General features: G+C 36.8%; 1 protein-coding gene across 2 annotated transcripts; it reads right to left on the bottom strand.

Annotated features, from left to right (window-relative positions):
• Positions 1 to 6856: 6856 nt before the first annotated feature.
• Positions 6857 to 55673, bottom strand: LOC149539224 (uncharacterized). Of its 2 annotated transcripts, none has more exons than XM_089800558.1 (6): positions 55410 to 55673; positions 42663 to 42921; positions 42499 to 42535; positions 41976 to 42081; positions 16636 to 16746; positions 6857 to 7257 (listed from the first exon to the last, which is right to left on the bottom strand). In XM_089800558.1, the coding sequence occupies exons 1-6, from the start codon at positions 55503 to 55505 to the stop codon at positions 7087 to 7089; spliced, it is 780 nt and encodes a 259-aa protein (XP_089656684.1). In that variant the 5' UTR covers positions 55506 to 55673; the 3' UTR covers positions 6857 to 7086. The 2 variants fall into 2 exon arrangements, with proteins under 2 accessions (XP_089656684.1, XP_089656685.1); XM_089800559.1 differs by having other exon boundaries at positions 42747 to 42921; positions 55410 to 55654.
• Positions 55674 to 72089: the final 16416 nt, after the last annotated feature.

A 72089-nucleotide genomic window follows, 5' to 3' on the forward strand; every position in this document is an offset into this window, starting at 1 on the left:
TCCCTTTTTCCATGTTAAGTAGCACATTTTGTACTTGTTCTCCTAGCACTTTCTTCTCTTTTGTTAGTTTCCAATTATTTTTAGTGATCTCTAATATATCCTAGATATGACTCATTTCTTCTAAAGCCAAAAGTCTCTCCTTCATGAGTACTAGGTCATCTACATATAAATCTAGACACCACGTCAAAGGTGTTTCTGTAAGGTTGTATGTGTTCAAAAGTTCATTTTCCCCAAATTCCACTTTGTTTGTTTCTTGAGTTTTAACTACCATGCCTTTGGGGACTAGTGTTACCTGGGATGTTTCATTCCATCTTACGGTTTCCATACTTTGTATCTTCTCCCTTTTTTTTGTTCTGTAACATCAATATCCAAAGCTTTAGGTACTATTTTTGGTAGTATAACTACAACTTTTCCTCTCAAATCTGCTTACTCCTGAGTATCCCTTTGTACTGCTTCACATTCACATACACAATTCCCTCCAGACATTCGCAGATTATGTTGAGGGCACCCCCACATGTCTGGTACTTGAGTGCCACTTTCCTCCACCTTGTTGTTGGAGTTGGAGTTTCCAAACCCAGTCGGAGAACATCTCTAGAAAAATTAGAAAACCACTGGGAGTTATCATTCCAAGGATGGGTTTCTAATGTAAATTGTTTGTCTAAAACACTTCCATAACATTTGAAATACAACTTGTGTTAGTGCCAGATACTAAGTTGTTAATAGTTGTAGCTTCAATTATATCTTTTTGTGGCTTTGTTTTGCCTTTCTGACCTATAAGTATGTTCTGCTCAACTATTGTTTTCACTAATTGACACTCACCAAGCTCTGGTATGTCCTTACCATCATTCTCCTCTACGGTGATTATGTAAGTTAAGGTTTATTGATAGTTTATAGATGTTTTGAGTTTCAAAACTTGACAGTTTCATAGGCTTGCAATTTTGTTTTGATTATTTTTTAGTTTTTGTCATTTCCAAAGTGTGAGGCAAAAAGAAAAAAATAAAAAAAAATAGAAGGACTAGAAGAATATGAAGGAAAAAATATGTGGGGCACACATGTTCTCGATGCTCAAAACTCTTGTTCCTTGGAACCTTTGCTTGAGATCTACAATCTTCCAGGTCAACAAACCTTTGTTCCCTTCTCAAAACCGGTCGCTAAGATACAAAACCCTAGTAGTTTGAAAATATTTTAATTTCTTGTCTCCTTGCTCAAGAATCCCATGTTCCCTTCTCGGGCCCCTAACAACCTCGAAGCCCTTGTTGTTTAGTGTGGAGCCTGATCAGTCCCCAAGTGGGAGATTGTTAGATTATGGTGACTAATCGAGAAAGTACTGCACATACTCCATAATTTCTCAACGGGATTCAAGGCTACTATATCTGCATTTATGGCTAACATGTTGTAACTAATTTTAACCCTATAGTAGCAAAAAATACTTGTATAAAAGGGCTTATGGTTAGGGATTGTTTTAGTGTGGGTGATGCGAAAATTGCTTCTTGCAACGATATTGAGCTGTAAGGGATTATAGATTGTAATCATTGGATCGTAATAATATTGGAATTGTTGTTTGGTGGATGTAGCCCAGGGATTGGGTGAACCACATTAAATCTTGGTGTCTTGTGTTCTCTTTTGTGTGATCTATTATTTTTTGATATTGTTTATATTTGCATGTAATTGTTATTTATGTTTATGGTTTTATCCTAACAAGTGGTATCAGAGCCTAGTTGTTTTTCAATTATCCTTTGCAGAAAAGTCTCATAGTTGAGTGGGAGCAATGACATACAAGGGTAAGCTGAGGGTTGACAAGTTTAATAGGTAGAACTTTCAGTTATGAAAGATGCAAATGGAGGACTATCTCCATTAGAAGGATCTATGGAAGTCGTTGGAAGAAAAAACTAAGAACCAAGGAACTATGCCAAATGAGGACTGAGAGATTTTAGACAGAAAGACACTTGGAAGCATTCGATTATGCCTGGCATCATTGGTCACATTCAACATTACAAAAGCGAAGACAACAGAAGAGTTGATGGAAACCCTAGCGAAATTGTATGAAAAGCCCTCGGCTTCAAATAAGGTATTTCTCATGAAACATTTATTTAACATGAAGATGGTAGAAGGTAGATTTGTTGCAGATCATTTAAATAAGTTTAATACTGTTACTAATCAGTTATCTTCTATGGGTATTAATTTTGATGAAGAAATTAAGGCTCTTTTGATTTTGTGTTCTTTGCCTGAAACTTGGAATGGCTTGGTAATGACTGAGTAATTTTGTTTCTGGATCTAATACCCTAAAATATGATGATGTGATCGATGTTATTTTGAGTGAAGAAACTCATAGGAAATCCTCAAGTGGATCTACATCAGGAAGTACTTTGAACACACAAAGTAGAGGCAAAACGAAGGAGAGAGGAAATAATTTCAGAAATTGTGAGAAATCAAGAGGAAAGTCAAAGGGGAAAAGGTCTCAATCAAGAGGACCAAACGACTGCTGGTACTGTGGGAAACCAAGGCATAAGAAGAAAGATTGTTGAACTTGAAAGAAAAATGAAAGAGATAAACCCGAAGAGAACAAAGAGGCAAATGTGGTAAGTAACAAATTCAAAGAGAATGTTTTGCTTCTGTCTTTAGAAAGTGTTGATGATTCATGGGTTTTAGATTCTTATGCTTCGTTTCATGCTACACCTCATAGAGGTTATTTCATTGATTATGTCCAAGGGGATTTTGCGCTTGTTTATTTGGGGGATAGTGAAACCTGTCAGATTGTTGGAAAAGGAAAAGTTAAGATTAAGTTGCAGAATGAGAATCATTGGCTACTATATGAGGTAAGACATGTTCCAAGGCTGAGTAGGAATTTATTTCCAACAGGGCAACTCGGTGATGAGGGTTGCGAAGTTAATTTTAATGATAAAAATTGGAAAGTTTCAAAAGGTTCACTTGTAGTAGCAAAAGACGTGAAAATAGGCACCTTATATCTTTGCATAGGTCATATTGTTCCTTCTACTTTGATTATTTCACAGAAAAATGAATGTTTAAGAACAATTATTGCAGTTGAGGAGGGAGAACAAATAGCTACTATAGATTTTGTTACAACACTATGGCACAATAGAATTGGGCACATGAGTGAGAAAGTTATGAAAGTACCTCATTCAAAGCAAGTTTTACTAGGTCTGAAATGTATTAATATGGATTTCTGTGAAAATTGTGTATGGAAAACAAAAGAGAGTGAGTTTCGTGAAGACTGAGAAGGAAAATAAAAGTGAGAAATTAGAGCTTGTGCATACAGATGTATGGGGACCAGCTCAGGTACCCTTGGTGGCTCTCATTATTATGTTACATTTATTGATGATGCAACTAGAAAACTATGTGTTTATTTCTTTAGACATAAATTTGATGTATTTCAAACTTTTAAGAAATATAAATGCTTGGTTGAAAATGAGACTGGTAGGAAATTAAGAATGTCTCAGATCTGATAATAGTGGTGAGTATTAAAGTCCTGAATTTGAAGATTATTGCTCCACTAATGGTATTCGTAGACATAAAACTATTCCAAGGACTCCATAGAAAAATGGAGTGGTTGAACGCATGAACAAGACTATAATGGAGCATGAGGTTACATGCAGGGTTGCCCTTACACATGTGGGTGGAGGTTGTCAATACTGTTGTATATTTGATTAATAAAAGCCCCTCTACTCTTTTGAGTTGTGGTATTCCAGAGGAAACATGGACTGGTAAAAAAGTGAATTATTCTTTTCTCAAAACCTCCGGTTGTGAAACATTTGCTCATACAGATTCTGAAAATAGAACCAAACTGGAAGCTAAGTCAAATAAATGTGTATTTGTTAGATATGGCATTGATGAATTTGGTTATAGGCTTTGGGATTTTGAAAATCATAAAATTGTAAGAAGCAGGGATGTCATTTTCAATGAGAAAGTGTTGTACACAACTTTGTTACAACAACATGAGAAGAAAGAAGATGATTATGTAGTGTTGGATGATACTCCAAAAGATGATGTTCCAGCAATTCATCATGATGTGCAACAACTGCAACAACAAATACCACACACACTAGTGAATGTTAGATGGTCAACAAGGTTAAGTAGACCTCTAGAAAGATTTTCTCCTTTGTATTCTATTTTATTAACAAATGTTGGTGAATCTGAATGTTATGATGAAGCTATGCAGGTGGATAATAAGTTTCAATGAGAGTCTGCAATGAAAGACGAAATGGCTTCTTTACTGAAAAATAAGACATGGGATTTATGCAGGTTTCCAACAAGTAAAAGGGCTTTACAGAATAAATGGGTTTATAGATTGAAAGAAGAGGATGAAGGTAAGAAAAGATTTAAAACTAGGTTAGTTGTAAAAGGATTTGTACAAAAAAAATATTGATTTTGATGAGATATTCTCTCATGTTGTTAAGATGATTTCTATTCGCATTGTTTTAAGTATTGTCGCTACTAAAGATTTGCATTTGGAGCAGTTTGATGTTAAAACAACCTTCCTTCATGGTGATTTGGATGAAAAGATATATATGGCTTAGCCGCAGGGGTTTGAGATCAAAGATAAGGAGAACTTATTGTGCAGATTGAAGAAAAGTTTATATGGCTTGAAGCAAGCACCTCAGCAGTGGTATCTGAAATTTGATAGTTTTATGCATGAGCATAGATATAGTAGGTGTCATTCTAATCATTGTGTTTACTTTAAGAGGTTGGATGATGATAGCTACATTATTTTATGTTTATATGTTGATGATATGCTTGTAGCTAAGTCTAACATGAATCATATTAAGGGGTTGAAACACCAATTAGCACATGCATTTGCTATGAAAGATTTGAGGGCAGCAAAACAAATCCTTAGTATGAAGATTTGCAGAGATAGGAAGAATAGGAAATTGACATTATCTCAGGCTGATTATATTGCGAAGGTGTTGCAACGTTTCTCTATGGAGAATGCTAAAGTTGTCAGCACACCTTTATCTGGTTATTTAAAGTTGACTAAGGAGATGTCCCAAGACACAAGAAAGGGAAGATAAGATGTCTAAGGTACCTTATGCTTTAGTTGTAGGAAGCTTGATGTATGTTATGGTATGCACAAGGTCAGATATTGCCCATGCAGTGGGAGTCATTAGCAGTTATATGAGTCATCTAGGAATTGAGCATTGTAATGCAGTCAAATGGATTCTTAAATATTTGAGAGGCGCATCTAGTAAGTGTCTACACTTTGGGGACTCTACTACTGATTATAGGGATATGTTGACTCAAATTTGGCAAAGGATATTGATACCAGGCGGAGTACTACAAATTATGTATTTACTGTTGGTAGGGTAGCAATGAGCTGAGTTTTTAGATTATAGAAAGTGAACGTTTTATCCACTACAAAGGCAGAGTATGTTGCTGCTACAAAGACAACCAAGGAGATGATATGACTTTAGTTCTTCTTGGAAGAATTGGGACACCCTTAGAGGGATAATTATTTGTTTACAAATAGTCAGAGTGTCATTCATCTTGCGAAGAATTTTGCTCTGCATTCAAAGACAATACACATATAGTTGCAGTAACATTTCATTCGGTCAGCTTTGGATGATGGATAGTTAAAGCTGGACAAGATACATATAGATGAAAAATCCAGCAAATATGTTTACAAAGGTAGTAACAAGGGAGAAGTTGAACTCCTCTTCAACTTCGATTGGTCTTCTAGACTGAACATGAATAAAAGAACAACAGAGTCTAAGGTGGTTTGATCCAGTGGGAGCCTCATGAAGTAGCGGCATAGCTACATGATTAGTCTCCATGTGGGAGATTGTTGTTTAGTGTGGAGCCTGATCAGTCCCCAAGTGGGAGATTGTTAGATTGTGGTGACTGATCAGGGAAGTACTGTACATACTCCATAATTCCTCGGCAGGGTTCTGGGCTACTATATCGACATTTTATGGCCGACATGTTGTAACTAATTTCAACCCTAGAGCAACAAAAATACTTGTATAAAAGGGCTTAGAGTTGAGGATTGTTTCAGTGTGAGTGATGCGAAAATTGCTTCTTGCGAGAGTATTGAGCTGTAAAGGATTACAGATTGTAATCAGGTTATAATCACTGAATCGTAATAATATTGGACTTGTTGTTTGGTGGATGTAGCCCAGGGATTTGGTGAACCACGTTATATCTTGGTGTCTTGTGTTCTCTTTTATGTGATCTATTATTTTCTAATATTGTTTATATTTGCATGTAATTGTTATTTCTGTTTGTGGTTTTATCCTGACCCCTACCTCCAGTTTCTCGGGTCACCAAATCTCAACGTCTACATTCCTACTTTGCGTGAATGCCTGCATTCCTGCTCCACCTAGCTAGATTTTTGCATAAAATTGATGATACAAACTTTAACTAAAAAAATCTTTGGATCACAATTTTCTAGAAAAACATTGTGTCAAAAAATAACTTTCTGATTTTTAGTTATTTTCTGATTTTCCCTAGCCTTAATTCTAACCCAACTTTTTCCATAGTTTTACCCATTTATTTCCTAGATAGACTTTTTGCTGCTACGAAGTATACAACCATTGAGCTTTAACTTCACATGGATGCTAACCCAAAAGAGATTTCACACAAATCTGTATTGAAGTTTGGTTTAATGCAATACCATTATTTCCTGTAGCAAAATTTCTGTAAATCATGTAAATGTCTTATATTTATCATTTCCTAATGGAATGGAGATCCATGGTTCAATATGACCAGTAGTTTTTTTCAACTAGGGTGCAAGTACCACATCCTTGATCTAAGAAACTAAACATCTCTTTTTTAAAAAGACAACCTAAAATGTTATTAACAAACACTAATTTATTCTAGGTTCCGATCATTTTGGCAAAAAGAGTAAGTTAGAACACATGCTGATCACTGGTCAGATTATGTTGATATTGTGAGCTAAATGTTACTGGAAAATCCCTAGAAAGGTGATTTCAATGTTTGATTAGCTCTGGTGCATATCTTGCACTATTTAAAACTTTAAGGATTGAAGACAATGTAGTACAATATTGTAATAAAAGATTAAAACATACAGTACAATAATGAAAGAAAAGCTAATTTATTTTGGTGTGGCTATTGCTATTTAAATCCATCATCACCGTTACTCAACATAGCAGGGGAACTGCTATTTATAATACAATCTTGTGCTGGTACTAAAGGCAATTTCCCTCCATAGATTTCGGGAAGTTGACTTTCCTCAATATCACTCAATAAAGTTTCCTTAAGATGCTTCTTTTCAACAAAAATAATCTGCAGCCCGATTCGAACATTAGAGGCAATTTATCTACACAATTCTCAAAATAATCTAAATTGTGTTCACATTGCGTTTTAGAAAAAGAATTCTTGCAAATAAAATGATAAATTCAAAATCACATTAGATATGCATACTTGTCCTGTTTTTATTAATAAACACTGTATCTTAGAACTGCAATATCTATATGCTTCCCAAACTAATTTTTGTAGAACTTGAATAGGCCATCCTCATGATTCATAGGAATGGTTACTTGCAAAATCAAGAGTCTCTGCTTATATAATTTTTACTGTATGTCATATATGCATCACTATGAACATGAGCATTTATATTTTAGATCGGAAAAGATCGCTGAAAATCTAACATAAAGGGTATAAATTAGATATCTTGATATTGTTAAGGAAGAAAATCAGCATTTCTACCAATGGACAATGCAAGTGTTCAAGATTTGCAAATTAACAAGCATAAAAAGTTAAAAAGAATAAAGCAAGGACATAAAACAGTGGTGTGTAAAATACCCTTTTTGGCTAACTTAGGAAATAGGGACGATTACCATGCAAACTCAATTGCAAAAGACTAATTTGATAATATTCTTACTTAACATTGTAAATGATGATCAATGCTAATTCTTAGGAGTGTTAATATATAAGATTAATTGATAAATCACTGCTTTCTCTAATATGACACTTAGAATATGCAAGATGATTAAGTATTTCACTGCTTTCTCTAATATGACACTTAGAATATGCAAGATGATTAAGTATGTGTATGTGTGTTTTGATAATACTTAATTTTATCTTATAATATGTATAGTCTGCCAATCTTACAATAAGAATCACTGCTGTGTCCAAGGATTATATTCTAATCTGCAGATGTATAGTTTGGTTCTCTCTAATATAGCAGTATAAAGTATGCAATGAACTTCCTTCCAGTAATGTTGTGTCTGATATATCTGCTAACTATGCAATGGTCAATGTGGTGATGAGCCTGATAGGTCGATATGCTTAGACAATCACAAAGATGTTGCTATATTTGATATATTGGTCTGTATAAGCGACAATGAGATGATGATATTGGTTATAGCAACAAGGTTGCTGTTTTTAACATGAATATGTATACCTGCAGATCGTGCCATCTCTGATAGATAGTTCATTGCTTGCAACCGGATCAAGTTTTCAACCAAACGAATAAAAATTGATTAGTAAAGAATAAGCTTTAATCCGATATATGATAATTCCATGATTGATGGGAATTTCGTCTTGCACTGTCTTTATTTAATGAAGAGATGCAATGAACCAAATGTTTCCAGTCTCTTCCTCTATGTTCCTTTGTTAAATCACACCTTTCATAATCAGACTAATTTGCATAACACACACAGATTGACATCTGCTTGTAATCGATTGACTTGCACTTTTAATTGGACCTATCTTATAACTGGTGTTTGCTGACAACTAATGGATCTTCTTTATTGAATCAATACTTAATGATTTACTGAGTTGACACAAAAAATCACCCCTGATCTTTTCAATTACAGTCAATGGATATCACTTAAGATTAGTAAATGATAAAAATATCATTTATCGACTAACATAATTAATGTTTGTGGTTACTCATAACTCATGCGGTAGTGATATCAATGATTTTTTTAACGTTGCTGCTTTTTGTGTCAATGATGTTGCCTCTTCATGGTTTCCAAAGTTGGACCCCGCTGAATTGCTAAATTGCTACCATACCTCGCTTGCTAATCTTCTGATTGCTAGTTATGGTATTGTCACTTCCATTGTAACTTTCTTCAATTTGATACTGCCTAAGGTTAATAATAAATAAGTCATTCATAAGATACTCATTAACTCATGACGGATATGTGTAGTTGTGTCGGTATCTTCTTGTGGATGATAGAGACACATATTCCCTTCCGCTGTCAAGATGGTCCACTTTAACTTGCTATCCATTTTAGGGTGACAATGTAATTTTTGTACCCATTGATAATGTTTGGCATTGATATCCAATATTAGTCTTGCCACTTCATGGCATTGGGTACTTCATCGTAATTGATTATTGATCGATATAAGTTTTGTCCATGACTTTTGGCAGTTTGGTTTCTTCCTTGAATATTCCATCGACTACCTTCCCTCTTTGGCATACTTCACAATGTTATCATGATGGTCAAAATGCCAAACTGGATCCATCTATTTGTGATTTTGTCTCTCAAAGACTTCACAAAATTAGAGCACTTGGTTGACTTGAAAAAGGATGGGGGCATTACTTGGTTCTTGTAAGATCAGACTCAAAGTCTTCAGATTCAAGGAGATGATAAAGAAGGGATTAAGCATTGAGAAAGACAGATGTCCAGAAAATGTTTTGCTTCCTTATTGGTGTAGAATATACAATTTGTTGCATTCAGAATTCACTTATCCATCATGCCAAGATGTCATCAAGCAACTCAAGTGCCAGTTTGGATTATCAAAGTCATCAAAGGAATGCATTACAACATCTGATGGTGAATGAAATGAGTTACAAGAGGTTGAGCCTAATGATCAAATTGCCTTTTCATGCATTGCATCAAAAGAAGAATGTGTTGAGCTAGAAATCAAGAGAGAACAATAGAAGACCCTCCATCAAATGAAATCATAGCAAGTGAAGATCAGAGTTTGGAAGTGTTAGAGCATGAAGAACACGTTATTGCAACCTAAGTAAAGACTGTCGAACAATTTGAATTGGTGCTGCAACTGGAGATTGTGTTCGAGGAAAAGCTTTGGGAAGTATTTGAAGATCAACCTACCAAAGAAGCCTTAGTTTTTAAGGATATACTTTCAGAGCTTCCCAAGGATGCATGGCCTAAACTTACTCAACATGAAGGTAGAGAACTAGGATAAATATTCCATATACCTGAGTTCAAGTTTGAACCTGCATTGCTCACTATAGAATAGTTGAATGATATATCAACTTCGACCTACTGAAGTTGTGGATGGTGAACAAGAATTTCTATCCAAGGACAGCATACAAGAATTTCCCATTCAAAGACGAAACATGCCAGGTTGTTTCTTTCCTTACTACTAGTTTTGAGGGTTATCAATTTGATTATGAAAAATTAGGAAAGACAACTTGTGTGTGGATAAATCATGGACCTAATAAATTGCCTGAATAGTTGATTTTGCATGACATCTTTCCTGAATATGAATGTGAATTGGTAAAAAAGTTCTGTAAGTACAAATTTGTGGGACTTCGAACCTTGAATAATGCCATGCAACTGTTGAACGTTTTGAGAAATCACGTAAAGTCTTGTATATATTTGGGATTTTTCAGTTTTGTTAGCACAAGTATTTTGTACGTAGTTAGAGTAGGTCTGACTCAAGAAGTTTTAGTAGTTAATTTTAGTTTGCTTCAGGTTTGCCTAGTCAGATGATTCCAGTTTAGTTTATTATTTTTCTGTTGCTTACTTTTAATTTTCTTAGTGGGCTCCTTATTAGTGAGAAAGGTGTAGTTGTCTCAGCATACATGGGAACAACTATTCCATGTTCAGTTTATTTCGTGTATAATTATTTGTAAAGTGCTTTAGAATCTGAGGTTATTCTTCTCCAACTTTATCAGTTGGTAAGGCTTTGTCCTTGACCTAGAAGGAAATCATCCATTGTGTCTTGACACCAAGTCTTTCGATTACTATAATTTTTGCACCCAATTAATTCACTAAGTCATTGAGGTTTCTTAGAAGACATGGCTACTGCTTCAGCACCATTGTAATTCAAAAACCTACTGTGAGGTTCACTGCATATGAGCCAAAATGCTGAGTGTGAGAATATTAGAAAAGTAGTATCAAACGAACAGAGTTGAGAAAAAATGAAATGAAAAGAAATATCAAAGTATTTGGCTTTCTGAATTTGTGAATATCACTATCAGGGCTATAAACATTTGGCTGGGAGTAGAGCGATGTTTGTGGGAATCATAGCGATAACCTCGTCAAAGCTATGGATGTCTGACTAGCAATGGGGCAATATCCAAGATGCTTTTGAAGTAAGAATATTAGCATATCTTGTCACAATGGATTTTAGTAGTCTCAATGGTCTTTTGAGATGAAATGAATACATTTGCACACACTTGGGTGGTCAAAGTCAATGTGTTTTGATGCGATTTATGCTATCTTCCCTTTTAAGTATGTTTCTTAATTGATTTATAGGTTGGAAAGAATTATTTTAAGGTTTTGAGTGCGAGCAAAATGATCTTTTCTTCTTTAAATGTTCTGGAAGATTTAAAGAATTGGCACTGGTGTTGTAAATACTAGATAGATACACCCCATTGCAAATGGGACCTCTTCATTTTGCTTTCTAGCTTACTTTTTTATTTAGTTGTCCTTATCTTGGCAACATTTTTGGGAATAGGTGAGGTGTGGAATGAAGAAACTTTCCAAGGTTTGAATCGGAGTGACAACATCCAAGCTTGAGTAGGTTTGTCTTTAGGAAATTTGCCTCTAGGTCAAGATCCCCTTCAATACTTACATAAGTTGAGATGATGGTTATTTTGGAAATCCATGTTTGAAGTATGAGATTCGGAACTAAAATGTGGAAAACCTTGATCAATCATGAAGATTTCAAGAAGTGTGAAAGTTGCATAATGTTGTGAAAATGTTGCAACATGTTGTCGAAATGTTATGAAGGTTGTGATGTAAAAAAGAAATGAAAACTCAGTACTTCAAAAAAATGCCTACTGAAGAGGAAAAAAATTCCAAACTTGAAAGGGTAAAAAAAGGAAAATTCTGAACACCCTTAGTTGAAAAATGAAAAAATTCAAGAGAACTCCAATAAAAATGAAATAATCCTTAGAATTCTAGCTCAAAATCAATTTTTTTCCTTTCATTTACTGCTAAAAAGCTACATATCATTAGCATTTCCAGCTAAAAGGCACCATGCCTTTGAAATTTCCAGCTAAAAAGCACCATGACGTGAGTATCTCCAGCTAAAAAGCACTGTGACATTGAAATTTTCAGTTAAAAGGTACCATGATGCTGAAATTTCCAGCTAAAAAGTAGCATGATGTTAACAATTCCAGCCCAAAGCATACATGAAGAGGAATGACTTGACATTAAGGGAATTCAAGTTTCAAATGCATACTTAATAGGTCTGCAATTTCAAGGGGAAAATTGAGTTTTGAGAAGCACATTCAAAATCATTCAGATCTGATTGAAGGCGAACAAGACCAGCAGAGCCAATGCAACCTTAATCAGAATTGCCTTTTAAAGGATGAATTTGAGAGCACATTCAAGGAAAATTATCAGATCAAGGGTAAATTTCCTAATTCAGGAGCAATTCAAAATCAAGACATGTGAAGTTATATGGATGGAAATCAGAATTAAAGCAGATCCTAATGAATTATCCAGCCGATTCCAAGCAAACTCCAGCAGAAATCCAAAAATAAAGATGCACATTCAAGTAAATGAGGGCAAAAGCAAGAGATGCAAAGTCAGATCAGAAATTACCAGCAGACATGGCAAAATTTCCAGAAATAAGGTGAATCAAATTCAGATTGAGATGCAAAAATCAGATGCAAAGGACAAATTCCTCATTAATTGCAAATTTAAATAAAATATTGGGACAAATTCCCAGCTATATCCAGCAGCCTCCATCAGGAAAGTCAGATTCAAGCAAAATTAAATCAGAATTCAAAAGCAATTCCAGAGAATCAGATCATAAAGGGTCCAAACCAAGATCACGAAGAAGACAAATTCCATTAGACTATGCATTTCCAGACCTGGATCAAGCATTTATACGGGTTTCTAAATCGATTTCCAGATTGAGAAGGGAGTAGAATCAGATTTCTTTATAATCCATTTCCAAATCTAAAAAGCAAATCCAATTTAAGATCAGAGTTTTAAGACCTACTTCAAGAATTGTTTTGTTATGAAAATATTTTTAGGTTCTTCAAAATTGCATTTCATTGATCCAAGGTATTCTTCCTTTTTTGCAGAAATTAATGCATGGGATGATCTTGATCAAGAAAGATAAAAAGGATTAGCTCAAGGAATTCGCAAATCAAGTAATCAAGGAAGTGCACAGAGGAGGAATGAAGACAAGCTTAAGGAAAGGAATTAAAGATCTAGAGATACAAGGAAGTGGATTTCTCTACAAATCGGGAAGACCACAACAAACTTGGATTTCCCTAGGAAATTCTAGATCAGGTTGAAGGACTCAAAAACACGAAGGTCAACAATTTCAAGTCATCAAAGAAGAAGATGAGCAAGAATTCCAAGGATGAGGGTCATTCACAAAGATGAAGCAATTTGGGAATATGAACCATTACAATTGTTCACAAGAAGTAGATAGTATCAGAAGAGTTAATCAAAGTTAGAAAGATAAAATGTATAAAGAGATATCTCTTCTTTGTGATGAAGTATGCAAGATTACAAGTTATACATGTTGAGCTAGCACCTACTCATTTTCAGCCAATCAAGCAATTTCAAGATCAACATGTCTAAGTTCATCAAACAACTAGACATGTGGAAGGCAAATAATGTAATATTGTGACCAATTTTATCATCGCTTCATTGTTAAAAGGATATGTATTTAAAGACTTGTACTTTTCTGATTGGAAAACATTAAATGTATGTAGGTGGTAGTCATAACTACCCCAATTTGCTTCATTTCTAATTTGGAGGTCTATAGAAGGCTTGGCCTTCTCATTTGTAAAGTCATTAGAAGCAGATTGCAGAAGAGAGCTTAAAGCAAGTAGAGGTAGAGACAGGAGGAGGAGATCAGATACTGTTGCCTAGACCATGTTGAAATTAATATACGATTTTCATTGAAGATATGATGGATCTTTGTGTGTTGTTTCAACATTTTGCTTGGTTTGTACTTCTCAAGTTTTCGTAAAACTACATTGATTTTAATGGAGAAATGCAGAATATATTAACTCTTTGGTTCGTACAATTTGTAGATTGCTGATTGCACTGCAGTGCATGGTTATTCTTGAACGCACTTAAGCACTAGTTTGATCGTGGATGTTCATTTGGATTGCACCAGTATTGGGTATTTGGATGAACGCTACAACATGAAAAACCATTGTTACCATCAAGTTGTGTGTAGTTGTTACCTCATGGTGAAGCAAACCTTAGTTTAAGGATCTATTTGCCAGTGTTATCCATTAATCATAGTCCTTAGGTGTTATAAGTAAATTAGGCTTCTCTAGACCCTATCATTTTTATCTTTTATTTAAAGTTCAAGTCAGTTTGATTCAAGTTCCATCCACTTTGAAGGAAAGAGTTGATCAAGCCCACAGATAATAGCATAAGTCCCCTCCCTTTTACGTGTTACCAACAATATTGCATCAATTCGCTGATACTATATCTAACACAAAGTTGTATGTTTGCAATGTTAACCATGGGGTTGCCTTATTTGATCACACACTGTCATACTGTTCAACATTTTAAGGTTTTCTTAATCAAGAAAGGATAGAATGCTTGGTACTTTATTCTATTTTGGCAAGTGTCACAAATTACAATACACACATCAACACATTGCAAGGTAGAATCTTCACCAAGGATAGGTTAAAAAAGATTGGTATCGCTGATCTCGATAGATGTTCCCTCTATAAAAAAGTTGAGGATATGGAAAACCATTTTCTTTTGAATTGTATCACAATGGAATACTGCTGAAGAAGGTTTTGTTTAATCTTGGGTATCAAATTTCACAATGCAAGGAGGTTTGGGCCATGTTTAATGCTTAGCCTATTTTACATAAAGAAGTGGTCTTTTGATTTGGGAGTGTACTCCATCCATCATTATTTGGGAGTTGTGGGAGGAATGGAATCAAAGGATTTTCCATGACAAGGAGATGACGAAGACTGACTATTGAAGAAGATTGAGACAAGAACAGTTGAAAGTTTGAAACTATTAAATAGTGCTGCAAGAAACCAAATCCTAAAGAAGAGAAAATTTTCTACTTGAGACAATCAAACAATGATGACTCAGTGTTCCCCCTATTTGTGGGGCCAAGCAAGCTGATTTGCCTTTCAATCTACGAAAGGGTGTGAAATGGCAATCCCTGGATGATGAGTGGCTGAAGAGGAACTTCGATGGGGCTTCCTATAGCAATCCCGGTATAGTCAACACGGGATGTGTAGTAAGAAATAGTGAGGGACGTTTCATTCAGATTGTTGGGGCCAGACTTCGGATCCCATTCAACAATGAGCCGAAATTCCATGCTTCCCTTTTGGGGGTGAGAGTGGGTAAAGCATTATGGAGCAATCAGTTCCATCTGGAAAGCGACTCCCAAATTGTTGTCAATGCTATCATGGCACACCAAATGCCAAGTTGGAAGTTGGCAAAAGTTTTGGGCCAGATTTTGGAAGAAAACAAATTTTTAAAGAATTCATAGTCTCACATGTTTATCAAGAGGAGAACGAGATAGCGAAGGTGGCTAGGGTGGTAGTTGACGTTGGCATCAAAGTGCAAACAATCACATAACTGATAAAGTGGCAGGTTGGAGGTGCTCAATCATTTTAATTCATAATGCCTCACCTACTTGGGCACTCACATGGGACATCTTTGATAATGAAAGATTGAGGGTGAGCTGTGAGGGATGACAACCTGCTGCAGAACTTTGTAGTTTGGGGGGTCGAAATGGATGTTCAAGCACAGCAGAAAGAGGACGAAATTGGCATTAATTTCTTAACAGGTTGCATGGAAGGAGTGGAGGCCAAGGATCATTAGTGGGAAAACAATTTGGTGGAAGATGTGGATGAGGAGGATGCTGTGACGGGAAATGAGGCCAAGTGAAGGTGGTCAAATGCTTTGGTTTGACATGCAATTTTGACAGTGAAGGTCACAGTAATTTGGTTTTGATTTCCACTGTCTGGGATTTTCTGTGAGACACTTTTGTACTACTGGCGTGTATAGATACAAGTGGGAGGGTGGCTGGTTAAGTATGTGAATATATAATATATATAATGTACAGTGACCCATTTTGTTATGGGCTCATCTTGAGCTGAAGGCGCAGAAGTAGGTGGTCTGGTTCTACCCAAGATGGGCTCTCTACAAATGTAGCTTTCTAGAACATCATTATGCAGTTGTGGCCCCGAAAGCACCATATTAATCTATCCATAAAGAAAAATAATAATTTGTGCACTTAAAATTTGGAAAGAAAAATTGGGGGCAAATATTAAAAAGGAGGGGAAAATATGCAGTTACTACTTATTTCCAGCCCCTCTTTTCTTTCTCAGCTTATTTTCAAGTCTTAAATAATAAACAGTAGTTGCTCCACTAAAAAAGGAAAGCTTCCAAATTCTCCTTTCCCCATAATAAAATTTTTGCGTGGAAACACTCAAATTCAAGAAGATAACAAACTCAAGCAGCTGAATGTGAACATGGGAATAGCGAGAGACAATAGTACCTTTTGCTTGGTCACTTTGTCAATAAACGGATACACCATCTTCCATGCTGCCCAAAATATGTATGGGACATGAATCATAAGAAGTTTCCCAAGCCGCTCAGGATAAAAATTCTGTTAGAATGCAGTAATCTTAACACTGTTAAAACACAAAAACTTTTAACTTAATGGCACTTGAAATTTTTTGCATGGTGACTAAGAAGATAATTAAGCATGTCTTGTAAAGCATACATATACGTAATATAAAAGCTATGCATAACATTGTAAGAGTTTCAGACTGATGTTATACTGGAACTTTTACTTTTGCAGTGTTTCTTTCTATTAATAAATTTTTAGACACTTGACATCAAATATATTACACCAGCATCAGGTCAAAGTCAAACACTAGCTAACACAACCTCAATTGACGAATTATAACTGATCTTCAGGAAAACTTGATTACAGCAATAAAAGTTGGTAAGATCAATATGATCCTGAACATTATCTTGGCATCAACTATTTGCTTGATACAAAAACATGAAATTGAAAAATTGTATCATTATTTAACACATGCCTTCCATGTACAGAGGAAAACAAAAGGTAAACCAGAAAACAGTTGAAAAAAATATTATACATTAAGAAATTTTGAAAAGACTAATAAAACATAAGGGTACCCGCCATGACTTGGTTCACCTAAACGTCAACAGCCACTTCTGAATTGCAGAGGCTTGTTTACCAACAGATAGCACCACAAGCATTCACCCAATTCTATCAAGTCGCATGTGGAATAAACATGAAACAAGTTACATGATCAATTACAGGTCCAGAGGGTTGTTGACATGATATTATTAATTATTTCAATGTCCATGAATGACAAACAGTACCAGTTGACATGATATTATTCATTATTTCAATGTCCATGAATGACAAACAGCACCATACTGTAACAATGCGCATGTGAATATGCAAAAATGGCTAGACGAAGTAAGTAGCAGTTAAACCATGACGCAATCATGAATCCAAATAGCCATGCAAGAACTTATAATTAAGCATTACAAATAAGATGAATACAAAAAACAGAGACCAATTATACAAACCAACACTATCATACATCTATAACAATGCTCAAACCAGTTTAAACTTAAACCAACAACAAAATCATCCACCACCATGAGTGCAGCAATGCAAAACCTTATGATGTCCAAGACTGAGAGGGCTGGGTTGGGAAATCCTAGGATGAAGTAGGATAATCCCCTATAAATAAGCACCAAAGGTCAATAACTGAGAAATCTATTTGTTTATGCATATCCCTGTAACTTGAAGTTGTTGGGAAGGAAAACTAGAAGGCCGTCATTGCCAAAGCAAAGAAAAACCATGAACCATAGAATGAGACTAAAAGGACAAGAGTACCCCAGTAGCAGTACACAAAGGAGAGCTTATGTCATTAATCCATCCCCATTTATGTATGAATTGACAATGTCAAGGCACTTTATTCTCCGTATAACTGAAAGAGGTAATACATTTGACACTGAAAGAAATCTACTGTTAAATATTCACAGTTGAAAATTATACCACAATCTCATTTTAGAATGTTGTTATTGAAGTATTTATTAAAGTGAAAATAATTCTGCCACAGCTGTTCCAGCCAAGCACTCTATAATTTCATAGCATGGGAGCACATCTCTGTCTCAAAGATTGCCATTGAAAAAGAATGTTAGAATACACAAATCTGTAGAATGAACACAGATCATGGAGGAGATATTGATTACAGCCCAAAATTCCTATGATTGTATGAATGAATGAAGGATTTAAATAACATCCATGAGGCCAAAGCAGCCTATGGGACCCGCCTGCTAACAACTAGCCTAATCCATCTGTAGTCCTTTGACTAGTTCTTCTCTTCTTCGGTGTATTTTGATGATCAGGTTTGCGGTCTTATTTAGCTGCTTTTCCTCGAAGAGGTGGCCCGTACTGTTATTTTCTAGCATCTTTGAGTATTCGGATCTGATGTTGCTGTACGCCGGGCAGTCCGTGACAAAGTGATGTTCTGTCTCAATTGCCCCCGTGTCACAAAATAGGCATGTCCTATCTTCCCATTCTTCTTTTGGCACTTTCCATCTACCCATTTTGCATCTTAGTTGATGGGAGCTAGTTCTAAGCTGGGCTATAAGCATTTTGGCTTTCCACTTAATGGTCGCACCTAGATACCCCTTTTCCTCATGACATGCAATGGGGTTAAATACCTTAATATAGTGAAAAAATTTCCTCCCCATGCACCTTGTCCACGTGATGTTTCGGAATCTTTCGAGAACAAACTTCTTGATTTCTTCCGTACCATCCGAGCAACTATGAATGTTGACGTCCCATTTTTGCATCCATTTATTGTTTTGCTTCATCCATGTGTTTTTTCTTCTTTCTAACTTTTCTTCAGTGACTAGCTTAGGCCAGCGATGATTTCCCATGCTCTATGTTTTCTTTAAGTAGCATAACGGTCGGACCATTGCAACAACTTCCAAAGGGAAGGCACCCGCTTCAGCTAATAATATCTCGTAAGGCACCGAGGTTTTGATTTTAAGGCTGTTGATGATAAGGTGCTTTTGTATTCTTTCTACTTGTCTCCATTTCTGATCTGACAAGCTGCTGCCCCAAATTTCGCATCCATACAAGATCACCAGTGTGACAAGCAACCCAAATAATATTTTCTTTGTCTTCTAATCCCAGAGTACCGCATTCCTACACTTATTCTGTAAAGAATACAACGCCTTCCAGCCTCCTTGAATCCTCTTGGATCTGCATGTTTCCCAACTGAGTTTGTTCTGGAAGTCTATTCCCAAGTACTTGTATTCACTCACAATCTCTAAAGGGTTACCCTTAAAGAGAAAAGTGTTTGGGGGTCTTTTGTTTCTTTTCAATGAGAAGATCATAAGTTTGGTTTTGCTGGTGTTAACTTCCATAACCACCTCTTGGCAAAAGCTTTCTAACGCCTTCAAGTGCTCTCTCAAACCATCAGTTGTCTTGGTGATAATGATGAGGTCACTCGCATATAATAATAGTTTTATTACATAACTAGCTAGCTGAACCCCCTCATCATTGGTTCTATCTAACCATGCTTCCAACTTGTCAATGTAGAGCCCAAACAAAGTTGGGGATAGCGAGCATCCTTGTTTGACCCCTATGTCACTGCCAAAGCATTCCAATAGTTCATCCGTAGTTCTGATTTTGGCCTTAACCAGCTCATATAATCTGTGTACTATTGTCCTTAGCACCATAGGTATTCCCAGCTCTTCCATTTTTTTCCAAAGTTTGTGACGAGGTATTGTGTTGAAGGCTTTTTTGAAGTCCACAAAATAGCAAAAAGCTTCATCCCCTGGGGTGTCCCATATTTTCTCAACTAAGTATCTAAGAGTCCCCCTGTGATCAATAGTGGAGTGTTTCGGTCTAAAGCCCGATTGTCCCTTTGCTCTTTCTTCCTCAGTTTCAGCTTGTTTCTACCATGCTTCCAAATAGCTTACCAAGAAGACAGTTAATCATGATGGTTTGATAGTTAGAGGGGTTGTTTGTGTCTCCGCTTTTGTAGATCGAGACTGCATTGATTGTCCAGTTTTGGGGGAAGCTCTCCTCATTAGCGTTGTTAAAGATGCGGTTGATATGAGGTGCAAGCAAATCAGCCCCCCATTTTAAATATTCAGCTTGAAGCCCGTCAATGTCCATCACTTTACCTGTTGCTAACCTCCTTATGCCTTCGATGATATCATCAATGCTGAATAGATCTTCCGTGTGCATAGTTACTGGGGTATCATGTTCCTCTTGCTTGCGTCCATAGAGCGCTTTGGCATACTCCAGCCATTGTGTTCTGGTTATGTTATTCTCTGACTGCTTCTTTTTCTGTCTGAGCTCATTCCAAAACTTTTTGGCGTCGTTTTTCCCAAGCTTAATCAGCTCAAGTCTTCTTAAGATCACATATTGTTCTTTTGTCCGTCTTAGCAACTTGATATACTCCTTTTTTTTTTCGTTATCCTTTTGTCCTCTCATTTTGCCTTCTGCTCTCTTGCATTCATCATCAAACCACGGGTTAGCCGAAAATGTATTCTTAGTGCCTCTTTTGGGCTTAGATCTTTTACATTACTCAAGAGCCTTGTTGATAATCAGAACGAGGTTATCTTTGTCCACATGATGTTGTGTGGTAGTATTTGAGTTCTTTTGTTGATAAGTAGATATCCTACTGAGAGAGTTTCTGAAAATTTCTTGATTTTCTTGTGTCATTAGGATCCTACCAGCCAAAGGATCTTTTCTTTCCTTGTACACTTGTCGAACATTTTGTTGATCTTTTATGTGAGTGGCCAGCTTGAGAGAAATAGGATTGTGGTCCAAGTTTAGGCCAAGTGGGCATTCCTCTATCTCAAACTCCAATATCTTTGAGGTGTAATTATGAGAGCAAATGACGTAATCCACTACACTTTGTTCGTTGTAGGTTTTGCAAGTGATACGTCCTAAATTAGGCCATTTCCTCACCCCATTGCAAATGACCATGTTGTGAAGGCAGCAGACACCCAATAATTCTGCCCCAAAGTGATTGACCTTGCTCATAATGTTGGTTTGAAAGTCTAACATCCTTGCTAAATGACTTCCTTGAAGGCTTCTTGATCAAATAGAATAAAGATAAGCTTCATTTCCTAAGGAATATAATCAACAAATAGTTTAGAGGAGAAATTGAGGTCTAAGACATGGACGAAGGCCATCTAGTGATTTGGACACCCAGAGGACTTTGCATGTAAAAACTATGTACCTCGAGGACGCGTCTCCAGCCAAAAAACCCATGTTTCTGAGACGAGGACGTCCCGAGGACGGGGGTTGGGTAGGGAACGTCCCCCAGCCATCCCCAAAATTTGCAAATCACCAGGGGACGTCTCTGAAACTCGGGGACTTCTGGGAAAGAAAAGGGGGAATACTTGCTGTCCCCAATACAGAAAGGGACATCCAAAAGTCCCCTAACCGTACCAAGGATGGCCAGTCGTCCCTATTTTTTGTGAAGCTTAAAAAATAATTTTAAAACAAAAAGCTTTATTTTGTTTGCCCTTACATGGTCGTCCAATGGGCTCTAACACTCTGAATGCCCTAAAAGGTCAAAAAGGACCACAGTGGTTTTTTTGTCATTTGTTTAATTTTGCCTGTGAAGTTGGAGTGTGTTGCAGCTGGCTGGGGTTTTTATTTTGTAGGAAGAGGTGATTTTTTTGCTTCCAAGAGCTTGAGCAGCAGTTTACTTCATTTTTGTATATTTTGTTTTCTATGTTGAACTTGAACATGATGATAAAATTTTATGACAGCCCTCTAGCCTTTGGGCATATCTAGATTTCCATATTTTTATGCTATTGTTCATTGCTAAACTTATATTTAAATTTTTTTTTCACATATTGATATGCATATTGACAATTAAGTATTGAAATCGGTTATTATTTCCTAGATGGCATTCAAATGGTGTATGTTACAGTTCTATAATGTTTAAATGACATGCTTTGTGCTTAGTTTCATATGAATGACATGTATATTTGCAATTTTCAGTGTATATTTTAAAATTTCACTATATATATAGCCATCCCCATTTGCTATCCCCCCGTCCCCAAATTCACCAAAAAAATTTGCCGTCCTGGAAACCCGTCCTACCATCCTCGTCCCAAAAATTTGGGAAAACATAGTGTAAAAATGAGGCAACTTTGATTGCTTCAAACAAAAATGAATGTATCAGTATCAAACGGTCTGTAGGGGACATGTTCAACCCTAATGGAAAATGTTACACATCTAACAATTAGACAGAGCTACAGCCAAAAAGGAGGTAGTCATTTGTAGTGTGACTATTAGGCTTGTAGGAACATGGACACTTATTTTGGAAACAATCTCATAATCGATTCTCTATGTTACCCCTCTATGACTTGGAGAAGAGGTTCCATTCAGATGTATGGATTGCATGTTCTACATATTTGCAAGAGTTTGGTAATTTCGTTGGAGTTGAAACATAATTGGAAATGCTAGAGAATGATAGCAAATAATCTTTATGTATTTGTTCATGTAATGTCCCATGTTGGGACTTTACCTAACTTATCCTGTATTTCTCAATTGGGGTTTGGATTTTTATGTCCCCTAATAGTGTAGTTATTCATCTTATTAGATTTAAGTTATTTGTACAAATTATTATCATCCATACCCACCTTATTACTACTTCAACTCAATGAAGGGAGGACTAGGCATGCAAACCAAGGTAAATAGAGACCAACTGCAATGGGCTCCCTCAAAGTTTATAGATCCAAACCCTTAGCCTATGTCATAATTGATTCGTCTATGTTATCCCCTCTATGACTTAAAGAAGGGGTTCCATTCAGATGTATGGACTGTATGTTCTACATATTTGCAAGAGTTCTTGCTGGAGTTGAAACATAATTGGAAATGCTAGAGAATGGTAGCAAATTGAAATAATCTTTATGTATTTGTTCATGTAAGTCCCATTTTGGGATTTTATTTAATTTATCCTATATTTTTAAAATAGGGTTTGGATTGTTATGTCCCCTGGTAGGATTAGTTATTCCTCTTATTAGATTTAAGTTATTTGTACAAATTATTATCATCCATACCCACCTTATTATGACTTCAACTCAATGAAGGAAGGATTAGGCATGCAACCAAGGAGACTCGAGACCAACTGCAATGGGCTCCCTCAAAGTTTAGAGATTCAAACTCTTAGCCTATCTTGGGACTGTGCCTGCAAGGTGCTCAAGGTCACTGATCCCTACTCTATCTTGGGCAGATAGCCATTGCTTGGATTTATACAAGTCCCTCTTTGGAAACATCATTTTCCTCCCTTCTCAAATTAAAATAGTAATAGGTCTTGAGTGTGTGTGTGTAATATATATATATATATATAATTCTGATATTATTCTTATAAATAGATAGATATGATATTTATTAGACCCTCTAAGGGTTGCTTATCAATTCTTGGATTCAGATATATCCTTTTGTAAAGCAGTATTAAATCATAGTCAGTACAGTATATCCTTGATGTTACCCAATGCTTGCCAGTCAACAGATATAGACTCATTTGCTGATATCTTGCATAGAATAGCAGATATTTAACATTTATTCCCAAAATTCATTTATATCATTGCTTGATTAATCTTCCTCGTTGATGATGAATTGAATGGTGGAGGACGTCTTCTTATATCTTCTATTAGAAAGGATTGAAACCCTTCATAAGAGATTGTATCTCATCATAACATAAATCGATGTGCATCTGTTCTTAATTGATACTGGTCACCAGTCTCTTAATAATTAGTTATATGAACCGCTTTGTGTTTAGGCTTAACCAAAAATGGTATTATGTTTCCTAACAAATCCCTTACACGTAAACAACAACCAACTCCTAATCAATTTGTGTTATTTGATGCCAAATATCTGACTAATCGATATTGTTTCATCTATTTATAAATCACTTAATGACGACCAAGTTAAGGTATTGCTGTTACTATTGTTCAATAGTTTTTCGACTTCAAGCTGGTAATACATATGGTTTTTTATCAGATATGATTAATGTATATTAACAGTGTGTCAATTCTATCCTCTTTTCTCTAACTCGATCAATCAAAATAATCATGTCTTGTAATATATTATGGATCGTTATATGCTCCTGGCCTATTCAGATTACAATCTATCCATCAATATTTTCAGTACTTATAAATATTGCTGCCTGGAATAACCTCTTTTGTGATGCTTATCAATATCATTATTAACCTTTTAGCCGTCATTCTCATTAGTTCTTACGTTGCTATTTTTCTGGTAATACTATAGTAGCCAATTAATCTTTATGTATTGCTGCATCCTCAGATATGATTGTTTGTGACTTACAAACTGTTGAATCCCGAAGGATTCAAACTCTCACAATGTGATATAATAACCAATATTTATTCCTTCATATTTTCCAACGATATTATCAGCTGTTTGTATAATCTTATCGTTATATTATTAGTATAATATTATTACTATTTTAAATTTCTTAAATACAAAGATTAATTATGGGTTAGATTAATTACTAATATTATATATTAGTAATACTGTTGGTATTGATAAATAGTATTAATAATTAAATATTATTGATTTGGTTATTATTAATATTGATTAGCTAATATCATTATTCCAAACATAATTTAAGGAATTAACAATGTTTGAGCAAATCATTTGAGCAATATATTTGTACTGTAAATACCTAATTAGGGCTCATGACAGTTCATCAATTCATCTTGTATGGTGTTCACAAATGCCTTCAAATAGGGAACAAACTTTGTAGTTAGCAAAGGAGATAGTGGGTAGAGGAGGTATAACTTCATTCTTCTAGATTTTTCACCCATGCTAAGTTTCTCTAGGTCAATTCTTGTGTTTTCTTTTCATTATCATGCTATGTGTATTCTCTTTTCACTATTTAAAACCTTCCTTAATACTGTTTTTCCCTAAACAGCTTCATGTCAGGATCCTTAGGACTGTTTTTAGGCAGTTTCCTTTTAAGAATATCAAGTAGATTAGTCAAGTCATTAATTGATTTTAATAAGACAAGCGATGGAATATCAAAAATATTCATAGATTACATTGGTACCAAAGCTAAGTTTATTGACTTTCATGTAATTTTATGTGAGGTGTTGGTAATTTTCAGTTTGCGGTCTTTTTCCCATCACTGATCATGTAATGCATAAGGAAAAAGACTAAAGTTATTCAGTTATTTTGCAATAAGAAATAGCTACTCGGAACTGGAAACAATGGTGGCGCAAAACACTCAACTGCACATTCAGCAAACTGAAAACGATGTGGTAAAATCACTCAACCTATAGAAAAGCTTGACAAAATAGGGAAAACCTTGGAGGTGCTCATTGGGAAGTTTAAGTTGTAACAGATGAAAAAACTAGGAGAGTTGAAGACTCGTGAACTCAAAGAAGAGCAACTTTATTCCTCCTAAGGTTCACCTCCTTCCAAAGCATAGGTCAAATAGAAATTCATCCATTTGTAGTTAAATGTTAAAACATAAGCTAAACAACTTGGCCATCACCTTGCTCAAACTCTCTAAATATAAAACAGGTCATTTTTTGTAAGATTAAAGCTAGGAGGTCATGTTTTAATAAGGTCTGAGAGCTCGTCTATTACTCTTGAAAACTTACCACTAATAACTAGATGAGCTGAATTTAAAACTTTCAATTGGAAACAATGTCATCCGATTTTTATGAAAAGGTTGTATATATTGATTGGCTACACCTGAGACAAAAAAAGTTCAAAATGTCCAAACCTACAAATGGTTTTTGCTAGAATGTAGTTTGCATGCAACAAAGTATTATGGATTAGGATGTATTCATAAAATATATAGGCCAATCTTGAGCACTTGACCCAAGAGCATTGGCTTGAATTGGACAAGATAAAAGTTTCCTTCAAATCAGCAAAAACAATTAGAAACAAAATGGGAATTTTAAGCCCAAGGAAAAGGGAAAATAGAAAGGTACACATAATGCTTTAAATACAAACTAGAAACCATTGTTGGCAATGTGATCTTAATGATCACACCAATGAATTTTGCTGGAATTGGCACCCAGAGTTGGCTCCCTGGAAAAACAAGAAGAGTAAGAAAGCTATGCCTTCTTTACAAGGAAAAGATAGAGACTGTGATTCCAAAATGAATGAGAAATTGGTTTTTACCTTAGTCCACGAAGAGATATGTTTGGACAGTAACGAAGCCCTAGAGAAAAATGAATTCATGAGAGTTTTTGCAATGTCCCCACTTAGCCAGTCTGGATGTATGTTGTCATTAGCCCGTTCTTTTATGGTCCCGAGGGCTAACCAGGACTTCAAAAGGGATCCTGAGGTTATTTGGCCTAGACAAATTTAATTACATGCCAAATGGAGTTCGTTTGTTGGGTTTTCAGAAAGACTTACTATTTTTAGTAAGCCAACAAGGGATGCAGTGCCTTCAATTTTCAGTGACAGGATGTGATGCATTTTGTTGAGCTCTTTCCGATGAGCTATTATATGTGGGATTCTGAGTTTATTTGGTATATTATTTTAATGTTTGAAGTTATAACAATAAAGTGACTATTTTAATTAAATATTATAATGTTTCATAAAGTCACTTTATTAAAAATCAAGATCTCCCTTTAGAGTACGTATATGGGCTTTTGTAAAAGGGAAAAAATAATATCCCACATTGGCAAGATGGAAGCATAGTTCTAGTGAGGAAGGATTAAAAGAAAGAGGATAGCTCTCTTTCGGCAGGCTTGGAAATATCAAAGAAATTGGATAATATTTTGGAGGTTATTTCTCAATAGTTTGAAGGACAAAATCCCTTCAAGCTGGAAATCTTGATGCCATTGAAATAAATGGTCTTGAGATTCACTGAACTGGTTTGGGGTAGTGCCTGGTCAGCATCGTTTTGAGGACAACATTCATTTACAAATTTGGTACCAAACTGGTGAATTCGCGAGTCTGCCTGGAAGCACATTGGAGGTCATAAGTCCATCATTCCTGGTCCAAATCACATGCTTCCGACTTTATTGCATTGCTAGAGCCTGGGCGTTTCAGAACAGGTCATTTTCGGCAACCATTGTTGCAGCAAAAATTAATATATTTTTTTCCATACAGTGCTGTACTGTACGGCCTGCTCCTGGACAGAGTACGGACCTGCACCAAGGACAGTTCGGGGGTTGCTAAACTGGACATTCATCATCAAATTTCGATCAACAGCAATCGTATCATTTCCAAGTTCTTCTACACCCGATTATAATAGTTAGATCAATGTATGGGTGTCATAATTGTAAAGGGGTTTGCATATTCAGTCACTGTGTAACAGTCATTGCATTATAAATTCAGTCACCTTTTGTACACAGCTCTATGAAGTTTGTATATCTTGAATAGAGGATAAGTGTATGTGACATTCATGATCAGTCCATAAGAACTCTTTACATTGCATATTTGTAGTAGTGTTCAAGTGCCAAGATATTTGTCCTTGCTATTCTTCATATCATATTGTCATTTGTTTGGTAGAGAAGCATTTTAACATCTGAACAAGAACTCAGAAAATTTCAAACCAGACTTTGCACACCAACTGTTTGACAAAATGTCGTTGAATCAAAAACTGAAAAATTTAAGGCAGAATTAGTAGGGTATGTTTCAGTTTTTAGCATTGAAATCCAAATTAGAAAAGCTAAGGTTGATGCATTTTTTATTATTGTTCTCAAGCAATGCTGATTTATAATGAATTTATAGATAAGTAGGGTTTGGAAGTGAATGGCCATCCTAATACTTGTTCATTAGGTTGGGTGAAACAAGTAAATGATTTGGTAGCAACAAAGCAATGCAGGGAAGATTTTGGTATTGACAAGCATTTCATTGATGAAGTCTTTGGATGCTATGACTCTTGATGTTTGGAGCATAGTATTTGGCAGCCTTATATGTATGTGAGAGATGCAATCTTCCCAAGCAGAACCAAATAGTATAGGTTGCTAACATAGGGCAGGCATTACATCATTAAATCCTACAAAGATTGATCCCAACTCTCTTTAACTGTTACTATTCAAGCCAAGAGATTGATAAATGCTAGCGGGAATTTTCATTTGCTTACAGAAAAAAGTGGAAACAGGTAAAATGCTCATGGAACAAAATGCTAGTGGGAATTTTCATTTGCTTACAGAAAAAAGTGGAAATAGGTAAAATGCTCATGGAACAACACTACATAAAAAGGGGATATCATAGTAAAGAAAAAACGTCGACATCAGATTCCATGAAAGGTTTTCAATTCTTGAAAATTCATTCATGGAGAGCAATAGGGCCAGGCCAAATGAAGTTAAATTTACAAATTAAATGTAATGTCCCCATTTTTGCCAGCATCAGAGTTCGAGAGATGAGCCTACTATTGTGATCCCTGTGGGCTAATTATTGTGGATAGAGGGTCTTCTGAGGCAGAGGCTTGGCTATGGGAGGGCCTTGTCTTCTTCACAATTTAGTATGCTCCAATTTGGTCTTCATTTGGGCGTAGTTTCTTGTGCTTGTTATTTATGGCAAGTTGAGTGTTGATTGAGAGGGACCCTTTCTATTTTAGGAAAGTGCATTTGGTCACATGGGGAAATAATAAGTGTAACTCCAATTTCAAATGACATACTTAAAGGATAAGTATTTGGGAGTTTTTATTATTTTAGTGGCCAAATTATTATTAAATCATTAAATGGCTTATTATAAAGTTATAATCTAACTTTATAATTTCACTTAAGTTGAGGGTTGAGTCATCATTGGAAGGGGCCATTTATTTAATTAGTTATAAGCCTAAGTCAAGTATTAAATATAAAAGTGCAAGGAGTTGTTAAATCTAAAAGTTGAAGCCTCGTTAAGTGAAAAGCGTCTTCATGAAGCCATGTGCTAGGAAAGTTATTTATTAAAAAAGAATATAATGAAAGCTTCTAATTAATGGTGTGTTGGTGAAGCCAAGTGGATTACAAACGATGGTTTCATGAAGAAAATGAAGCATCCAATTGTCTATTTGATTTTATTTGTCTCTTTGTGAGGGTTTATGAGTTTGGTGAATTCAAGTCCCTTGTTGAGGTACAAGGGTTTGGAGCTAGGTTTTGCGTTTAATTCATAGCTGAGGTATTGTGAATTAAAATTTGAGATTAATAATTGTCTTCTCTACTGTTGCTACTGTGGTTGAGAAGTGATTTGTTGTTGAGGTAAAGAGGGTTTGGTAGTTGAATTCTAGAAATTATTTTGGGCATCTTCCATACTATGTTGGTTGGGAAGGTTAGTTGCTGCTAGCATTATTACACATTTTGCATCTGGTATTTGTTGTTGGATTATTCCTGAGTGTGGCACCAAGCATCAAGTTCTATCACAGGTTTAGCTGCTGCAAATAGACGTTGTTTACCTACAAAAAACAATGCCTAAGATAATGTAAAATTGGTGCTGCATCATCATGTTTTGGGCATCGGAGATAGAGCAATAACGCCAACTCTAGCATTTGTGAGGATCTGCGTTTGGGATAAAGTAAGATCACTGCCAAGTCTGGTCTGTGCAATCCCAATCAAGTTCACTTCAATCTTATTGTAATTTCCCTAATTGTGAAGCACCTAATTGCAAATTTATAATTGCAAGTCCTTGGCTTATTGACATTTCAGTTTGTAATCAATTGCATTAAATTCTAACATCCATGGAGTCACAAGGAGTTGAATATCAAGAGTTGTCACATGATATTTAGCTTTCAAATGTCTAGTTGTTGTAGGTGCATATTTACCTTGTGCTTGACATCTATATGCACTCTAAAAGTCAAAAGAATTGCAATTGCACTACAGTTAATTGCCTAGACATCTTAGTGACCATTTGAAAGCATTTAAATCACATTTGGCATCATATCGAGCAACCAAATACAATCTGAAATTAAATGACAGTAAGATAGAAGATGCATGCGAAGTGTTTGACAAAATGTCAAACATCTAAAAAGTAAAGTAATTTAATGTTGTTGGAGTTAGAACCTTTTGGGGTTCTTACTGTGGTATCAAAGCAATTTCCTGCGAACCTGCGATAATTGGGCTCAGAATTATGTGATAAATGATTTGTTCAGGAGTTATTAGCATTTGATTATGTTTGGCATTTAGTAGTTATGGAAGGTGACAGGAGATTTGGTAATCACTATACTCGTAGAGGTCATACTTCTCCACCTAGAGATGACGATCATGAGATTCAGTTTGGTACATTTGGGTGATGGTGGGGCAGGTAGTCCAAGTGGTTCTGTTGGTACCGAGTACAAGGATGCTGTCACAGGTTCTGAGATAGATAAAGAGGTTTAGGCTACATATTGGGACTTGGCTTGGAGGACAAAAGCAAATAGCAGTTGTGTTGCAACAACTTTCGGACACTGCAACAAATAGCACTCCCTTGAGAATGAAGTAGGGAGAGGGCTCAAGATGTTTCTATTGGTTCTCATAGATCTCAAGTTGATGATAGATCCCAAGATGGCGATAGATAGAGAGATGGAGGTTGGGTTCGAGTTCAAGATTGAGGCAAGTTAGCTAGCAGAAAAATTGGCACATATGATAGGCCATAGAGGCCCACGTTTCTGTGACCTAGGGTGGATGCAGTCAATGTTGAGCCTAAGGTCGCTCCTTTTGTTAACGACGCAGTGGCACACTTTGTGGAGTGGGATGGTTTACTGCAGGCAATAAAGAACCATTTGAATTTTGATAGGTTCCTGACGTAGAAGCAGAAGCATTCCAGGGTGAGGCCGACACCTAAGAGACAGAGGCCTCGACAGATTGATTTGAGAGAGGTTACCAGTAACATGATGTTGGAGCACTTTGATGGTAGTGGGAGAGTTATAGCTTGAGCTTGGATCCATAAGCTCAACACTTATTTGGCCCTGTGTCCTATGTTTGAGGTGGACGATATCAAATTTGGAGTGCTACATTTGGATAGAGCTGCCCATGACTAGAGGTACCATGGGTTAGTTTCCTTGCGGCATAATTAGATCACTTCCTATTAGGATTTTGTCGATCGTTTGATCGAGAAGTTTGATAGGAAGGATCCAAAGGTGTACTTTAAAGAGTTGGCTTAGCTGAGATAGTCTAGTAGATTAGGGGGATATATTGGTGAGTTTCATAGACTCTCAATTATGGTCTACAACATATCAAAGTGCATACGAGTGATGTTATTTATGGAGGGACTAATTGAGCCACTCCGTGGATGGGTGATGTCATTGGACCCATCTTCTTTACAGGAGGCGACGAGGAAGGCACGAGACATAGAGTCATCTTCTCAAAGCAAGGTTGCTTTGAAATCTTTTGTTCCTTTGCCTGTTGATAAGGAGCCCTGGCTAGTTGTTGAGGAAAAAGGGAAGTCAGCGGGGAAGTTTGATGATACATCCACAGAGGATCCAAGGAGGAGACTATTTTGCTTTTGATGCAAAGGGTCTTTCTCTAAAGGTCATACTTGTGCATTGAGATCGAAGGAAGCAACAAATCGTGGCATGTGGGTTTATACTGATATTGTTGAGGGAGAGTCATCACAGCAAGATGAGGATGAGGTGGTTATAGTGGTAGTGGAGTATATACAATGATGAGTGTTTATAGTCTGATATTTGACTCAAATGTTTAGGACTTGCATTAGGTGCAGAGTTGGTTTGTGTCTAAGTTGGATTGTTTGTAAGATGATTGGGTAGGTACAGTGAAGGAGAGTGTGTTGAGATCTTCTATGGACTTGTCTTTTAGTGATGCCCTAACTTCTATATCATCAGCGTAGGTGTTGGGTGCTATGTTACCAGTCATGTTATTTGTTCTGATGATGTTATTGGCATGCAGTTGGTTCAATGTTGACAGGGATATCACTTGCTTCTTATGGGATCCTGGTGGAGGTTTCATTGTGATGCCTTATTGCTTGAGGACAAGCAATCTCGGAGAGGGATGACTATAGTATCCCCATTTTTTGGCGAGTTTCTACAAATGATCAAGTCAGTTCATTATAGTGACCCTTGTGAGCTGATAGGGTGATTTGAGGGTCTCAGTGGTGAACTTACTATTTTTAGTAAGTTTGATTCGAGCAATGCCATATTTGGTAGTGCAGATGGTGGCGCTGGCAGTTGGTCATCGCTTGCAGTGCTTTGGGCTATTAATTGCATGGGGTCCTATTTATTAATTAATTATTAAAGTTTCATTATTATAATAGCACTTTATTATAATAATGTTATAAAATGATGTTGTGTTGGTGAAGCTTCTTAAGTGAAATTGCATTTGGTAAACTTTGTGCTAATGGGGGTTATAAATATGAGCCTATTTTGATGGAAAGGCATCCGAATATCATTAGCTTTTGTTAATTTGGTGAGATCGTCTGAGGTTATTGTCTTTCTGTGCCCTTGTTGAAGTATAAGGGTTTTAAAGCTAAGAAGTGTTTTAGAATTACTACTAAGGCAAAGTGATTCCATTATATTTTGGTCATTTAATCTCCCTTACTGTTATTGTTTGTGGCTGGGAGTACTGTTATTGTTGAGGAAATTGCATTTCTGAGATTTCTGGAGTGTTTTATCTCTGTGTTTACTGTGGCTGTAAGACACCCCTGGTTAGTGAATTATTGTTCCGAATCAAGTGGTCAATATCTTGAACAACTGAAGAGTTGGATATTGAAGTTATTGTTTGCAAACCTGTACTAAGCATAGAGAAACCTACGACTTGCTTTTTGGGACTGTTGTATGTGTTGGAGGTCGTTGTTCCATATAGTAGGCAGTATTAGTCATCATTGAACACCTAATTCTAGCAACCTACAACCATTCTGGGAGAGCTGTGTTTGGATCATTGAGGACAGCAATTTTTGTTTGAAGCTTGTGAACCTTTCCTAACGGTTTGCAAATAATTTTTTGGGAGTGGCGGACAAGTCTAGACAGGTTGCTTTTGACATTGGTAGACTTGCGATTCATTTCTTGTAGCTTGAAACTCATTTGCCAAGGCTTACAAACATCAATTTGGATCTGCCTACAAGTTGGAGGGCCACTGACATCAATCTTGAGGTCTACGTTGGATTCTTGGAAGTCTGGTCTTGTCACATGTGGGTTGCAAACTGCTAGCAAGTTGTTAGAATCAAAATAATTCCCTTAACATGCAAAATTCAGGTTCATTGTTTATTGAATATAATTTCCCATGCAAAAAAATGAAAATTCAGTGGTGATTGGAATTCATGTCAGGTTGAGTTAGATAATGTAGTTGTTGGCATGAGTTCTCAGGATCATGCATTCAATGGCGATGCAGTGATAATAGAAGTGAGAACGTGTGATGATACTGTTAGATCAGTAGATACTTCTGCGCCAATTAAGCCATCTGTTGAGATGTTTGACAGTATGCATTGGGTTGTTAATGTATACACTGATGATAACACACATGTTGTTTATTAGGAGGTGAATGATGTAGAGACAACGTCGTGTTATAGTACAGATCAACACAGCAGTAGAGGTTCATTTTGTAGATAATCCTATGTTCGAGATGGATGCAACATATCTTATGACAATCCGCTTTTTGAGGTTGATGTTGATCACACACCTGAGTGGAGCAGGGCACAATTTACACCATCTATAGACACAATTCAGTTTGCTATAGCAGCAGTTGTCGATGTTCCTACATCCATAGATTATGATGAGGATGTGGTTACATCCATTGTAGTTACAAGTGTTGTTGATATAGTTGGTATGAGTGCATTCGTTGAGCAGGAGATGTTGGACAATGTCGTTCGGGGTAGGCTTTCGTTCAGTGTTTAGGATCCTTCTAGTGCATTGAGATTTCAAATAGGGCTCACAAAGGAGTTTTGGGATGTGTACATGGTATCGAACATATATGGTTTACTTTTGACTCTCATGTGCGTGATCTTCTTCAAGTGCACAGTTCAGTTGCCATGTGTCTGATAGTGTGTATGACAACTCACTTTGCACAGTTCAGGGAAGCAAGCTTTGTTGGCTTTATAAGTTGCTTCCCTATGAGATATTCACTCCTATGACATCTACAATCAGATTCATTTCAGTTTAGCAGGTTCTCTCAGTTAGATTGGTGGTGATGCTACAAGAGCTAGTTGGTGAGCTTACGGACATTACATGATTCTACCCTTGGGACCTAGGTGGACTCTTGTGTTATTTGTTTCTGAGATTGCTTGGGGACAAGCAATCTTAGCGAGGACAGATTGTAATGTCCCCGTTTTTGCTAGCATCAGAGTTTGAGAGATTAGTCTATTATTGTGATCCTCATGGGCTAATTATTGTGGATAGAGGGTCTTCTTGTAATGATCCAGACGACTTCGCCAAGCAAGCTGGAGGCTCCCAAATAGCCATACGGATGTGTGAAAGAGTGCAGGAGGTATGGTTGAGTTGGAGAAGTGAAACAGGGCCGTACGACTGATAAATTGCTGGTCGTACGTTAGAGATAGAGCACCATACAAGGTGCCAAAGAAGGTCGTACACACGACTAAACAGTCTGTACAGATGTGTGTGAGCCATACGGGAATTAGAAGGCCATACGAAGCAGGTGTTTAAATGTACGGTGAACAGAATGGCCATACGGTGGAGATTATGGATGTTGTACAGATGTGAGCAAGGACAGTACGGGATGATAACTGAGGTCGTACGGGGCAAAGATACTAGTTGTACGATGAAGATAGTGAATGGTATGAAGAAGTAAGAGGTCGTACGGGGCAAGAGTGAGCTTGAACGGAAGAAGATGGAGGCCACACGAATGGGTTTACGCGTCCAACACAGAAGGCAATCTGATTTCTACACCAAACATGATAAACACACTTGAATGCGAACAATAATAATTGCTGAAAGATATTACTCCGATTTGCCAGATCCAAGCAACAAAATACGTGCAACAACGGAATAGGGTGAGGGTTGAATCCCACCGAAACCGCACAAACCAAATAGGGAAGATCTTTCACTTCTGAAATGGCGAACAACAGAGAATCCCCAACAGGAATTCGTAGTATACAGAAAATAATCCAAAGCATACCTAAGACTTCCTACAAGTCGTGTTTAAATACTCGTCGAGAAAGCATTTCGAGGGTGTACAAAGATAGTCGACGGCAACACAAACTTCGAACACAAAAATAAAAATGGGACCGAGATAAAATTAAATCAATCGGCCCGTTACAAAGATTAATTAAATACATTTATTTTATGACGGGGACATTACAATCCTCCCGTCCCAAAATTTTCTTGTCCTCAAGCAAATGCAATGCCGGATGCTGGAGAATGTGCTCACCTTCCCACATTGCGTCGTCCAATGGTAGGTGTCGCCAACGTACCAAGTACTCCTTCACAGTGCGGTTCCGTAGGATCTTTTCACGTACTTCGAGGATCTTGGCAAGTTCCAAGATGAGCTTTCCTTCTTCGTTGAGTGGCGGAAGGTCAATAGCAACTGTGACATTTTGCCCTATGGCTTTCTTCAGACAGGAAACATGGAAGACATTTTGAATGCGGCTTCCCTCTGGGAGTTCCAGTTCATACACTACCTCACCAATGCGACGAACCACGCGATAGGGGCCATAAAATCGTGGCTTCAATTTCTCCTTTCCTGATCCCTTTAATGAAGACTATCGGTATGACTGGAGCCGGAGATAGACTAGATCCCCCACTTCAAAACTCCTCTCTATCCTGCGTCTATCGGCGTACATCTTCTGTTGATTTTGTGCCTGTTGTAGGTTTTCTTTCAAGCTCCTCAGTATGTCATGTCCCTCCTAAAGCCAATCCTTTGCCCTTGGAGCGCGATTGTCACCCAGAACTGTGTCGATGAAAGAAAGCGATTCGTACCCATACATGGCTTTGAATGGTGCCATCCCCATAGACATGTGATAAGTGGTATTGTAGCAATATTCCCCCAGATGGATCCATTTTACCCACACTCGTTGTTGTGCCGAGACGTAGTTCCGAAGGTAGCCTTCGAGCCATTTGTTCACAATCTCGGTTTGACCGTCCGTCTACGGGCGGTAACTCATGCTTGGTGATAATTCTGTACCTACCATCCGAAACAACTCTGTCCAAAAGATACTGACAAATCGTCCATCTCGATCACTGACGATGTTTCGGGGTAACCCGTGCAAACGAAAGACTTCTCTAAAAAATATATCGACAACTTGTGCAACCTAAAGGTCCGAGGGGATGGTGAAGAAATCTGCATACTTTGTCAATCTGTCTACCACCATGAAGATACAATCCTTTCCGTTCACCTTCGAAAGACCTATTATGAAGTCCATTGATATACTTTCCCATTTATGTTCAGGAATTGGCAAAGGTTGTAGCAGCCCGGCAGGAAGAGTACGTTCGGACTTGTTCTGTTGGCAGATCGTACATTCTCTTATATTTTGCAACATGTCCCCTTTTAGCCTTTTCCATGAAAACCTTTCTTGAAGACTTCTGTATGTTTTGAGGAAACCGAGGTGTCCAACCAGAGGTGAGTGGTGCACTTCCTTCAAGATCTTTTGCTTCAATTTGGAATTCGGTACTAGGTATATCCGATCTTTATAGTAGATGATATCATCCACCACTCTATACCGATCATCGTGGGTGTGACCATCCATTATTTCACAGGCAAATGTGTTCTTGGAATATTCCATTAGCAAATGTGCCTTCCAGTCAACTGAAATCTGGTCTAGTGAGCAAATGGTGGGTTTTCTGGATAAGGCATCTACAACAACATTGTTCTTCCCTTTCACATATTCAATGTCAAAATCAAAAGCTTGAACTTTACTTACCCATTTTTGTTGCCGTTTGTTCAAGTCCCGTTGCTCTCTCAAACTATTGTGATTCGTACGGACGACAAACTTGGCACCTACCAGATACTACCGGAACTTGGTTAGCGCGTGCACAATGGCCAACATTTCTTTATCGTATATGGAATACAGGCGTTTTGCTGGTGTAAGCTTTCTACTCTCATAAGCGATGGGGTGTCTATCTTGCATCAGTACTACTCCAATGCCTTCCCCAGACGCGTCGCACTCCAAAATGAATGGTCGAGTGAAGTCAGGTAGTGCAAGTAAGGGACAACTGCTCATGGCCTCTTTGAGCTTATCAAAAGTGAGTTGTGCCTTTTCGTTCCACTGGAACGACCTCTTCTTTGTCAGATCCATTAAAGGTGCACTGAGTTGAGAGAATCCTTTAACAAACCTCCTATAGTAACTGCATAGTCCGAAGAATCCTTGCAAATCTATGAGTGATTTTGGAGGAGGCTAGTCAAGGATAGCCTAGATCTTCTCTTGATGCACTTGAACCCCGTATTTACTGACAACATGCCCAAAGTACAATATCTCTGTCATACCAAACTCACATTTGGACTGTTTGGCGAACAACGATTGTTCCTCCATGATACTTAGAACTTCATTCAGATGCTTCAAGTGCTCCTCCCAAGTCCTGCTATAAATAAGATCATCAAAGAATACCAATAGATACTTACGCAATTGTTTGTTGAAGATGCGGTTCGTGCATAATTGAAATGTAGCAGGTGCGTTGGTCAATCCGAATAGCATGACCAGGAACTCATAATGTCCATAGTGGCAGCGGAAAGCCGTTTTCTCCACATCTTCTTCCCTCATTCAGATCTGATGGTATCCGGAACAGAGATCTATTTTTGAAAAATAGACCGCGCCATGCAGTTCATCCAACAACTTATCTATCCTTGGAATGGGATACCTATTCTTTATTTTTTGTTGTTCAACGCACGGTAGTCCACACACATGTGCATCGTCCCGTCCTTTTTGACCAACACTACAGATGATGCGAATGGGTTGGAACTGGGACAGATCCATCCTTTCTCTAGCAATTCCTAAATCGTCCTTTCGATCTCATCTTTGAATTTCTTGGGGTGGCAGTACGGTGTAGTTATGACTGGCTTTGCTCTTGATTCCAACTCAATTGTGTGTTCAAACCCAAGATGAAGTGGTATGCCCAGAGGAATATCCATGAAAACTTTATCATGTCTACTTAAAATATCCTGAAGTTCATCATCTTGTGGAGGTGTTCGATGCCCCTTTATAGGTTCTGCCGAGATAAAACAATGTGCAACCCATGCAACGTCATCTTATCGCAAGATTGCCTCCATCCGATGTGCAAAAACTTCCTTAGGACCTTCATTTGCCATTCCTCAGAGGACAACCTTCTTTCTGTCAGCCACAAAAGTGAAGTCCATCCGCTTGAAACTCTGAGTGTATTCATCAAGGGTCTCCATCCACTGTATGTCCAGAATAACTTCCATGTCAGCCAGGTCCACTATGAAGAAGTCCTCAGTCACCGTGTGATTCACCATTGTGATGCTCAGTTGAGGAACAAGGTGCATGCAGGGCATGAAAATCCCTCCGGCAACCTTGACCTGAAAGCCTGGATGTGCCTCCATAGAGAGACTTCTCTGTCTTACCAAGGATGAGTTGATGAAATTTAGAGTAGCGCCGCTATCCAACATCACCATAACCCTTACCATTGTAATGATCCAGATGACTTCACCAAGCAAGCTAGAGGCTCCCAAATAGCCGTACGGATGTGTGAAAGAGTGTAAGAGGTACAACTGAGTTGGAGAAGTGAAACAGGGCCGTACGGTTGATAAATTGTTGGCTGTACGTTAGAGATAGAGCACTGTATGGGGTGCCAAAGAAGGCTGTACACACGACTAAACAGTTCGTACAGATGTGTGTGAGTCATACGAGAATTAGAAGGCCATACGAAGCAGGTGTTTAACCATACGGTGTTAAGGGATGTCCGTACAATGGATAGAATGGCCGTATGGTGGAGATTATGGATGTCGTACGGATGTGAGCAAGGACAATACGGGGTGATAATTGAGGCCGTACGAGGCAGAGATACTAGCTATACGATGAAGATAGTGAATGGTATGAAGTAAGAGGTTGTATGGGGCAGGAGTGAGCTTGAATGGAAGAAGATGGAGGCCACATGAATGGGTTTACGCTTCCAACACAGAAGGCGATCTGATTCCGACACCAAACACGATTAACACACTTGAATGCAAATAATAATAATTGCTAAAAGATATTACTCCGATTTGCCAAATCCAAGCAACGAAATACATGCAACAACAGAATAGGGTGAGGGTTGAATCCCACTGAAACCGCACGAACCAAATAGGGAAGATCTTTCACTTCCGAAATGGCAAACAACAGAGAATCCCCAACAGGAATTTGTAGTACAAGGAAAATAATCCAAAGCATACCTAAGACTTCCTACAAGCTGTGTTTAAATACCCGTCGGGAAAGCATTCTAAGGGTGTACAAAGATAGCCGATGATGACACAAACTTCGAACACAAAAAATAAAAATGGGACCGAGATAAATTAAATCAATCGGCCCGCTACAAAGATTAATTAAATACATTTATTTTATGACGGGGACATTACACTTCTGAGGTAGAGGCTTGGCTATGAGAGGGTCTTCTCTTCTTCACAATTCAGTCTGTTCCAATTTGGTCTTTGTTTCACTTAGATTGGACATTGTTTGGGCTTAGTTTCACATGCCTCCTATTTATGGCAAGTAGGTGTTAATTGAAAGGGACCCTTTCTATTTTAAGAAAGTGCATTTGGTCACTTAGGAAAATAATAGGCGGGACTCCTGTTTTAGACGACATACTAGGAAATCATTAAATGACTTATTATAAAGTTATAATTTAACTTTATAATTTCACTTAAGTTGAGGGATGAGTCATCATTGGAAGGGACCATTTATTTAATTAGATATAAGCTTAAGTCAAGTATTAAATATAAAAGTGCAAGGAGTTGTTATATTTAAAAGTTGAAGCCTCTTAGTGCTAGAAAAGTTATTTATTAAAAAAGAATCTAATGGGGAATCTTCTAATTAATGGTCTGTTGGTGAAGCCAAGTGGATTATAAAAGGTGGCCTAATGAAGCATCCAATTGTCTATTTGATTTTATTTGTCTCTTTGTGAAGGTTTATGAGTTCGGTGAATTCAAGTTTCTTGCTGAGGTATAAGGGTTTAGGGTAGGGTTGTGCATTTAATCCATTATTAAATTTTGAGATTTAAAATTGTCTTCTCTACCGTTGCTACTGTGGCTGAGAAGTGATTTGTTGTTAAGGTAAAGTGGGGTTGGTAGTTGAATTCTGGAATTATTTCGGGCAACTTCCATACTGTGTTTACTGAGGTTGGGAAGGTTAGTTGCTGCTGGAATTATTACACATTTTGCATCTGGTATTTGCTGTTGGCTTATTCTTGAGTTTGGCACCAAGCATCAAGTTCTATCACAGGTTTAACTGCTGCAAATAGACATTGTTTACCTGCAAAAAACAACGCCTAAGATACTGTCAAATTGGTGCTGCATCATCTTGTTTTGGGCATTGGAGATAAAGCTGCAATAATGCCAGCTCCGGCATTTGCGAGGATTTGCATTTGGGATAAAGTAAGATCACTGCCAAGTCTGGTCTGTGCAATCCCAATCAGGTTCATTTCAATCTCATTTTAATTCCCCTAATTGTGAAGCAATTAATTGCAAGTCCTTGGCTAGTTGACATTGCAGTTTGTAGTCAATTGCATTGAATTCTAACATCAATGGAGTCACAAGGAGTTGAATATCAAGAGTTGTCACATGATATTTAGCTTTCATGCCAACTGTTTGTTTTAATGTCTAGCTTTTGTAGGTGCATAGTTACCTTGTGCCTGACATCTATATGCACTCTAAAAGTCAAAAGAATTGTAATTGAGCTATAATTAATTGCTAAGACATCTTAGTAAGCATTTGAAAGCATTTAAATCACATTTGGCATCATATAGAGCAACCAAATACAATCTGAAATTAAATGACAGCAAGATAGAAGATGCATGCTAAGTGTTTGAAAAAATGTCAAACATCTAAAAAGTAAATTAATTTGATGTTGTTGGAGTTAGAACCAGTTGGGGTTCTTACATTAAACCTACCTCAATAAAACAGGCTTCAGCCAAAAACTCTGAACCCAAGACAACCAGAGGAGACTAGTCTGAGAAAAGAACGGGAAACAGTTGCGAAGAAGCTTCATTATGCAGATTGTCTTGCTTGAAGGAAGACAGGGAGGACTAAAAGCAGCATCCAAAGCAGCTTTTGAAATATACCTAGAGTTATTGACTTACCTGGAGACAGAGGCAGAACCAGGAGTCCACCCACAAGCATGGCCAATTGTAAACAGTGCTGCAGCACCCCAAAAATCAACCACCACAAAAAAATCATCTCCAGGGATCTGATTAGAGAGGGAGATGTCTAAATCCGTATACATTCTTTCAGTCACACCAAAATCCTTTTTTAATCCTCATCTGCCTAAATTCTAAGCACATGAGATAGGAAAGTCTAACACCAACGTAATAAAAGCATTCACTTAGGTTTTTCTGTGAGCAAAGAAGTGGTAGGCATTTCTTGTGGCAGCCACATAAATTACACAAGATGATCAAGATTAATATATTCAAAAGAAACAGAGGCAACAAGCCGCATTGCATATAGGCTGTCATGGAAACACAAGAAGATTTGAGTACAATATTGCAGGAGTTCAAGAACAGGAACATGAAGTAAAGAAATATTCCTTTGTGATGTCTGACAGTTGACTAATTGAGCAACAAAAAATGAAAGCAAAATTAGAAAAAAGCTAACAGGATTAATTAACTGGAAATTTTGATTACATATAAAGGAAGGATCCTTGTATAGGTATAGGCATAGAGAATTTAAGTTGGAACTAATTTGTATGTTTTAAAGATATAACTGTAACAAATCACAATACATGAATCTCCTTGAATGAATTCCCAAGAGAGAGAGGATATATATTAATGTCCACAAATGACCCACATGTGACTTGTTGCAAAGAAAGCTCACCTGCAATATTTCAAGTGCTGAAAGGTAAGCACGGATGTCTGTATTTTTGTAGCCCCAGCCCTCAAGATCTGCGATGATGGTGAATTTTTCCTGATCTCTTGGCGAGCTGCACAGATTGAATAAACATCACTCCATGTAAATTTATTTCCTATTCTTTTTCTTTCTATGGCCTCAGCTAACAGAAAACACGTCATTGGAACATTTTGACATTAGACACCACGAAATTTCCTAAGTAGAAACTGTCCGGACAACATCCTTATGCAGAAAGAAGAAAGAAAATCAGACAAATTATATTAACATCCACATCTGACCAAAGTGAGTAAATCAGATAAAATAAATTTGGTAATCCTAGAAAATTAATAGGGTTGAAAAGAACCCAGAAACCAAAAAGAAAACATAATATAATATATTAGAAGCGAAAGAAAGAATAGTGAACTTTGAGAAGACAAAACCAAAACCTAAAACAGGTAAGCCTTTGCCATAATGTGCAAGTAAAACTATAAAAATTCATGAGAGAAATTACCTGGCACATATTTTGTCCAATCCATAGACAACAAGACCTATAGAAACAGACAAAACAATCATTAATACTGAAGACTATTAATTACAATAAGTTAATATCTACCAGAGTCCTAGATACACAATTTCCAACAGTTAAAAAGATTTGGATTCACAAGAACCATTTACGTTTAAACTCCTCTAAGTCCCTGTCATTGCTGTTGTGCCTTGCAGCGAGAATTACTCCAATTGGACGCCCTTGTTTGTCCATACCTTGTATAAAAATCTTCTTCTTTTCGAGCTCATTACAGACCTCTGACTCTGGAATATAGCCAAGAGGTACAAATGCCCGTCTCCATTTCAGATATTTCAGGAAAAACTGCGATGCTTTTTGAACATTGAAATCTCGTGCACGCAAAAAACGCATCAGTGTAGCATCATCTGCAGCCTTCACATCAGAAATTTCAGCATTTAGGTAAGTTGTTTGTACAATAATGCTAACATATTGATTATACCTCATTGATTTGTATCATTTCTATTGTGATCCAAGAATATTGAAGCGTTTGATTTTAAAATCACTTAACACTAAAGAAAATAATGGAGCACAGGCACAGAACATATCTAAAAAAGTTGCTGGCTTTACATATCAAGGCCAAGCACAATTGTCGTACACTTTTGGTAACATCTTCCTCCATCCTTGCTGACAGAAACATAATTAGCACCTTCCATGCAGAACCCAGAGATACTGGCATCTCATAGAGTCAGAAATTTACATCATATTTTCCATCGCATTGAGAACTTGAAATTCATAATCCACAGAAAATTGCAAAATGCTTCACACACCTTGCTAGAAACATGTTAGACTTCAGCAGATACAAATAAATTGCATATGGCTAGATCTGAAATAGGGTGTTTTGAGGTACAAATAGTGGAGGTGTTAGGATGAAACCCAAATTTTTGGGGTACATTTGCAGAATGCAGATTTATTTGTGATAAATCCCTTCATCATATAATGGATAAAACAATGTGATCATCATAATATTGTGGATCCTGATCATGATTCAATCATCACAGATCTTTAATATTGGTTTCCTCCACTAGTGTTATTTTTCATTCTTCAATAGTGATTTCATCAGAGCAGTTGTCATTTAGTCAGTCTAGAATGACAGTTTTCAACATTGACTATGTGATGTCACCCAACAACTTACTGATCAAGAACTAGTTATTGAGTGCTACTCAACCTTGACTCCTTAGGCCTTACATTATATTATAATTTGTATTACATGCTCCTTGAACCATCTCTTCTGATATAATAGGGTGAAGAAGGGGTACAAAGGAGAAGGAACCTATGAGAGAAAAAGCCACACAGCATAAAGAATAAAAGGCAAAGGAGATAAATACATACACAAGTTGGGAAATATTTCAAGCAGAAGGAATAGAGGAAGGACCAGAAACCAGATTATGATCCTCAAAAATAAACAACCACATATCTGAAATTGATTCCTTATTGTTTAAAGTACTTTAAACTAATTATAATTTGTTATAATTCACATTTAAATTTGAATTTCTATATGTTTTCTTGTGTGGTGCACAAATGTGTATAGTGCACCTTAACATCATATAGACAAGTATTGGGAACCTACACCAAGTGCTTCATACAAAACCAAATCCTCTATCACAGTATTCATGGGTCAAAATCTTATATAAAAGGAGAAATTAAAATGGACTTTTTATATTTTTCTCATAAACAAGAAGTTGCAACAATACAGAACTCAACAGTCGTACTCTTCATTTTATCCATTTTGTCATCGTATTGATTATTGTTTGTATTTCAACCTAAGCCAATTATGGTCTTCCCTGTCAGTAAGATTGTCATGTCTTGGACTTGGTTTTTCAACTAACAACTTTTGTCGTATGATAAAGGTGCAACTGTTCAGCCTGTAAAAATGGTGAAATTTGAAGATCATCATGACATTAGTAAAATAAAAGATGGGAAAATTGGCATAATTCACATGGAGTTCGTTCTTAAGTCATCAAAATTGGCAAGGTTTGTTCAAAAGTGCTAGGTGCACGTTCACATTGGCTAAATTATTATAAATCTCTCAGTTGTTTTATGTAACTGAAATCTCTACCTAATTGGCAAGTTGGCAAAGTGTTCTAACTTCTCACCTAACACACTTGATGAATCTTTCAGCTCAGCAATCAATCATTTATGGGGAACCACCTCTCGTATCTTCAAACCATATACCTCCTGATAAGTAGGAGACATATCTCCTGTTTGCAGACCTATTTTAACTTCTACGAAAATCCATTGGGTTTTGTTCCTGTTAAGAGATCTGGATTTTTCAAATTCAATAGGACGTGGTTTTATAGCTATGTAATCAGAATACATTTGTTGCATAGCCTTGAGCCTAATAAAATACACACAAAAATTTAGATGAATCCCATGAATAATCGCATTTCTTTTCACTGCGCTAACAAGCAAGAAGTTGAAAAAATCTTTAAGAGATGAACATCAAAGCTGTGAAATGTATTGGAGAAGAAATGGGTATTAAATTTGAATATAGATCATCTCTTATTTCATGATCCAGATAGCTTCATGATTGAGGTGTGCAACTGTGAGAAGTTACCAATTATGCCATTGGCACCAACCAAAAGCTATAGTCTTTGTCCTGACTCCTACCGATGCACTAAAATAGCAAAGATAAATATTATGTTCAACCAAAGCAGATATAGCATTCAGCTCTGCGCTTTGAGTCTCTCTAAACATATCTATTTGGATCATAGGAGGATGGGGTGTAGGACATTGGAGGGCAATAGTACATCTTGTTAGCCACTAATGATAAGGTTGCTTTTTGTATTAGCGGCATTTTATTTCCATTTTTTATTATTTTTGTGTGATTTATTTCCAAATGTAACCTCCTAGTGTAAAGTATTGTACTGAACAAAAGCACAAGTATAATGCAGTTCAAGGATCTTAAAAATGTTAGTGGTAATAAAAAAAACATATCAGGTGAACAGATGGGTGTATTCTTGTATATGTCCAGGTTTGTGGTAAACTTGTGTGAAAAAAAATGGAAAGTTGACGAGAGGTGCTTTTCATTTGAACCAAGATCATGAGTCACAAGACTTGAGCTTACTGTAGTTGAAATTGTTCAAGTTTGAAAAAAGAAGAATGAGGATATCATTGGTATTGTAATCAGCTGTATAGGAGAGCATCTAGCTATAGAGATCCTATAACTGCTAGACTTCTTGGAAGTGTGGTCAGTCGATGATAAGTTCAGGGGAAGTATAAGCGAGGTAAGTTCCCAATGTGGGTGATCATATGCAAAAAGGTCTAGATAGCAATATGCATCAACATACAATTCCATTTCCAATTCATGTGATGTACTTTCTCTCCATGTTCGCACTAAATGGGCATGTTTGGAACTAATATTAGTTCACTATATCTATCTGACCATCTGTATGGGGGTGGTAGCTAGCACTCAGAGTGAGCTCTGTCCCGCACGATCTCAACAAAACCTGCCAGAAGTGACTCATAAACTTGCTGTCCCTGTCGCTAACGATGCTCCAAGGTAAGCCATGCAACCTGAATACCTCTCTGAAGAATAAATCTACCACCTGCGCAACAGTATATGTGGCAGTGATCGAGAAGAAGTGTGCAAACTTCATAAGCCGATCAACAACAACATATATACAATCTCTGCCCTGGGCTCTCTCGGTAGTCCTGTAATGAAGTCCATGGACAAACACTCCCACTTCCTGTCAAGAATCGGAAGTGGTTGAAGTAAGCCGGCTGGGTAAGAGTGCTCTTGTTTATTCTGCTGGCAAGTAGGGCGCTCTCGAACATACTGCAACACCTCTGCTTTGAGCCCTTTACAAGAAAAATGCTCATGAATCTACTGATAGGTTTTGTAAAAACCTGGATGTCTTGTCATAGGTGAGTCATGATAAACTCTCAACACCATCCTCCTCACCTCTGACCCAAGCACCAAATAAATGCACCCTTTGTAAATGATGTGTAATGATCCCATCTTTTAGCAATTGACCAAGTGTGTGTGCGTTAGCCTTGTTCTACATGGTCTCGAGGGCTAACGAAGGGTTTAATGGGATCCTAGAGTGTTTTGGCCTAGTCATTTCCAGTTTGGGCCAAAACGAAGTTGATTTACTCAGTTTCAGGCATACTTACTATTTTTAGTAAGCCGGCAGGACACAGTGCAGGTCAATTTTGGTGATTGGAATTCGATACTCCTTGGTGAGAGCTTTCCGATGAGCTATCACTCGCATTATTCAGAGTCCGATTGCTAATACATTTTAATGCCTGAAGTTTTATTAAAGTAACGTCTAGTTTAATTGTAAAATATTAAAGTGTTACTTTAATATTTATTTTATGGTAGTGTGTACCCAAGGGAGACATAAGGGGTATTTTAATATATGTTTTATATATTACACATCTTTTATCCCACATTGCCCATATGAGTTGAGCGGACCCTTGGAAATAGAATAAAAGGAAGCATTTGCGGCTTCATTAGGCAGGTTGAATATGAGAAGAAATTGGTGTGTGAGTTGCAGCTCCGTTCTTGGCATTTGAGGACATCTATCCTCTCTTGTAACATTCTAGACGTCATTCCCTTGGGGTTTGGCCTTTGGAATTTCTTCTTATTGGCTTCATTATTAGGCAGTTTAGTTGCATTTCCGACTACAGGCAGATTTGATATTTTGCTCATATCTTCTTCACTACTTGTCCGATGCTTATGCCGCTTGGAGGGAATGGTATTATGAAGGTAGTGGACTGATTGGAGTACAAAGTATTGTAGTAGCAAGTTCGAAAGCATGGGCTGGAGTATTATGTCAATACTGCTGAAGTAATTAGTGAGTAGATAAATCTGCCATGTATTTGGTTTTATGAATTCTGAAAATAACATTTTATTAGCAGCAGTTCATTTCCACTTTGCATATTATTGTAGTTTCTTTCTTGTTTATGTTGTATGATACCAATTCCATGCACAAAACACAACAAACAAATAAACGTTTGATTTCCGGAGTTCCAAGGGGTTTAAAACATTAAATGGAGAAATAAGAGGTTGCATGCAAACTGTTTGACAAAATTCCTTTCAGCAAATTGGTTTAGTTTTTTGGGACATCCAGGGGTGCCCATTACATGATGAGTTCATTCACAAGGGTGAAATCACTATTCTGGATCGATCCATCTATGAATCCCGATGCCCATGTATCCTTTGCATACTCTGCAAGGATCAAATGTCTCCAATCCTCTGATATATCTGTCATCAAGCTCAAGTGGGGTCTTCGTGACAAGGCGTCTGCTACTACATTCTGTGTACTCTTGAAACAGGTAATATCAAAGTCATATGCCTGTAATTTACTTACCCATTTCTACTGCTTGTCATTAAGATCTCACTGCCCCAGGAAATGTTTCAAGCTATTGTGGTCGATTTTTATGCTGAACTTTCTACCCACTAAATACTACCTGAATTTGGCCAAAGCATGCATTACGGCCAACATTTCCTTATCATAAATGATGAAGCTCCTCTTGGACCCCCTGAGCTTCCTACTCTCATAAGCAATCAGGTGTTTGTCTTGCATAAGCACTGCTCCAACACCTTCACCAAATGCATCACAATGCAACTCAAAAGGTTTGCTAAAATTTGGTAAGGCTAGCATTGGACAAGAAGTCATCAACTCCTTGAATTTATCAAAACAGTCCTATGCCTCAAGAGTCCATAAGAAAGCCCCCTTTCTCATCAAGTTCGTCAAAGGTGTTGCATGCCTAGAATATCCACTAACAAACCTTCTGTAGAACCCACACAACCCCAAACATCCTCTCAACTAAGTCAGGTTCACTGGAGTAGGTCACTCCATAATAGCACGAATCTTTTGACGATCCATGCGTACTCCTTGAGCACTAATAATGTGACCCAAATATAATAACTCTGATAATTCCAAATCAGATTTGGACTCTTTTGCATACAAGGACTCCCTGCTCAGAATGCTCAACGCAGTGTCTAAGTGTCGCACATGCTCATCCCATGTCCTACTATACACCAAGATGTCATCAAAGAAGACTCACACAAGTTTCTTCAACTAAGGCTGAAAGACCCTGTTCATCGTGGACTGAAAAGTAGTTGGAGCATAAGTTAGCCCAAATGGCATAACTACAAACTCACAATGGCCACAATGACACTTGAATGTCGTCTTCTCTATGTCCTGCTCTCTGACTCAGATCTGATGGTAGCCTGATCTCAAATCAATTTTGGAGAAGAAACATGCTCCATGTAGCTCATTTAATAACTCATCAATCTGTGGGATGGGGTACTTGTTTTTGAGTCTTCTTGTTCAGGACCCTGTAATTTATGCACTTCCTAAGAGTACCATCCTTCTTCACCAAAACCACAGAAGAAGCGAGTAGTTCCTTGATGGTTTTCTCAATCTCATCCTTCAATCTCTTTGGATGCCTGTAGGGTGTGATCATGATGGGTTTAGCACCCTCCTCTAACTCAATAATATGCTTAATACCTCTGTCTGGAGGTCTACCTAGTGGTATGTCACGAAAACCTTGTAGTGCTTGATTCTTAGTTCCTATATCTCTAGGTGATATTCTGATTTTTGCTGCCCCTGTGATGGCATTAAAGTGCAACGGGCTGCCCACTCAGCCCGGTCATGTCTCAACAAGCTCTCCATGCATTTGCAAGACATCATCCTAAAGCCATTGTCACGAATGGCCTTAAGTATATGGGTCTTCCCATTTGACTAAAACTTCATCTCCATATCTCTCAAATTGAGAGTGAACTCCCCAATATCATGTAACCGAGTCATACCCAAAACCAAGTATGTATCACCCATTTTAACAACATAAAAACTTGCTTTGAAATCAAAGTTGTTGATTTTTAGGGGCAAACCTATAATCTTCCTATCACATTTGAGGATGTAGCCATCAGCTACCCTCACTCTTAGACCCTCAAACTGCTCCATTTGTATCCCATGCCTCTCAATCAACCTGGAATCAATAAAATTGTGAGTAGCACCTGTATCAAGCAAAGTGATAACTCACTAATGAGTCAATCCTCCTCTCATCCTAAATGATCCCTCTTGTTGTACACTAGTGAGATGGGTCTCCTTAAGTCTACCCTCAATCTTCTCATCACTTGTAGCCATTTTGTTCAACTTCTCATTATCTGTGCCTTCTTTTTCTTCAATTGACTCCTTATTTTCAGATTGCTGGTCCAAATTTTTAGAATCAGAATCCTCATAATAAGCCCACATAAGCTTGTTGGCTTTCCCCATTGGCCTCAAAGGGCAGTCATGGTTCATATCATAGGGTCCTTTACAATAAAAACAAAGTTTTGTCATCCTTAAATCATTCAATGTCTCTCTATCCAACAGAGCAAATGGTTTATCTTTATTTTCAGCCTTTGTTTCATTCCTTTCAGGTTTCTTGAAGAATGGTTTGTTGTCTTTGCTAGATGATGCACGCTTTGACTAAAATTTATTTACTAGGGCTGTTTGTCCCATAGTTCTAGCCTTCTTAATTGCTTCTTGCAAATTGAACAAATCAAAGGCTTTTACCCAACCCTTCAATGGTTCGACTAATCCTTCAATGAACAAAACAACCAATATTCTATCTAAGATATCTGGCACCATAACAAATAGCCTCTGAAAATCACTAATGAAATACTCCAATCCGCTTGTCTGTCTCAACTGTGCCAACTCCCTGAAGTAGACTTTTGGATCCTTCTTATCAAACCTCTCTACCAACCTATCCACAAAGTCCTGATATGAAGTCACCTAGTTATGTTGAAGGGTAACCATCCCACGGTACCACCCATCATGTGCAGCTCCCTCTAAATGTAGTGTGGCATATTTTATTACCTCCACTTCTGTCATAGGTCTCATTGCTAAGCAAGTATCAAGCTTGTGAATCCAAGCTTGCGTTGTCATTTTGCTACTACCATCAAATGTAGTCAAGGAAAGCTTCCCTGTAGCACGCTTTAATTCATTATCCTCGCCACAAGGTCTCCTATCATGTCTCGCTGTCCTATAATGCTCTCTCCTCAAGTTAACAAACCGCTCAAATGTCATCCTCCCTCGCACCTATGGAGCTAATAGATCCCATTCCTCATTTGCTACTTTTGGATCCTTCTTATCAAACCTCTCTACCAACCTGTTCACAAAGTCCTGGTTATGCTGAAGGGTAAATATCCCATGGTACCACCCATCATGTGCAACTCCCTCTAAATGTAGCGTGGCATATTTTATTGCCTCCACTTCTGTCATAGGTCTTAGTGCTAAGCAAGTATCAAGCTTGTGAATCCAAGCTTGCACTGTCATTTTGCTACTACCATCAAATGTAGTCAAGGAAAGCTTCCCTGTAGCATGCTTTAATTTATTATCCTCGCCACAAGGTCTCCTATCCTATCTCACTGTCTTGTAATGCTCTCTCCTTAGGTTAACAAACTGCTCAAATGTCATCCTCCCTCGCACCTGTGGAGCTAATAGATCCCATTCGTCATTTGCTGCCATGAGGATATTTGCGAACGTCTCCTCCCGTGCTTCTTTTGTAGGTGCTATCTCAAGCTCATCTCTAATGAAGGTAGGACGAGTGGGCCTGTCTACTGTCTTGGAGTGCGTCCTATGAACTCTAGACGACCCCACTACACTCTTGTTATCCCCTTGCTCTTGGTTTTGTCTATCCTATGGGTTCGTGCGCTGAACCATGGTGGTGAGTGCCTGCAAAGCCTGAGCCATCCGCTCCTATCCTATAACCATTGCTCTGAAAAACTCTTTTGTTTCCTGATCCTCATTCCTATTATCTCCTGGTGGGCAACCCTCTTGCCTATCACCCATGGTGTCCAGCTGCCTGTCAAATTCCTCTTCCCTGTCAAACAAAGCTCGCCTGTCAAATTCCTCTTCCCTGTCAAACAAAGCTTTGCCTGGAAGTGTAATATCTGTGAGAGCCAACCTCAGACGGTTGCATGCAATTGCTAAACCCTCAGGATGGCAAGATTTAGCTCTGATATCAATGTAATATCCCTTGCAATTCTTATTTTTATTTTCTGATTTCTTAACCTGAGAATTACATCAAACAGTTTGCACACAAGAGATTTATTGTAGATCGGAATTCTAATTGCTTTCTAAATGCCAAACTTTAATAAATATGCTTGCAAAGAATTCAAAAACATCTAACAATGAAGATGCAAATGTTTTTGTATAACACTGATTCAAAAAAAGAAAATATGCATCTATAACAATAAGATATTAGGGCAACGCCTTCTATGATGTTCAATGATATTCTAATCCCTTCTGACAACTTTTTGATATAAGATTCTAATATAAATCAGATTAGAACAACTTCCACAATTGATTTCTAAATCCCTACAAATGCCCTAAGATATTCAGATCTAACCTCAATGCAATTCAAAATGTAAACGGATAGGACCCTGGAAACCGCTCAAGAAATTTGGATTTTACTGTATCGGGTCACTGTAGCAATGGCGACACTGCAGCAAAACACTATAGCCATATCTGACTTATTCCTTCAACCATACTCCACAATCTGGCCCTAGGCAACAAATTTGGCATAATGAAAAGACTAATTTGTCTTCTCCAATAGCTGCAACCCCTTGAAGGATCTTTCACCAATATGCTCGAATAAAACACCTGTACGATGTCCTCCCAATACCAAATTCAGTGGGTATTTCACTGGCTCAAATGGTGGCACACAAAAGAACTTCGTTCTCCACTGGCAAATGCTGAAACCCTTGGCTCCACAAAACTCATCAAATGCAAATGACAATAATAGGATGATAAGAAAAGAACCTCTCATGCCCCCTTTATTCTTTCCTTGTGGGAGCTCACTTACTTTTCTCCCCAATGTGGGATAAAAGATATTCTTATATTTTCACTTTATTATAATATTATAATATTAAATTATGCCCCATCATAAAGTGTCAATCCCCAATAAAACCCTCTAACCACCATATTAGCCTATGAGGATCAGATAATAGGCTAATCTCAATTACTAAGAGATGTCAATTGGAAGGGGACATCATATGTTCGCACTAAATGGGGGCATGTTTGGAACTAATATTAGTGCTCACAATTGAAGAATAATGTGTGAGATAAAGTGAGTTGTAGTAACAACCCACATAATTGCTGTGGGTGTTAGGAATATTATATTTGTTAGGTTTCTTAGTCATATTTTTAGGATAGAATAGAATTATTTTATTGTAAGAATGTATGTTTGCTTGATTTGTTAAAACAACTCTAGTAATTAGGTAGTGGTTTCTAAGTATGTAATTTATTTGTATGAAAAAAAAAAGTGTATCATTTAATTGATCTTTGTATAAGTCTGTCCCAAATCTCTGATAAATACACCATCAACGTATAATGTGGACAAGTTCATAGATGGGGAAATAAACAATTTGGACATGCCTTATAACATCAAATGTGCCCTTATTACTGCAAATATCCTTATATTTGCAAACATAACCTTATTACTCCATAATTTACCATTTGCATATAAAATGTTAAAACCCAATTCATCCTTTATATGCAAATTCTGCAAATAAATGACAGTTATTCTAGTCTATAATGTATTAGTCCAAAGATCCATTCTCATGGCAAAAGGAAACTATGAGTTACCCATGCAGATAGATTCTTTGGTCCAAGTATGGTCAGTGTCATCTGGATATCACAAATAACCCCCACAAACGCATCTAGCATCAAACTCACATCAACAGTCTGTACTCCAATCTTTCAGAAATCTGTTTAAGATTAATTCACAAATTGATGCTACCTTTTCTCATGTTGGAGAATTTTATTATTTTTTTACTAGCACCATTACCCTTTCACAACCAAAAAATGATACAATACTTTCCATGGCGAAAATTATAATTAAAAACCAACATGCTTGCCATTATAGCATGTCTCTCAGCAGCTTTTACAAAATAAGCAGTTATATGCAATGGTGGAATAGACTTTCCTTACCTAGCAACAATATAGAGCGAATATACTATTTTGGCAAAAATAACAGCTCCACCAAGGTCATTCAACAATCTTCAAACAATGGAATTAATAGTAACAATTGCACATCAATCTGAACACACTCCTGATGTCAATAACACTTTCGGATTTCAATGCTTAATTATCAATTACCTTTTAAAATTCCTGAGTCTTCTGCTTCATAAATATTGCATTCAAATTTCTGTGTCTGCAAGCAATTAATAAGTCCCTCCTTACATGCTCACAAATCCAATCAAGAGCAAGATCGATCAATCCTCATATGATGGTTGTAAAAAAAAGTATTAACACTAAGGTTATGCAAAACAAGATACCCATTATTTAAAATTATGCAGGAGGTAGAAAATACAAAAGAGAGGTGAAAGTCCTGACTTTGAGTCATCTACATTTTTCTTCTTTTCTTTATATCAGAGCTCTGAGATCACAATTAGGTACAGGAGGGCAGAATATGATAGATTATTATTGTATTTCATAGTATTGCTTAGATTCATATTTTATAGGCAGAAGAACAGTTTAACTGCTACAAAACTTTCTAAACTGAGAAATAGTTTACAACATTAACAAATGAGCTAACCCTGATGATTAACACTTTAACAACTGAAGCTGACCTTATGGATTGTGATTCTTTTCTTGTTACTAGCTTGGACATCACTGCCAATATGTCAGGGCACATTTATGTTACTTGCAAGCTCCTCCTAAGCCCATAAATGTTCTAATCCCTGTGCATGCTAATGAGCACGATTTTAATACTCACTTCTCTAACAGTGTTGCGATAATAGAAAACTCTTCATGATTGCTCACTTGGATGATATTACTGCTCTTTGTAACTACCAACAATATGCAATATGGGATATTAATATTTGCTGCTTCTAGGAATGATACTTTCTTTGGTAATTCTAGGTGCTGTTGGTAATTAAGCCCCAACGGTATATCATATGTCCTTTTAGTCATGGGCTGCGTATATAATCTGCTCTTTTAGTAATGGGCTGCGTATATAATCTGCTCTTTTAGTCATGGGCTGCGTATATAATCTGATCATTTGTAACCTGTAGTGTTTCACTGACTATCATATAATATGAAAAATATAGGCGTAGGCACAAATCTCCACACATGCTTGTATAAAAATAATATAAAATAACAATGAACGCTAATAAAATTCATTTTTACAAATATAATAGTATCCAGTATCCACATTCGAATTCTGCTAGAAAAAATTGCATTTAACAATGCCTAAGTGCATAAATTTTCGCATAAAATCTGCATTCATAAATATTCATGTATTCAAGTTCTATAAAAGTTAGTCTATTACAATACTGAAACCAAATATTATTGCAAAAATCTGCATCCACCAACATCAACATTCAAATTCTGTTAGAATTTTATATATATAATAAGATCTATAAACAGGTATCCATGTGCTGATTCTTCTATTAGAATAATATAGTAACAATAATGAACAGATATAATCCACGCACAAATACACAATCAAATTCTGATCAAACAAATGAATGTCTAATGTCTGAATGCGAATTATCCGGATAAACAATTGCAATTATGTCGTTAAACAATAGTGGAGAAGTTGTAAGAAACGCGTAAAATACCCATGTGTATATCCATATCCAAACTCTGCCAGAGAAACTTTACAGGTATCAGCATTAAACGCCTTATACACAATATACACTAATGCTTAATTATTCTTCTATAGATCAGTAGACAACAGGAGTGAATGCGTAAAATCTGAAAGCTGCATGCACATTACACCCACAGGGAAAATATGCAAGAAAAAAATAGTATATGGCCCTACTGAAGAATAAAATCTTAGTATAAAAAACCTACTTGCAAAATCTTGTGTAGAAAACGCAAAATCAATACCCAAGTGAAAGAATTTGCAAATCATACCTTTGCAGATGAGTCCTGAGCTTCAACGGTTCTTCTCATACAATCCAGCTGACTATTTTTAACAGAAATCTCATTTTTTGAGCTAGCTGAATCCATTTTGAGATGCTATGTTCACTCCTTAAATTGAATCGAGGCTTCCTGTTTTCTGTGACCTTGCGATACTCGAAATTGGGCTTCTTTTTGTCTATGGCATTTGCAGGAATTGAGACAGCTGTTCAACTGGACCATTCCCATGACCGTGCAGACTTTCAACATCAATTGTGTAGGGTAATAAGAAATCTCCATTTTGATTTATGTTGTCCTGGAGTACAGTTTTGACTAGACTCTAAAGAAATTAAATAATTGTCTGCTATATATCTGTGCGAGGAACAAATGGCGCGAGTTGAATATGACCATCGATTATGGTCGTTTGTCCTGCACGTGCTTTTGACAGTAAAGGCCCAGTTCGAATCGACTGCATTAAATTTGAGAAGCATTTAACTTTAAAATTACAAATGAAATACATGTGTCCTTGATTATGAAATGTATCTTCTAACATCTTGTTAGCGCTCAGACAAGAGAGGAAAAAACAAAGTAAAACAACAGATCGCAACTGATTGCTACCCCCGAAAAAAAGGAAGATTGAAGGAAAAATAATGAAAAATTGAAATTATTATAAAATTTATTCTTTAATGATAATAAAAACAAGTATTTTAAGTATCAGGTTTTGTTTTGTATTAGTAATGCTCAATGGCAATCGCGACACTGTTCTATAGTTGCACATGTTTATGACGCATCTACAATAAATACCATTGCTGGATTCTTATTCAATTAAAAATAAATAAAATTCAATGATTAATTTTGTTGTCAAAAATAATAAATCACATAAATTCTCATAACAAAATTTCTATTTTATTTTAATTCTTCTATAATATTTATTGGCTTTCATTAATTTTTGTTAAAAAATAAGTTCAACATATATATTAATTGTTCATATGATTAAATAAAATAATTTGTTATTCATTAATCTACCATTTAATTTCATGTGGGTCTTGGAACTCGTTTGAAAAAAGAAAATTTAAAATTTAAAAAATTGTGAGTTTGACAAAGTGTGAATTTTGGCAGAAATGTGAATACGAAATTTGAATTTGAAGGCTTGTGAAAACCCTGTTCAACTCTCATAAAGGGTAAAAACCTTAGTCTTTCTATTACATAAAGGGCAAGGTTTCAAGCAACTCATTTGTTCTAATAGATTTAACATTATTTTAGAAATCCCTAATGAGTTGGTAGAAAATTTATCTCATAATCATAATGTTCAAGGTGGATGAATAGGGTTTTCAATAACTCCTAGCTCCTTAGTGGGGGGAAAGTTTATATGGTTGCAAAATGTTAGCATAATTGATGTTGTGATGGCAAGTGATGTTAATGTTGTCATGATACAGGTTTGATTACATGATGATCAATTATTGTGTTGTCATTGATGTCAACTATTGATCTAGTGTTCCTAGTATGTTGCCAAGCATAAACATGATAAACAAGGTGTTGAAGTGAGTTTCAGCGGTGGTGATCATTATCAGAGAATTGAGAATGTCTCAAAAGGTCTATGGTATGATCGGTATTGTTGAAGTGAAGAAAGATATGATCAAGTAAATATTGATAGTGCAATTGTTAGAATAATTAGTGACAAGCGATAGGTGGCTTGATTGGTTTGTCAAATCTATGAAGATTTAAGTGGAGCAATCATAAGAGAATGTAATTAACATAATTAAGATGATATAGTTCTGATCGCAACTCGTTAGGGCGATTGAAGTAGTACCAAAGTGGATAGGTGATAGGTGAGGTAGCAACAAAAATGTTGAACAGGTTAAAGTGTATTATGTTCCTTAGTGACAGATAATAAATTGATTGTTGATGATCGATGTTGAGGTTATGATGTATTCAATTGAGTTATTCACGACCTTGTACATGTCTTTTTTTTGGATGTGATGATCTGGCATCACATTGATAGATGATAGTGTATGGAGAACATTATAGAGGAAGTAGGTGTTTCGTCAAAATGTATTTGACCTCTTCACACATAATTCTATGTAAAATTGTGTATTGGGTGACACAATCTTGAAAGCATGTTGTGTGGTTTGATATTAGTCTTGTGGTCCATTGGATTTGAGTGGGACTTTTGAATTTCATAATGATTCCAAAAATAGGGCTTAATAAAGGCAATGGACTTGAAAGTCCAATATATACTAGTGGAAGCTGAACAAATTGTGTTGTTGGTCGTGGTTGGACAAGTGTGGTGAAGGGTGCAAGTTGTGATCAAGATAGGGTACAGTTGAGTATGTTGTTAAAAGAGTTTGAGCTTCAATGGATTTGGTCAAGTAGAGGTAGTAATTATACAGATCTGTTAGTACCCGATATGGTCACAATTTCAAAGCTTCAAGTTTAGAGTTGTTGAACCACTTCTAACTGAAGTTCAAAGTAGTTCGAAGCAGTTCAATGGTTCAGTTGATCTGTCCTGCAGGTTCAATAGAAACAAAATTCAGACTCTTGGTTCAAAATTGTAGATTTGTTAATTTAGAAAGGTTCAGAACTCTGTCTCAATTCACATTTCAGGCTCAGACTTCAAAGCAGTTCAATGGTTTAAAAATGCAATGTTCAGCCCTTTTCAATATTTTGTTGATTTCTTCAATCATGATGGAAGATCCTTTCGAGGCAAACAATAGAATTATAATGGATTATGGGAATTGGACATTGAGAAACCAAAGTATTTAGAAGGCCAAACCAATCTCAAGTGACATACAATGAGCTTACATTAGAATTCATCCATCTTAAAATGGAACAAACATATACAAGTAGAAGAAATCCTGGATTCTCTGATGACAGAAAAATAGTCATATTTCGGGGGTCATATCTCAGAATTCAACCATTGGATCGAGCTCAAATTTGGATATGTGTTTTTCAATCCTAGTTCTCTAAATCTTCATCAAAGCATTTTGTCATATTGCATATGGATCAAAAGTTACGGGTTCTTGAGTGCACCACTGTCGGATCAGCAATAACAGTCATAAAATGCAGATGACAGAAAATAGTCATATTGCGGGGGTCATATCTCACAATCTAACCGTTGGATTGACCTGAATCTTGGCTATGTGTTGTGAATGCTAGTTTTATAAATCCTCTCCAATTAGTTTTTTAATATTCACTATGGATCAAAAGTTATGGGTTTCTGTTTGCACCTCTATTGGCTCAGCAACAGCAGTTACAGAATCCAGACAATCAAATTGGGTCTCAGTGCATGGGGCATAACTTCCAATCAAACCATTGGATTTGGCTCAATTTTAGATATGTTGCTAAGAAGCAAGTTATGCATGATCTAACCAAAGAGTTTTTCAAACTTATTCTGTTTAATGAGTTACGACTGATTGAGTGGGACGCTATCAAAACTGTCAATGACAATTACAAAATCATAATAGAACCTCATCACTAGCAAATGCCACTTGTCAGCATGAGTATACCATAGGGGCCACTAATTTGAAAAGATAAAAGACTATTTTTATAATGATATAAACACCAAAAGGAAGAGGGAAATCAAAAGTTTTTCAAGATTCAGTTAGGAAACTGAAAAGCCATGGGAAAGAATAGATTAAAGAAGCCAGCAACAGAGTAAACAGGGGGGGTTCCACTTCTTTTCTGTAGGGGAGACTTTGGTGCTGCAATACAGGAGAGTTTTGGGCTGAGAGTTTTGCTTTTTCCTTACAGGAGATTTTATATTGCTGCAAAGGGGAGGGTATAATGGTTAGAGTTTTGGATAGGCAGATATTGTAATGACAGTAATTAGTAGATATGATATGGGTGTTTTAGTTTTCGCATGACTTTGTGCATACAGAGATTTGATGTCTATATATGTATCTTCTTGAATATGGCTTAGAAACCTTGTGTTCAGGCATGTTAAGTCAGTATTACTTTGTGAATCCTGATTTATCAGTTCTAGATATCTGGTTACTATCTTTACTGCAGATAGGTGTTATTATTCATTTTTGTAGATTAGATAAAATATCTCTTTGTTGTTAGAAATAATCTATACCTCACGATCCAAGAATCTGTGAGAGATCTTTTCGTACTTTCGGGTAAAAGTGTAGGATATTTAATTTCATTGAATATTTCATACAGGGAGTTGTACCCGATAAAATTCAAAGGAAAGTTATCAATCCAATGATAACTTGTCCAACTGTTAGTGTTGATTCGTCTTCTCATTTGGGCATTCAGGGTTATCTTTGTATGTATTTTCTTGGAGGACAATCTGTTCACTAACAAGATCATTCTTTCTATTGTTCCCTTATAGTTGCAGCAGTGAAATTTATTAACCGGGTGGATCCTAATAGGTCCTGTATTGAGAATCCTTTAACAAGACAACACTATGATTAGTGTTTAAAGCTCTTTAACTGGGCTTCTCATAACAAGCGAAAACTCCTAATGGGGCTAGAGATAAATCTGTCTATCGAGTGACACCTAAAAGTATCTTTACAACTCCTAGCAGGGTTGAGCTCCACACAACATACTTCAAAAGAGTGCATACTTTGTGGGTATTAATCCCCACCCCTTTATTCACCCAAATTGGGTTTTCATAAAGCCAAATCTATGTGTCAATTTTGTGGATGTATTTATATGTTTAAAGTTTTTATGTATTGATATTAAGTTACTCTTGTGATAAGGGTTAAAAGGTTGAAATTTGTTTGATTAATTGATTACTAATTTACCCCCCTCTCAATAATTTGATCCCTTAGGACTAGTAATTGGTATCAACACTATAGTCCTTTGTCGTGGCGAAGCTAAACAGTCTGAGGCAAAGATCCAAACATGGTGAGAGAAGAAGGTCCTAAGTTCACAAGGGGGAACTATGCCGATCAGTTGAGGATACAACATGAGCATACAACTATTATGGAGGTTGTAGCTAGCACTCTTTCTAATGTGGAGTTCATTAATGCTCGAGATCTAAAGATTTCTTATGACATGTAGGAGAAATTGAAGAGAGTTTATGGTGGAGATTCACATGTACAAAAGGCTTAGGTGGACAACTTAGAAGGAACTTGAAGACTATTAAGGGTTTGTCTATATATAAATAGTAGAGTTGAATAATGTACTTATGGAACAATAGGTTAATGAACATGAACCAATTCAAGTGGTTGAATAAGCACCTAGAGTCAAATTGATATTATCAAGGTACGTAAAGTTGAATCATTCCCCTAATCAAATTATTGGTGATAAGAATTTCAGTGTATTAACAAGAAGGAAGTTAAGAGAAGTTACATGCTTGTTATCTGAATTTGAACCTAGAACAATAAAAGATGCATTGAAAGATAAAAGAGTGGGTGAAATATATGGAAAAAGAATTGTAGCAAATTGAGAAGAACAAGATATGAACTTTAGTGCCTAGACTAGTGGACAAGAATGTGATTGGTACCAAGTGGATTCTTAGAAACAAGATGAATGATACCAATAAAGTAGTGAGGAATAAGGAAAGATTGGTGTGCAAAGTATATGCATGAGAAGAAGGCTTGGACTATGGAGAGATATTTTCACCTATGGTTATATTTTAAGGGGTAATAATATTGCTTGCATTTTCTACTTATAGAGGATTCAAAGTATATCAAATTGGTGTTAAGTTTAGTAATAGTGTATTGGAGGAAGAGGTGTATGTTGAACAACTTGGAGGATTTACTAACTCAAAAGGTAAGAACACGGTATGCAAATTATAGAAAGCTTCATATGGATTGAAGCAAGCACCAAGGGCATGGTATGAAAGATTGCATTCATACTTGATCAAGATATGCTTCATCTGAAAAGTGATAATAATAATGTGTTTGAAGGTTGAGAATGATGACAAGATACTGATTACATAGATATTTTTAGATGATATCATTTTTTGCAGGAATAATAAGTTGAGCATTGCATTTGTAGATGAGATGAAAAAGGAGTTTGAAATGTCTATGACCTGCGAGATCACTTTCTTCGTTAGATTACAAATATACCAAATCAAATATGGTATCTACATAATTCAAACCAAGTATGTGAGAGAGATCTTAGAGACTTTTGGGCTAGAAGACTCTAAAATCATTGGTACTCCTGTGGTAATCTAAAATACCCCTCTAATCCTAAAAATTATAAGTAGTGTTTGGATATATTCAAGCACAATGATGCCTATCCACCAGACAACCAAGTGAGGGAAATAAAATCAACTAGGCTCTTATGATATAAAAATGTTTAGAGACATTTCTAATCTTGTCATACGCATCCTTACAACTCTACTTAATGCTTGCTTAAAATGTCTACAACTTGATTGGCATTATATATTTGATCATGCTCTATATAATGTTCTTAGGAGATTGAGTTTATGGTTTATTGTTTAATCTATACATTGGACCATCCTTTATAGGTTGCTTAGAATTATAATTCAGTATCATGCTTTTAGTACCTTGGGTAGACATATTATTTATGGCTTCTTTTAATTCATGTTTATGATTTGGTTTTAATCTAACCCCACTATCCCATTGTGCTTTATACATATGTATGTGTCTATTTACTCCTCTTGGCATGTCTTCTAGATGAGGGAGGGTATTTTTAGTCACTCCTACGGGAGATCTACATCTGCCATGTCCCCTCCTTAGTTTGACTATCAGAGTCATGGGAGTTAGCATATTATGGGAGTCTTGTAGGCTAGCAGTGTTGGACAGAGACTCACACAAGGGATTTAGTGGTTGGACATGGCATTTCAGATAGTTTTGGGTGAGTATGGTGCACTTCCTTGATTTTAGGAGGTTTCCCTAAAATTTAGGAGGATGTGGCAGTTTCCAGATATGAGGTTTCTTGGGACTAGTTCCTAGTTTTAGTTTTAGGATGACAGGATGAGTTTCCTATTTTTTTGAAGCATCCCTAAATTTTAGGGAAGGGACTACCAATTGAGCCATTTTATTCGACATCAGTCATAGATAGGTGACAAGGCCAAATTCATGTTTAGTTGGTTATTTTGGGCTATTATATGCTATATGGGAAATATTTAAATATTTCCTAAGTTAGCGATTAAATAAATTAAAATAAGGCTATTCATATAGTCATTTCAGAGTAATAAGCGGATGTTTGCTTCATTTGGTCAGGTAAGCCTATGTGTTATAGCTCCTTGGAAAGGTTTCAAATTATTATACACGATTTTCACTATCTGGGGACTTTTTGGTGCCTTGAGATTTGAAATTTTAATAAAGTAATTTTTTCCTATAGCATGGACGCCTTTATTTGGGGAAATGTTATTTTATTATATTTTATTTAAAGTGCAAGGTGTGAATTTCTTTAAGGGTTTGATTTGCAGTTGGGAGGAGTTATAAGGAGATGAAGACCTAATTATTGATCATCTTTTGGCATTTTGAAACTTATGAATTATGAAATTGCTTTGGAAGGGCGATTTTGTGCCTTGGGACGAAACCCTCAAATCTAGACTATTGGGACACAAACCTCAACAGGTCTTAGTAATTTTTGTATTTCATTGCATTCAAATTGGTAGAGGAAGTGGTCTATTTACCTTGACATTATCATTTGAGTGGAGTAGGGAACTTGCAGCTGGGTGGCTAGGTTTTGGCAATAGGTATTTCATTGCAGCAACTCATGTGGGGGTTGAAGAAGGCCTTTTCTTCACCACTGGATGCCATAGCTTCCCTTTAGCATTGGACAGTTCATTGCAATAATTTCTTTAGGGTTGAATCATTCTCAAAGCATCTCCCTATAGTTGGTGTTGATCCATGTTTAAGACATTATTGTATATTGGCAATGATCTCTTTGAAGTTAATATACTAGGTTGTTGGTTGGTTTGGGTATGTACTATTTCATAATACAGTAATGATAAAATTTGTAGGATATGTTTACATTTCTTAAGTTCTATTTATTTCCAATTTTTGTTATGCAATTATTTTATTTCCAAAAAACCCCAAAAATTTGAAAAAAATAAGGAAAGGAAAAAAGAAATCAGAATTCAGCTAAGATCATTTAGTGGAAACAAATGCTAGTCATCGATTTAGATTTTGAAAGAAATAGTAATTTCTACGGACACTAGAATTGGGAATCTTTCAGTGGTATTAGAGCTTACATCTTGCCAACCTATAGGATTTGTGAGAAATTGTCACAACAAATTTTAGGAAAAGTTTTGATAATTCATTTGGGCATCTAGGTACTAGCTAAAAAGTTATGATAATTAATTTTGGCATCTAGTGTTAGGATTAACCTTAGACAAAAAAAATAGTTACATGCAAATATAACCAATATTAGAAAACAATAGATCGCATATAAGAGAACACAAGACACCAAGATTTAACGTGGTTCACCCAATCCTTGGGCTACATCCACCAACAACAAGTCCAATATTATTATTATCCAGTGATTACAACTTGATTACAATTTGTAATCCCTTACAGCTCAATACCACCGCAAGAAGCTACAATATCACCATTCATCATGAAATCCCTAACCTTAAGCCTTTTTATACAAGATTTTTGTCACTTACAAAATTAGGGCCAAAACAATAGAAAAATAGTAGCTGACGCCTTTTACAATATAAGGGCATTTTTGGCTTTGGGGGCATTGCCCCCGAAAACCCCCGTGGGGGCATTACACCTCGACCCCACCTTGTACTGCGACAGAGAGTGCACCTGGGGTGCTGCCCCAGGACCCCATCTTGGGGATGCTACCCCCAAACCCCCATAGAAATAATCTAGAGGGAAATCACACCGAATAAACCTCTGAGTCTGATTAGGCTCCACATCACAACATTTGGGTGATGGCTAGAAAGTTTTGATCATTCATTTCGGCATCTGGGTACTGGCTAGAAAGTTATGATAATTCATTTCACCATCTAGGCATTGGATGAAAAGTTTTGATTATTCATATTAGCATATAGGTAGTCACTAGTTGGTGGATTGAATATGTATTATATGCATCTGTGGACACCAAACTTATATAGCTATTACACTCATTGGAGAGATCCAAAAATTGTATAAATTGGTATAGAACAAGAACCCACTATGGCAGATGAACAAAGAGGTGACATACAGAACCAACAAGAGGAAGAAGAGAAGGAGATGATGCAAACTCTCATCACTACACAGCTCAGGATAGTTCAAAACTTGGAAAGGTTATAAGATACCTTGGAATAGATGGAGTTGGATAGACATAGAGGTAGGCATGAGAGACAAGGGCAGAGCAGATCAGTTTTAGTCATAGGAAGTTAGCATAGTCATAGATCCCATGCATCAATTGGGAGCTCCCTTTATTCCACCAAGTAGGCATGTCCTCGCACACCAATTAGTGATAACCCCTACTTTCGTAGTTTATACCAAGTGAGCAGCTGACAGAGGTAGAGCCACCCAAGGTGGGATTCCTAGATTTAGTTATGACAGCCATAAATGAGTGAAGAGCCCTACCTATAGAGGTTAGGGATGATTTTCCTCTTCCCCAATATTGTGTACAGTAAAGAGATGTTTTTAGGTACAGAGGAGACAGGGACCATAGGCCAAAGCAGAACAATGACCTCAGTAGAGAAATTGGGAAGATCACATTGGCTACATATAATGGTAATAGTGGTACAAGTACACGAGCTTGGTGCATAAGCTAGACATATATCTATCTTTGAGGCCCATGCCTAAGCATGATGCTATTTAGTTTGCGGTCTTGTATTTAGATGGGGTTTCTTATAATTGGTGGCACCATGGATTAGTCACCCAGGATCATGCCTTGGTTCATTCCTGTGTAGGGTTCATAGAACACCTCATTATCAGGTTTGATCAGGAAGACACAGAGCTTTACTATAGGGAGTTGTCACTTCTTAGACAAATAGCACATGTGGAGGCTTATATTAATGAGTTCCAACATATTGTAGTCATGGTACCTGATATGCCTTAGAAGCGTAGTGTGATGCTTTTTATAGAGAGATTGTAGGATAGGCTTAAGGGTTTGGTTTGAGCATTTAAGGTAGACACTCTCAAGGAGGCTATTGATGTGACATTGAGACTAGACACCACTCCTACTTCTTATCAGGCAGATAAGAAGCCACTCAGGGACTCTCGGCCTACACATAAGGCCAACACCCCTCAGGGTAGAGGTGGACCACCATTAAGACCTCCCAAGTTGGACCAAGAGACTAGGAATGAGCTGAGAAGGAGAAAACTATGTTTCTTTTGTAAGGAGCCATGGGATCCAGGTCATCATTGTCTTGGTAAAGGCAAGGTTCGTTTGGTTGAGGTAACATCTGAGATGGGGAAGGAAGAGATAACTAACACTGATACTGAGGATAGTCTAGAGGGGGTTGAGTAGGAGCACTGACAATTGGAGTTAGACACTCCTAAGCCTTTGTCTTCCACTAAGGTGACTATGGCTACTCTCTCTAGTTATCTCAAGTTTCACGCCTTTTGATTGAAAGGTATGTTCCAAGGCCAGTTTACTATGAGCTTGGTAGACATTGGTGCCACACACAATTTTATTGAGCAGAAGTTAGTTGATAGATGTGGGTTGTAGTATGAGGAGTTTGTCGAGTTTGGAGTGAAGGTCATAGATGGTGCAGTATTGGGTTGTACTAGGAGGATTCCTCAACTTAGCATTAAGATGGGGGATTACACTTTGATATATGATTTCTATGTGCTACCATTAGAGGATTATGATGTAGTTTTGGGTATGCAGTGGTTATAGGGTATTGGCTGATACATTATTGACCATCACCATATGTAGTTAGAGTTCATTTCTGGAGGGAAGAAGATAGTTATGAGAGCAACTTCAGATGGTGGACCTATGGAGGTGTCTTCTCGTAGGATGGAATATATTATTAGACATGATGATGTGATTTGGGTGACACAATGTTATGAAAAAACCAAAACTCCCACACATTAGGATGGCAGGGCATTCCATGTTGATATACAGTCAGTGATAGATCGACATGGTAGAGTTTTTGGTGATATACCCCCTAACATACCTCCACATAGAGGTTTTGAGCATGTGATAGAGTTGGAGGATGGTGCTAAGCCAGTGATTACTACTCCATATCGTCATCCTAAAGAATACAAGGATGAGATTGAGAAGACCATTCATGAGTTGTTGGACATGGGGTTCATTGACCCTAGCGCTAGTCCTTTTGCTTCTTCTATTGTACTGGATAAGAAGAAGGATGAGACTTTACAGATGTGCATAGATTACAGATCCTTGAACAAGAAGACAGTCAACAACAGATATCCCATTCCACACATTGATGAGCTATTGGATGAACTTCATGGAGCTCTCTACTTCTCCAAGGTTGATCTTCGATCAGGCTATCATCATATTCATGTACAGGATGGGGACGCACACAAGATTGTCTTTTGTTGTCACTATGGGAACTATGAGTTCTTGATGGTGCCTTTTCCCCTCACAAATGCACCTACCACTTTCTATTCTTGTATGAACCACATTTTCAACAAACAGTTGAGGAAATTAGTTTTGGTGGTTTTTGATGATATATAGATCTATAGTCGTACATGGGAGGATCATATTAGACTCATATAGGAGGTACTTAACATCATGGAGAGTCAATCTCTATTTGCTAAATTGTCCAAATGTGAGTTTGGACTTACAGATATCTTATATTTGGGTCATGTAATCAATGTTGATGGGGTGAAAATGCATGAAGAGAAAATTCAGGCAATTCAAGATTGGCCCTATCCTAGGAACATTATAGAGTTACGAGGATTCCTTGGTTTATGTGTTTATTACAAGAGGTTTTTCAGGGGATTCTCTTAGTTAGCAACACCTTTGACAAATATCACAAAGAAAGGGGCATTCAGATGGACAAAGATGGCACATGGAGTATTTGATAGGCTCAAGGGGGTTATGAGCATTTGTTTTGTATTGGCACTTCCTGATTTCTTATAGTCTTTTGTACTTGGGTGTGATGCTTCAAGTGAGGGCATTGGAACAATCTTGATGTAGAATAGACATCCCATTGCGTATGAGAGTAGGAAGCTACATGATAATGAGAGATTTTATTCTACATATGATAAGGAAATGTTGGCTATTATACATGCATTAGCTAAATTCAGACAGTATCTTGTTGGCAAAAAATTTGTGGTAAGGATGGACCATAATAGTTTGAAATATTTCCTTGATCAAAAGGAGCTCAACAATCATTAACAAAAATGGGTAAGCAAGGTCCAAGCTTATGATTTTGACATAGAATTTGTTATGGGTAAGATAAATATTGTAGTTGATGCATTTTCTAGAAAACTGTCATTCGCTTCCCTATGTTAATTGAGTAAGATTTTAGCATATTGGAAGGCTCAACTTTAGTTGAGTATTCCAAAAATTAGCATGCTTGTGAGGTCATGGATGGGTTGATACATGATGATAAACACAGTGTGATTGATGATGTCATCCACTACAAAAATAGAGCCTATCTTGTTCTTGAATCATAGTTGAAGGAACAAATTTTGCATACCTTCATGATACTCCTACGATAGGGAATCCAGGGTATGGTAAAACATATAGAGACATCGAAGAGAGATTCTCTTGGAAGGGTCTCAAGGATGATGTCTTATTCATGTTTGTGAGTGTATGACTTGTCAAAAAAAGAGTAAAAACATACTTTTCCTGATAGTTTGTTGCAGCCATTTCCTATACTAAAATAGAAGTGGATAGGGATCTCTATGGATTTCATTATAGGTCTTCCTCAGGTTCAAGGAAATGACTATATCTATGTTGTGGTAGATAGGCTAACAAAATATGCCCATTACTTTCCAACTATAGTTGATTTCACAACATCTCAGGTAGCTGAGCTATTTTTTAGGGAGGTATTTAAACTCCATAGTCTTCCCAAGACCATGGTGAGTGACAAGGACAACAATTTCATGAGTTCTTTCTCGCACAAACTTTTCAAGATTGCAGGCACAAAATTGATCCCTAGTACTAGCTACCACCCTTAGACGGATGGATAATCTGAGATAGTCAATAAGTGGATTGAGGGGTATTTGTGGAACTATGTGTCAGGACAAAAAAAGGCATGGGTGTGCTAGTTGTATTTGGGCAAGTATTGTTATAATACTATGCACCATATGTCTATTGATATGACTCCTTTCAAAGCTCTTTATGGCTATGAGGCATTGTCTTTTGTTGATTTGGCTTTGAGTAACAAAAGGGTTCCTTTGGCATAGGATTGGTTAGAGGAGGTCTAGGATATCATGAGGTATCTCAAGGAGAATTTACAACATGCATAGAATCAACAAAAGATCTACACTAATCAGCATAGGATTGAGAGGACATTTGAGGTGGATGACATGGTTTTCATACATTTATAGCCTTACCGGTAGAGCGCCCTAAAAAGGAGAGGAGCTAAGAAGCTCAAGCCTCAATTTTATGGACCATACAGAGTACTTAAATGAGTTGGAGAGGTTTCCTATGAGGTTGAGTTACCATTTGACAACCATATTCATAATGTGTTCCACGTGTCATGCATAAAAAGGCATTGGGATAGTATATTGTAGCATCACTTGATTTGTTGCCCTTCGATGAGGAAGGTAAGCTAACATTGGTTCTTGAGGAGATTCTTGAGGTGAGGGAATGCCGACTGAGAAGCGAGGTGATTTAGGAATATCTTGTTTGTTGGAGGGGTCTCCCCATAGAGGATGCCACTTGGGAGGGTGAATCCATTTTAAAACACCTGACATTGCAGTTGCTTGAGGGAAAGAATCTCTAAGAGGGGAGGACTATCATGTCCCCTCCTTATTTTGACTATCAATCATAGGATTTAACCTATTATGAGAGTCTCATAGGCTAGCAATGTCGGACAAAGACTCACACATGGGATTTAGTGGTTAGGCATGACATTTCAAACAGTTTTGGGCTAGTTTGGTGTAGTTCCTTGATTTTAGGAGGTTTCCCTTAAATTTAGGAGGATGTGGTAGTTTCCAGATATGAGGTTTCTCAAGACGAGTTCCTAGTTTCAATTTCAGGATGAGAGGATGAGTTTATTATTTTTTAGGAGCATCCCTAGATTTTAGGGAAGGGACTGTCAATTGACCCATTTTATCTAGCATCAGTCACAAATAGGTGATAGGGCTAGATTCATGTTTGGTTAGTTATTTTGGGCTGTTATAGGCTATATAGGAAATATTTTAATAAATTTAAATATTTCCTAAGTTAGCAATTAAATAAATTAAAATAAGGCTATTTATATAGCCATTTCAGAGTAATAAGGGGATATTTGTTTCATTTGGTCAAGTATGCCTCTGTGTTATAGCTCGTTGGAAAGGTCTCAAATTATTATACATGATTTTCACTATCTGGAGACTATTTAGTGCCTTGAGCTATGAAATTTTAATAAAGTAATGTTTTTCCTATAACATGGACCCCTTTATTTGGGAAAATGTTATTTTATTATATTTTATTTAAAAGTGCAAGGTATTAATTTCATTTAGGGTTTGATTTGTAGTTGGGAGGAGTTATAAGGAGATGAATACATAATTTTCTATCATCTTTTGACATTTTGAAACTTATGAGTTATAAAATTGCTCTGGAAGGGTGATTTTGTGGCTTGGTACAAAACCCTCAAGTCTTGACTGTTGGGACGCAAACTTCAAAAAGTCTTGGTGATTTGAGTTATATTTCATTGCATTCATATTGAAAAAGGAAGTGGTCTATTTACCTTGGAATTATCATTTGAGTGGAGTAGATAACTTGCAGTTGGGTAGCCAACTTTTGGCAACAGGCATTTCATTGCAGCAACTCATGTGGGGGTTGGAGAAGGTATTTTCTTCACCACTAGATACCATAACTTCCCTTTGGCATTGGATAGTTCATTGCAGCAATTTATTTAGGGTTGAATCATTCTCAAAGCATCTCCTTGTAGCTGGTATTGATCCATGTTTAAGACAATATTGTATATTGGAAGTGAGCTCTTTGAATTAATATATCAAGTTGTTGGTTGGTTCGGGTATGTACTATTTCAAAATTTAGTAACGATAAAATTTACATCATATGTTTACATATCTTAAGTGCTATTTATTTGCTATTTGTTATGCAGTTATTTTATTTCCAGAAAATCCCAAATAATTAAAAAAACAAGGAAAAGAAAAAAGAAATCAGAATTCAACTAAGATCATTCAATGGTAAAAGATGTTAGTCATAGATTCAGATTTTGAAACAAATGATAATTTCTACGGACACCAAAGTTGGGAATCTCTCATGTCGTAATCCTCCTTCCTTGTCTATCACTATTTTTATATATGTATATGTATTGTATCTTGTTAGTCGATGATGTAGGTGTGTGTAGGTAGAAGACATCGATTTCACTTGGCTACACAGGTTTGAGCGTGCCTCAAAATCCTCAAACCAATTATTGTTAAAAGGGAAATGGAATCATGATCAATATATGCAACCTTATATCCTTAAAAATCCAATAGGAAATTAGTCACCTAGTTTGGGAATTCTATTTTAACCATTTCTATTTGATGGTTTGATCGGTGGATACTCATGTTTAGAATTGTGTTCATGATCTACATATTTATATTTTCATTTAATTTGTCTATGTTATCTGTTTGGTATATTTATATAAGCATATATGGGTGCACACATATATTCCTATATAAATATATATAGTTGCATAGTTAATATGTTTAATTATTTATGTATGTTGTAAATTGTATGAGTGATTTATTAATACACCTAGATATAAAGAAGTGTGTGTAGAAGACCATACATGGGTGAGACCAAAAATTAGAGAAGTGTGTGTAGAAGACCATACACATGTGAGACCAGAAAGAAGATAAGTCATAGAGTTAGGGAATACATCTATAGGTTATTATAGATAACTATGGGGAGAGGTGAGATAAGAGAACTCATCATATGAACAAGAATATTAGTGCATCTTCATGGATACAAAGAAGAAATATATACAACAAGACAATGTCACATTCAAGGTAAAAATATAGTAGGATGTTCTCTAACCATTGCATCTATTTGTAGCTCTTAATAGGGAAAGATTCACCAACAAGCTTATTATAAAATCCACTAATAGGACATCTCTAAGACGGAGACTTGTAAATCCTCTAACAAGATATCTTTCACAAGATTTTGTAACCCTAACAAGTTATAGGCATTCCTAGCAAGATGTGTTTCTAGAGGAAACATGTAACGCCCCGCTCGGGAACCCAAGAGAATTAAACCTAACATGTTACAATGTTTACTGAACTATTTTTTTTTTTTTAAAGTTTAAACAACATCAAGATAACATTAATGCGGAAGCAATATGAACATACACAACAAATACACATTTGCAATTACAGATATAGTTTCAATTTCTCAAGAGTTCCTTTACATTGAGTCACATTTAATGTTTTTAAATTAATTAGTTTAAGTTCCAAGTACAATGTCTCAAGATCATAAAGGAATAACAGATACATAATCGCATAAGCAAATGCATAAGTATAAACAATAAAATGAAAGTACATCCAATTAATAACATCCACTGCACATGTCGTAGGGTATGTGAGAATAGATACAATACATCAGAATACATGATAACATAAATACATCATCTGAAAAGAAGTCTCTGAGATAAGAAATAAGAATGATAAAGGTACATCTTCTGCAATGAACATCCAACAGCTGGTAATGTGAGGGGGAACCCAAATGGTAAGAAGGCACTACCTC

The sequence above is a fragment of the Cupressus sempervirens genome, chromosome 9, assembly GCF_028749045.1.
Source record: "Cupressus sempervirens isolate cs-2001-9-10 chromosome 9, ASM2874904v1, whole genome shotgun sequence".
Taxonomy (NCBI): domain Eukaryota; kingdom Viridiplantae; phylum Streptophyta; class Pinopsida; order Cupressales; family Cupressaceae; genus Cupressus; species Cupressus sempervirens.

Coding starts and splice junctions, on each gene's coding strand:
- LOC149539224 (XM_089800558.1), bottom strand. CDS start 55,505: ATGGATTCAGCTAGCTCAAAAAATGAGATTTCTGTTAAAAATAGTCAG. Junction 42,536..42,662: donor GGACTTAGAGGAGTTTAAAC/GTAAATGGTTCT, acceptor CTGTTTCTATAG/GTCTTGTTGTCTATGGATTG. Junction 16,747..41,975: donor CAGCACTTGAAATATTGCAG/GTGAGCTTTCTT, acceptor GCATTCTAACAG/AATTTTTATCCTGAGCGGCT.